The 67421-nt window shown below is 54.3% G+C and overlaps 1 protein-coding gene across 7 annotated transcripts; it reads right to left on the bottom strand.

The window, feature by feature from the left end:
* Positions 1-18605: 18605 nt before the first annotated feature.
* TRAF1 (TNF receptor associated factor 1) lies at positions 18606-43635 on the bottom strand. Of its 7 annotated transcripts, none has more exons than XM_062207653.1 (10): positions 42100-42155; positions 41525-41619; positions 40225-41131; positions 39639-39988; positions 37818-37902; positions 29160-29225; positions 28288-28698; positions 26060-26237; positions 23773-23921; positions 18606-20549 (listed from the first exon to the last, which is right to left on the bottom strand). In XM_062207653.1, exons 4-10 carry the CDS (start codon positions 39776-39778, stop codon positions 20331-20333), a joined length of 1248 nt encoding a protein of 415 aa, XP_062063637.1. In that variant the 5' UTR covers positions 39779-39988; positions 40225-41131; positions 41525-41619; positions 42100-42155; the 3' UTR covers positions 18606-20330. The 7 variants fall into 7 exon arrangements, with proteins under 7 accessions (XP_062063637.1, XP_062063639.1, XP_062063638.1 ...); XM_062207655.1 differs by lacking the exon at positions 42100-42155 and having other exon boundaries at positions 40225-40345; positions 40807-41131; positions 41525-41943; XM_062207654.1 differs by lacking the exon at positions 42100-42155 and having other exon boundaries at positions 40225-40936; positions 41056-41131; positions 41525-41943.
* Positions 43636-67421: the final 23786 nt, after the last annotated feature.

Below are 67421 nucleotides of genomic sequence, written 5' to 3'. Positions count from 1 at the left end.
CAGCAGCTTTACCTGCTGTGCCACAGAACCAGCCCCGATTTTTATTTTTTTAAAGATTTATTTATTTGAAAGACAGACTTACAGAGAGAGGTAGAGACAGAGAGAGAGAAAGAGAGAGGTCTTTCATCTACTGGTTCACTTCCCAAATGGCTGCAATGGCTGGAGCTGAGCTGACCCAACGTCAGGAGCCAGGAGCTTCTTCCAGGTCTCCCATGTGGGTACAGGGTCCCAAGGATTTGGGCCTTCATCTACTGCTCTCCCAGGCACACTAGCAGGGAACTGGAGCAGAAGTGGAGCAGCCAGGACTCAAACTGGCACCCATAAGGGATGTCAGCACTTCAGGCCAGGGTTTCAACTGATTTTATTGGAAAGGCAGAGTTACAGAGATGGGGGAGTGACATCAGTTGGTTCATTCCCCAAACGGTCACAATGGCCAGGGCTATGCTAGGCCGAAGCCAGGAGCCTGGAGCTCCATTAGGATCTCCCACGTGGGTGGCAGGGACCCAAGCACTTGGGCCATCCTCCACTGCTTTCCCAGGTGCATTAGCAGGGAGCTGGATTGGAAGTGAAGCAGCCGGGACTTGAACAGATGGAGCAGGTGTTCTGTACACCAGAAAGTGGTATGCAAAATCGAGAAGCTGTTAAAACGCTACAAGACAGGAAATTGTAAAGCCACAAGAAATGTGTCATGTCATTAGTGCTTATTTAGGGGCTCAGTTTCATGGGAAAGGTGGCATTTACCTAGGATCAAGATAGAGGGGTGTGGGGATGGATTCCAGGTGGAGGGAGAATAGTGGGCTGATAAACAAGCCGATTTTTGAAAACAGGTGAGGGATACAAAAACAGGCAGTTGACAAAAAAGGAAACCTAGATGTCCAAAGTAGCTCAAAATATGAAAAGATGTTCAGCCTCGTTGGCCATGTGAAAGATGCAAATGAAAAAGTCTGTGATCCAACGTCGCACCTCCGCCAGACAGGCAGAGTAAGAAGTGGGGCTGGGGGCGCTGAGGCTGTGGCCCTGTGGGCCCCTCCTGCATCACTGAAGGAGCCATAAAGTGGTACAGTGACTTTAGAGAGTAGGTTGGCAGTGTCTAGTGGGGCCAAAGATGCTCCTATCCGTAATGCAGTGACTCCACTCCAGCCATCAGCAAATCATTGTGAAAGATCCCAGACTGATTGATTGCCCGTCAACAGCCGTCAGAGAGGTTGCAATCTGTTCATACGACGGAATGTTATGCTGGAGTAAAAATGAACCCAGGCTCTAAGTCTCAACAGGCATTCTAGAGGGAAACCCACATTCCAGTTGTATCTTGTGATAGGAGAAGTTTTAAACAACACTCAAAGGTACCCTGGGTTTCTATTTTTAGGAATAGAGTCAGGTAGTGAAAGTACTAAAAGGTACAGGGGAAATACACTGGGTTAAGAATAGGGGCTGCCTCTGGGGAGGAGCGCTGTGGTGGCCTCAGCCAGGAGCACTCAGGGGATTGAATTACACCTGCAGTGTTTGATTTCTTGGGGAAGAAGGAAGAGATCTGAAGCTAGTGTGGCCCAGGGTGAAGGTCTGACCACGCTGGAGGCTGGGCTACAGTTGTCATCCTTCCCCTTCCCAGATTGAAAAGCTTTTACTGCGTTGTCTGCCTGTTTGAGATGAAGGTGGCAGGGAGGAGGGGCAGGGATCAGACAAGGAGTGGTCAGCTCCTGGTCAAAGTATAAGGTTGAGAACCAATGAGTGGCCCCCAATCATTTTCCTAAAGGATCTCATATAAAGCTGTAACCCATCAAAACATTGTCTTTTTAATTTCATAGCTAGTTTTGGCTTCTGTTTTTTTATGAATGAATTCTACATATTATAGTCAATCAGAGCTTTCGGTTGATATAAAAACCATGTGATTATAAAAAATAGAATTGGCTAGATGGATGGATGGTGGATGATAGATAATTAGATGGAATTCTAAACAGCCAAGGCACAGTGTAATTTTGTTAACCTATGCCATTTTATTGCACTGTTTTTAAAAGATTTATTTATGTATTTGAAAGAGTTACAAAGAGGAGGGAGAGAGAGGGAGAGAGAGAGAGAGAGAGAGAGAGAGAGAGAGAGAGAGAGAAAATCTTCTATTGCTGGCTCACTCCCCAGATGGCTACAACAGCCAGAGCTGGGCCTATCCAAAGCCAGAAGCCAGGAGCTTGCTGATCTCTCACATGACTGCAGGGGCCCAAGCGCTTAGACCATCCTCTGCTACTTTCCTAGGCACATTAGCAGGGAGCTGGATCAGAAGTAGAGCAGCCAGGACTTGAACCATCACCTTTATGGGATGCCAGCACTTCAGACAGCACCTCAGCCCACTGTGCCACAGTGCCAGCCCCTAAAGATATCTTTACAATTATCTCCACATTAGAATACAGAGGAGTCCTTTAGTGAGTTTCAATATTCACAAGGCAGTTTCTGGGGACCAAGTTATCTGTGAATGAATCTCCGTGAGATGGCTGGGCCCTTCAGCCCCAAGCTGGGCATGTGGGAGGCAGAGGAAATGCATGAGCACTGGTCCCCAAGGAGCCCGGGCCCTTGTTGCACATTTCAGGAAGAGGATAAGGTAAACTGCACTGCTTGAGAAATAGAAGAGAGCCAGCAAGGAGACAGTGACCCTGCAGTGGCCATTTGTGGGATTCAGCTAGGCTTGGTGAGCTGAGCTTGGCAGCCAGGTCAGGCTGGTGTGTTTAAACGCCAGCACGCATCTCCCTGTCCTGTGCTTCCTCCTGGCCTTGTGACTGACTGGACGGTAGTCTTGATGGTGCACAGTGTGCAGAGAGCACCCCACAGGCCAGGCACGGTGCGGGGCTTCACCTGTGCTGTTACTGTCCCACTTGACACAGGGGCAGACAGGTAGATGTGCAGTCTGGCTGCACAGCCTCTAACCATCCCACCCCCTGTCCTCAGAATACTGACAGCTGCCTGTAGGTCTGTACATAGGGTGAGACACCTAGACATAGCAGTCAGGGACACCCCCATTCCATATTGGAGTGCCTTGCTTCCGGTCCTGGCTCCGCTTCCAATTCTAGCTTCCTGCTAATACGCATCTTGGGAGGCAGCAGGTGGTGGCTCCAGGAGTTGGGTCCCTGCCACCCGTGTGGTACACCCAGATGGAGTTGCAGCCTGGCCCAGCCCTGGGTGGTAAGAGCATTTAGGAACTGGACCAGTAGATGGAAGATCTATTTCTCTTTCTCTCTGCCTTTTAAAAAATATAAATTTTAAAACCATAAAAAATCAATTAAAAAAAGACACACTATATATCATACAACATCTCATCTTAAAGTAATATCTCATAGGGGCTGGCACTGTGGCATAGCAGGTAAAGCCACTGCCTGCAGTGCTGGCATCCCATATGGGCACCGGTTTGAGCCCCAGCTGGTCCACTTCCAATCTAGCACTCTGCTATGGCCTGCGAAAGCAGTGGAAGGTGGCCCAAGCCTTTGGGTCCCTCACCCACATTGGAGACCCAGGAAAAGCTTCTGGCTCCTGGCTTCAGATTGGCGTAACTCTGGCCATTGTGGCCATCTGGGGAGTGAACCAGCAGATGAAAGACCTCTCTCTCTCTCTGTCTCCGTCTCTGTCTCTCTCTCTCTCTCTGCCTCTACCTCTCTGTAATTCTGCCTTTCAAATAAATAAATCTTTTACAAAAATCTCATATATGAGTAGCTCTTGGGAATTTAGACAAAGTACTTCATGTCTCCCATCTCATCCCCACAGCAATTCTGCAAGGTAAGCAAAGTGGAGGTTCTGACTCCTTCATTGTGTAGGTGATGGACTTGGGAGGGACGGGGTGTTAGACACAGAACTCTAGGTCACATCACCAACTGGAGAGGCCTTTCCAAGTCAAGTCACCCAACTTTCCACTTCCAGAGGAGGAAGCTGAAATCGAGGGAGCAGGAAGAGCACCCTCATAGTTGAGTAGGAAAGGCTTGTTCAAGGTCAAGTGGTAAGCCAGCATAAGCCACTTGCTGGTCAAAGTCTCTGCCCCCTGTCCAGAGACGTGGGTCATGTTTCTTTTGCCAGTTCCCAGCAGTCTTCTTGAGTTTTGCTATCACTAATATTTATTTTGAAAGCCTCCTGGTTGAGTGTTCTGTGACATGTCACATTCACATGATCTTTGGAGGGAATCTCCGTCTGGGTGAGGGCACGTTCAAGTGACCTTGGGCGTCTCTTTCAGCATGGAGAGGCTGCGATTCTTCCCCGGAGTCCCACGGCTCTTTCAAGATAACCTCCAGTCCTCCAGCGCTCCCAGAAGAAACTCTCAGGCCTGGTCTTTCTCTGTTGTCTGTTCTACTCTCTGACCCTGTCTGTACATTGGGGCAATAACTCTAAGAGGCTTAGCTGGAACCCTTCGGATCCGTGTCTTCTGTTGATTCTTCCCAGATCACAGTTCAAGGTCATGTCTGCATCCCACCACAGCAGAGAGGAAACATCTGGGCTGGGGCTGCGTGGAGGGAGCCCTGCTTGTGTGGGAGACTTGCCTGGGAGTAGGAGACTGTGGGCAGGGGTGCCTCATTTCAGATGTGGTTCAGATCCAGACTTCTCAGGTCGGGATCTCACCTGGGAGGCAGTGGTGGGCCCAGGTAGGTGTGTGGTGGCTGGAGTGGGGTGGAGGGAGTGGTTAGAACATAAGAGGGCAGTCAACAGGCAGGCAGGAACCCCCAAGAGTTAGATAGGGCTGGTAGGGACAGCAGGCACAGTGTGTATGGACATGGAACCAAGCAAGAAATATAACAAAGGATGCTAGGCAAAAGGAAAAAAAAAAAGAGTGGGCACTGCACACAGCACACAGCAGGCCTCTGCAGCCAGGGGCTTGGTCTGTGCAGGCCACAGAGAAAGCAAGGAAGAGCCTGGCTCAAACCATGCCCGAGTTATTCACCCACCCCCAGCACTTGGCAGTGTACCCTCGGTGTGGCCATGAAGCACGCACTCATCACAGCCCAGTGTCAGCTTGGGTGCCCCTCACCCCAACCACTGCTTCAGTGGCCTGCAGTCAATGCCCCTGACAGGCACAGGTGCTACCACGCTGGGCAGACACCTCCAGGAAGGTTCATGGATGTGTCAACTCGGCTAGGCTACCGTATCCAGTTATCTAATCCAACACCAATTCAGGTCTTGCCGTGAAGGCATCTTGCATGTGTGGTTAACATCTGCCAGCAGCCGCCTTTAAGGAAATCACCTCCATCATGGGGTGGGCTGCAGCCAATCAGTTGAAGGTCTTAAAAGCAAACATGAAGAAAACAACTTGAAGAAAACAGAGGAAAACAACTCTGCCTCATTAGGCTGGGATTACGGCACAGCGGGTGAAGCCACTGCATTTGATGTCGGCTTCCGGTATCTGAGCGCCAGTTTGAGTCCCAACTGCTCCGCTTCTGATCCAGCTTCCTGCTAATGTGCCTGGAAAGGCAGCAGAAGATGGCCCAAGTGCTTGGCCGTCTGCCACCCACATGGGAGACCTGGATGGAGTTCCTGGCTTCAGCCTGGCCCAGACTTGGCTGCTGTGGTCATTTGGGGGAGTGAGCCAGTGGATAGGTGATCTTGCTCTCTTTGTCTTTTCTTCTGCATTTCAAATAAGCAAGTCTTTTTTTAAAAAGTCCTGTGAGCCAGCTCCTTGGAATACCTACATCGTTTTAGCAAGCAAGCCTCCATTGGTTGTTTCTCCAGGGACTGATCGATGCACTGTCCTCCACAGTCCCGCCCCTCCCAGCCCCTCTCCAGAGCACCTAGGGACATGTGTGCAGGTCTCTGCCCACCCCTGCCCTCCTGGCTCTCTGTCCCTAGACCCAGCACGTCCCTCCTTCAGCAGAGAGCACACCCATGGCTAGGACTTCAGACTCCTTTTCCACACACACACACACACACACAACCCTTAAAAGGCCAGAAGGGCCGGATGGGGAGGGGTGGAGTTGTACAGGGAACAAGCATGGTGACAGCTAGCAGAGTTGAAAGGTTTGGCGTCCAGCAGTGAGACATGAACAGGACTTTGTGCCTGGCTTTTTGGGATGTAGCCTGGACAACTGGGTCTCTCTGCTGTGATGTGTCTCAGGCCTTGGCAACAGAGGTTGTGCCAACATTTTCACAGCATCCCAAACTGGTTTTCCTGATAAGGGACTCTTTGGTTAGGGTCCACGACACCAAGGAAGGTTCCCATTTCCCACCAGCTCTGTATATAAGATGGAGACCTGCAACCTGCCATCTACCAGTTGAGATTCTTGGTTAGGAGCAATCAAGACCAACAGAGGGGTTCTCAATAGAGGACAGTGAGGAACAGACTTGGACCAAAGCCAGAGCCAAGGGAACTTCAGGACTCCAGGTCAGGGAAGGTAGCAGGTACAGTCTGATCCAGGGTCCTCCCCTGAGGGAATTCAATTCCCAATAGTTCCCTCACCACTCATGCAGGAGTCAGTCTGAGACTGAGTATCTGCTTGGCTGAGGTTGTACTCCACACACCCCTGTTCATCATCCGGGCAGGTGGAGATGCTGGGGTAGGATTTGGCTCCACTAGGCTTCCAAAGTGATGGTGGCAGCAGGAAGTGATACTAGAGTTTTAAGGTGGGGGTAGATGCTGGGCAGATTATAAGTCACGACTGAACTTCTCAGAGCTGTTGCCCAACTTAAGCCAATAACAGTAGATGGTATTGCTTACAAAGGAGCAGGTTGGGGCTGGCGTTGTGGCATGGAGAGTTAAGCCACCACCTGAAAGGTGACCATACCATATGAGCACTGGTTTGAGTCCAGCTGCTCCACTTCTGATCCGGCTCCCTGCTAATGCTCCTGGTTTCAAAAGCAGCAGCAGATGGCCTGAGTGTCCATGTGGGAGACCCGGTGGAGTTCTTGGCTCCTGGCTTCAGCCTGGCCCAGCCCCAGTCATTGTGACCATTTGGGGAGTGAACCAGCCAATGAAGATTCTTTCTCACTCCTCCCACCCTGCCCCATCTCCTGTAACCTGCCTTTCAAATAATTAAACGAGCCTTTAAATAAAAGAAAATGAGGCCGGCGCCGCGGCTGAACAGGCTAATCCTCCGCCTTGCGGCACCGGCACACCGGGTTCTAGTCCCGGTTGGGGCACCGGATTCTGTCCCGGTTGCCCCTCTTCCAGGCCAGCTCTCTGCTGTGGCCCGGGAAGGCAGTGGAGGATGGCCCAAGTGCTTGGGCCCTGCACACCATGGGAGACCAGGAGAAACACCTGGCTCCTGCCATCGGATCAGCGCGGTGCGCCGGCCTCAGCGCGCCAGCCGCGGCGGCCATTGGAGGGTGAACTAACGGCAAAGGAAGACCTTTCTCTCTGTCTCTCTCTCACTGTCCACTCTGCCTGTCAAAAAAAAAAAAAAAAAAAAAATGAAAGGAGCAAGCTGCCATGGATAGAACTTGGGCTCTGGACTTGGATGACCCAAGGTCAGTTTCTACCACTGAGGAAGTTATCTGATTTCTAGAAGCCTTGATATCCTTTTCTGAAAAATGGGGATACATACAGCCCACAAAATTGCTTGCAAAAGCGTCTGTAAACCAGAACAGATTTTGCTCCCTGGAGAGTGGTGGGGCTGGGGCCGTGCTGCCCGAGGCAGCCTATCAGCGCCCAGCTCCAGGCCTGGCATCCAGGCAATGGCCAGTGTTTGCTGAGCGAATGGATAAACTGGCGACAATGATCACCCTTCTAACTTGACCATCAGTTTTGCAGAAAATAAATGGGCAGATGCTATTGGGCCCCAACCGAGTTTTGCGAGCCCAGGTCCCACAAATCAGCCTGCGTTTCTTTTTCTTTCTTTTTTTTTAAACAACCCTTTTGACATTTTCACTTTAATATGTGAAACCTGGCTACTTGTCTCAGGGAGGGTTTATGGAAAAAGAACTTCCAGCTGGCTCTGGGGCAGCCCATAAAAATGTACTGAAACCTTGACCAGCTAGGAGCGAGGCGCTGCCGGAGGAAGAAGCCGGTGACGCCATGGCGCTGGGGCGGCCCGCTGCACCGCGGTAATGAGCTCGCTGGGCAGACGGCTGTGTTCCTCATTCCTTCCTGGTTCCTAGTCAAAGGCTGGGGCCCAGAGTCTGTTATGGAGAAACCGCAGCTCTCAAATCAGAGACAAACACATCTTTAACACAGCCAGTCTATGATTCAAACCGTTTCAAACGGGGTGGGGGAGGGAGGGGTTTTCACTAGCTTATCAAGATGCTGGTTTTCTAAATCCTAGCCTTTCCTCAACTCAAAGTCTGACCTCTTCCAGGAAGCCCTCCTTGGTAACCCCAGCCCATCATGGGTTTGCTCATCCACAGGACTCCTTGGCTTGTTCGGGTTCAATCTCCTTAGCTTAGCACACAAGGCTCTTAGGATTTGGTCCGTTCCCGCCCTTTCCCCCTCTTCCCTCCTTCCCTCCTTCCCTCCCTCCAGTTGGGCCTCAAAACCTTGAACTGTACCCTTGCCTTGGCTGGGGTTGCCTTCCCCTTCTTGGTGTGGCTACGTGGTGTTTATTCCCTGAGCTCAGCCCACGCTTCTCCTCTGCTGGGGAGAGTTTGGGTGCCCCAGGCTGGCTTAGCCCCTGCCCTGTGTTTCCACCCATCACCCCTATCCTAACAGTCCAGCCCCTCACCTCCCCCTCGGCAGGCAGTACCAGACCTGGCACAGGGAAGCCACTGTGTCTAGGCTCTGATCTTTCCTCCTGGCAGGACCCTGAGGTCACCTGGGGAGCTTTAAAATGTGGGCGCCTGTGTTCTCATCCTCAGAGACCTTGCTTTCACTGGTCTAGGTTGGGGAGTGTGGGTTGCAAAGCCCTCCCAGATGGTTCTAGTGTCCAGCCAAGACGGAGGCCTCTAATTTATAACACATGCGTCAGTGCTGACCCAGCCACCTGGAGGAGTGCTGTTCCTGGCACCCGCCAGGGAGGATAACCTTGAACTCACACACTCCACTGTATTCGCCCAAAGATGTGTTGGAAGAAACCTACTGATCTATTGTTCTGGATCAGGGGCTCCAAGAGGCTGTGCAGACACCCAGCGCCCCGCCAGCGCTCTGTGCTGTCAGGAGCATGGGAGAGACCACGTTGCAAGCAACTGTAAGAAAGGTGCCCATCTCAAATACAGGGAGCTTGCCCTGGGACCCCGCTCTGGAGGCGGGTTACCTGGTGATGCTGATACCCGCTGATGTCCACGGTCCACAGCACCCAAGCAGGAATGCGCTCCCCTGGTTACTTGCCGAGCCGAAGCAAACAGGGCTTTTGTGGAGAACACTTGGCTATGCCCTCGCAAGGCTGGTCTTCCAGGAGAGGGAACTCCATGTGGTTAAATCTCGTTTTATTTAAGAAGACTGACAGAATCTGGATTTTCAAATGTGAGACCTAAGCATTTCAAATCAACAACAGATTCCAACAATTTAAACGAAAAGCTCAGGCCAAACGAGCTCACCTGCGGTCTGCTGTGAGCCTCTGCTGCAGCTCTGGGCAGGCTGCAGGGAGTGGGCGCTTGCCTCGTGCCGCCCTCTCTCTGGGCTCAGAGCTGGGACCTGAGCCAGCACAGAGGCGGGTTGGCGAAGCAGCCCCCGAGACCTGTGTGTGCAATCAGATGTCTGGGGATATCTGAGTTCTTTATGCCAACTCACTAGAAAATGACCTCTCTGCTCTCAGCGGCCTCAGGGCCTCTGAGAATTTTGGTTTTGCCCCAGCTACTGGTGTGTCGGTGTTGTTTAACGGACAGGATGAAAGGGGCGGGATCAAGTTTTGGCTGCTGGAACGTGCAAAGAGCAATTTAGGGCGCCTGTCCCCATAGCAAGTAGGACCCCAAGAGCGGCCCTTGGTGTAACCTGTCTCATTCCCAGGCTGCTTCTGACTTTTCCAACGGTCTGTTTCCCATTTGTGGCTTGTCACATGACCATTCCTTTAGAACTGTATTCTCTTGTATATCAAGTAAAGACGTTAAGTGCTCTCTGGAATAAGGCATGGTATACATAAATAAGTGCATAAAAATAGTAAGTGTTCAAAAAAAGAAGATTATTGAATAAGTGACTACTTGAATGATTCATTTCGCGGTTCCACCCAGGGCTGTGCACGCAGAGCAGGTGTTCAGGAAATGAGGGCAGAACGATGGAGTGGAAAGCGGCGGTTTGGAGATAATAGCCCTGTCATGTCCTAGTGACTAGGGCCTCTGCTAAATGGCTTAACCTGCCTGAGCCTCATTTTCCTCATCTGTGCATTGGGAGTAATCTCAGCCCTGCTCTGCCAGGGCTGTGGGGAGGACTGCAGGAGAATGGGCAGGCCAAGTGTCGCTGTCTAACAGGCACTTAACCAGTGGCACCTGTCATTCTTTCGGTCCTTTAAAACACTCTCCTATATAAAGGTCATTTTTTTTTTTTGACAGGCAGAGTGGACAGTGAGAGAGAGAGACAGAGAGAAAGGTCTTCCTTTTGCCGTTGGTTCACCCTCCAATGGCCGCCGCGGTAGGCGTGCTGCGGCCGGCGCACCGCGCTGATCCGATGGCAGGAGCCAGGTGCTTCTCCTGGTCTCCCATGGTGTGCAGGGCCCAAGCACTTGGGCCATCCTCCACTGCACTCCCTGGCCACAGCAGAGAGCTGGCCTGGAAGAGGGGCAACCGGGACAGAATCCGGTGCCCCGACCGGGACTAGAACCCGGTGTGCTGGCGCCGCAGGCAGAGGATTAGCCTAGCGAGCCGCAGCGCCGGCCAATATAAAGGTCATTTTTTTAAAAAAGATTTATTTATTTATTTGAGAGGCAGAGAGAGAGAGGGGTCTTCTATCTGCTGGTTCACTCCCCAAATGGCCACAACCGCCAGAGCTGGGCCAATCCCAAGTCAGGAGAAAGAGCCTCTTCTGGGTCTCCCACAAGGGTGCAGGAGCCCAAGCACTTGGGCCATCTTCCACTGCTTTCCCAGGCCATAGCAGAGAGCTGGATCAGAAGTGGAGCAGCCGGGATAGAAACTGGCACCCATATGGGATGCCGGCGCTGCAGGGGGAAGCTTAGCCTATGCCACAGTGCTGGCCCCACGAAGGTCATTATTGAATAACCTCACAAAAAGGTAGGTAGCAGGAGTAGAGGATGATGGCCCCTTGCCTGAGCTGGCTGGAGTCTGACAAAGAAGCCACATGCACCTGCTGAGCGATTACAGCAGAAAGTCCCAGGTCTCTGCTCCTCTGGTTACAGCAGAGACGGCAGGGGGCTCCCTCAGCTCCACCCTTCTCTTCCCCGCCTGCTCAGGTGCTGAGCACCCTGCTGGCTGCCCCATCACCGAATTCCCTAGCCCAGGAGGTGGGGATCCCTTTGCTGGTAGCCTCTGGCGGTCTTCTGCAGCCTCCCCTCCCCCTAGCTCTGACCCTCTCATGTGATCATGACAGACAGCAGATTCATCCTGAAGGGCAACTTGACCTTCCCGCCGGATGGGTGTGTGCACATTCAGAAGGGGTGCAGGGAGAGCGTTCAGGGGTGACTGGGGTCACTCCCCTGAGGATACGAGGCCAGGTGGGCGGCCAGGATGCCCTTCAGCAGAGACCCTTGTGGTGGGAGAGGTCAGCTGATGGACTGAAGGTCTGCCTATGCGCCAGACGCCGATTCAGAGCACTATTGCGTAGGGCAGGCGTTCTCAACATGTGGTCCCAGATGGGGAGCCTGTCCTGAATGCAAATTCTCCAGCCCCACCCCAGAACTATGAATCAGAGAACTCAGGGTGCGAGCCCGGCACTCGGTTTTAACAAGCCCACGGGGGACTGGATGCATGGCCAGTCTGCAGACCCCTGGCGTGGTGGATTCCAGTTCTGAGCTGTGGTCACCTCATCGGTCAGCTGGGACCCCACTTCCGGCAGAGGCCAAGCAGCGGGGGTTCGCGTGGCCTCCTGCCTGTCACAGGGCTGGCGCTCAGTAATGGGCCTCCCCAGCCAGGAGTGGTCCTCAAGCAGCCCTCACCTGATGCATGGGCCCCAGGAGGAGAACTAGGACAAAGGTAAGGGAGACCCCATCTGAAGTTCCGTTGGGGCCCTGAATGCCAACCCTAGGACGATTTTTCTTTTATCTTTCACTCTGCCTGCTAAGCAGAGGCTTCAATGTTTTCATTATTTTGCAACAACAAAGCCACAGGACATTGGGCTTGCAGCCCTCCCAGCGGCCACCTGGCCCCTTCTCCCCCAGGCCACCTCCCACTCCCCTGTCTAGGGCCAGCGGGGAGCCCCTCACGCAGACTGAGCGAGACTCCCCTGCCCGGCCTTGGCCAGGCTCCCGCGAAAGGAGCAGCGGGAGGCCCCCTTATCAGGCCAAGAGAGGGCCTGGCGCGTTCCAGGAACAGACGCCTGGGAGCTCGGAGCCACGTGTTTGGAACGCAAGCGCTGCTGGCTGAATGCCTTCCATATGCTTCGGGTGCTGGGCGGGCTGGGCCGGCCCCCGGGGAGTGAGGGGAGCTGGCAGACTCTGGCTCTCGGCCGGCCCCTCCAGCCCCTGGGCCGCCCGGGCTGTGTGCAAGCGCACTGATTTGCTGCCATCCCCTGTCTGTCTGGGCCACCTGCCTGTGCGCTGGGTTGGTGCCAGCACAGTGCCGGACACCTAGGAGGCACCAGGAGGGGGGTTTGATGAGTGGATACTTAAAGAAACGACTTACCGTTGGTGGAAGACTTCAGAGACGGGCCTGCAGCTTCGCTAACCCTCCTGGGGGCCATTCATGTCGGGGAGCGTGAGCCCAGCCCACACACCCGCACCCACTGCTCAGGACTTTGTTCTCCGACTTTGCCCAGTGTGAGAGGTGGCCTCAGGGCTGGTGCTGAGACGGGGCTCAAGGCCACGAAGCTGGGATGGAGCAGGTCAGGATGGGAACCCAGCGTAAAGGATGCTACGTCCAGTGCTCTTTCCTGTCCAGCTCCAGAGGGAGCCCCTGCTGAGGGCTGACTGTCCCCTGGCCTCCTGGGTTACTAGGACTCCCAAAGGAAGGAAGCCAGCTTCTAAAGAGACAATGCATAGAAAGTTCCAGTAAGCTCTGTTCTGCCCTGGCCACAGAGGTGAGCAGATGGCCTTAAAGAGGCATTGGGTGAGGTTCCCACTGTGTTGATCCACTGGCTGCACCAGCGCTTTCATATAATCCTCCCTAATACTCTTGGGAACCTTCATCTACATCCCATGAAATGGACCCTGCCTTTACCCTATTTAAATTATTATGTATTTTATCCATTTCAAAACAATTTGCACTTAGAAAATAGGACAGTGTTTAAAAACAGGGGCTGGCACTGTGGCCTGGTAGGTCAAGCCACCATCTGAAGTGCCAGCATCCCATATAGGCAGTGTTTGGAGTCCTGACTGCTCACTTCCTTTTTTAAAAATATTTATTTATTTATTTGAAAGAGTTACACAGAGAGAGGAGAGGCAGAGAGAGGTCTTCCATCTGCTGGTTTACTCCCCAACTGGCCACAATGGCCAGAGCTGTGCTGATCCGAAGCCAGGAGCCAGGAACTTCCTCCAGGTCTCCCACATGGGTGCAGGGGTCCAAGGACCTGGGCCATCTTCCACTGATATCCCAGGCCACAGGAAAGAGCTGGATCGGAAGAGGAGCAGCCAGGACTAGAACCAGCGCCCAGGTGGGACGCCGGCGCTTCAGGCCAAGGTTTTAAGTCGCTGCGCCACAACACCGGCCCCTGGTTGACTTCCATTCTCACTCCCTCTAATGTGCCTGGGAGAGCATTGGAAGATGGCCCAAGTGCTTGAGCCCCTCCATGCACGTGGGAGATCTGGATGAAGCTCCTGGCTTTGGCCTGTCCCAGCCCCAGCCATTGCAACCATTTAGGGAGTGAATCAGTGGGTGGAAGACATCTCTCTCTCTCTTTCTCTTTCTGTGTGTGTGTGTGTGTGTCCCTCTCCGTAATTCTCCCCCCCCCCCAAAAAAAAAGCCTAAAAGCAAACCTTCTAGACTGTCTCAGGTTGACTGATGGCAAGAGACGGACTTTCGGGGTTGTGGGGTCCTGCGAGGCGGGTCTGAAATCCACAGGGTGGGCTGCAGGATGGCAGCCTCCAATCCTCAGGCAGGCCCCGCGGCTCTGGGCCACAGGGGGACTCTGCTCTCAGTGCCTTTCCAGGGACCGCATCAGCTGCACCCTCACCAACAAGCATGATCTGCCCCCAAAGCCAACTGACTATGAATAAATGCTACTCACATCTACACATACCTCACGGTGACCCCTGGGTGACACAGAAAATGGCCCTCACAGGAGGGTTCTATCCCCCCAGTGCACTGTGCTGTGCAGGCGACCGAAGGAGGGGAGGCAGGCTCAACCAAGGAGGGGCCTTGGGGGCTGAGCCTTCATACTGGTGCCGGGTGGGGGGTTGGGAGAGGCAGGACTATCCCAAGGGAGGGGCTAGGAAGGGGCTGATCAGCTATAACTTGGCCAGAGGATGACCCGTTTGAATTTAGAGAACTTTGGTCTATTTCACAGCCTCTTCTTTTTTTTTTTTTTTTTAAAGAAGTTTTATTGCTGGCACCGCGGCTCACTAGGCTAATCCTCTGCCTGCGGCGCCCACACCCTGGGTTCTAGTCTTGGTTGGGGCACCGGATTCTGTCCCGGTTGCTCCTCTTCCAGTCCAGCTCTCTGCTGTGGCTCCGGAGTGCAGTGGAGGATGGCCCAAGTCCTTGGGCCCTGCACCTGCATGGGAGACCAGGAGAAGCACCTGGCTCCTGGCTTCGGATCGGCGCAGCTTGCCGGCTGCAACGCGCTGGCCATAGCGGCCACTTGGGGAGTGAACCAACGGAAAAGGGAAGACCTTTCTCTCTGTCTCTCTCTTTCTCACTGTCTGCCTGTCAAAAAAAAGAAGATAAAGAAGTTTTATTTATTTGAAAGACAGAGTTGCAGAGAGGCAGAGACAGAGAGAGAGGTCTCCCTTCTGCTGGTTCACTCCCCAGATGGCTGCAATGGCTGGAACTGCGCTGATCCGAAGCCAGAAGCAAGCAGCCAGGAGCCAGGAGCTTCTTCCAGGCCTCCCACGTGGGTGCAGGGGCCCGAGGACTTGAGCCATCTTCCACTGCTCTCCCAGGCCATAGCAGAGAGCTGGATTGGAAGAGGAGCAGCCGGGACTAGAACTGGTGCCCATATGGGATGCTGGCACTTCAGGCGATGGCTTTAACCCTCTGTGCCACAGCGCCGGCCCCTCACAGCCTCTTGATATACTAGCTTAACCTTGAAGTGCACCTTAAACTCAGAGCATCAGTGTCCTGGTTTTTACAATGGGGCTTCGGCTAGCAACCAGACAGTGTCGCTTGCTCAGGTTCATCAGTCATGTCAGCTACTGGAAGCTGCAGTCAGGTAGCCACAAGGAGCATACTTTGCCGAGGTCCTTCCGTGAGTCAGGCATGGTTCTAAGCACTTTACGTGGCTGAATTTGCATAATCCTCGCATCAATCCCAGAAAACGGGCATAGCTGCACCCCGTTTTGCAGACAAGGACTATTATTTCTGAAAGTGTGTGACCCTGGACACACGCGATGTAAGCGTTCCCCTTTGAGGGGAGCAAGGGGCACAACCCACGGGAACGTTTCCGGGGTTCCCTCTCAGAAAGGAGGCAGAGTGCTTTAACCCAGGCAGCGGCCCTGAATCTCCAACCCAGGCTCCTGGTGCGAGCGTGCCCGGATGAGTGAGCGGACGTCCAGAACAGGCCGATAGATCTGCAGACACAGAAAGTAGATGGTGGTTGGCCAGGACTGGGATGGGGGTGAACGGGGAGAGTTTGGGTCGGTTTCTTTTTTCTCTTTTTTCTCTACAAGGTTTCGTTTTGGGGTGATGAAAATGTCTTGAAATTGACTGTGGTGATGGCCGCACAGCTGCACATAATACAGAGTTGTATGGGGGGTGGATTGTATCCAAGCTGTAACGAAAAACCCAGGCTCGGCCTCACTTGTGGGACCTCGCAGGGTGACCGCTCTTCTCTGCCTCAGTTTCCTCTTCTTTAAAGTGGTGACTGGAAGGGCAGCTACCTCGCGGGGTTGTTGTGCTGCCGGGACGAGAGGCATGAGGTGGCACTCAGCGCAGGGCTCACACACAGCAAGCCCTTGACGACACTGACAGCAGCCAGGATGTGGCGGGGTGCTGCATCGAGCACCCACGTCCGTGATCTCATCCAGGCTTCTAACCACTAGCACATCAGTTGTGTCATGGGGGAGACTGAGGCTGGGGGGGGGGGCAGGCCAGAGAGCTCTGAAAAATGAGGCTGGGATTGGAACCCAGGCTTCCCTGCTGCCAAAGCTGGGGTTCCGAAGCCCCAGGCAATCCTAGTTTTTGCTCTTGGCTTGTGTGGATCTCTGTTATTCCCACTCACAACGTTCTGAGATGCTGGGCTGCACACCCTGGGCCAGCCTTCATCCACCATGCCCTTTCCTTCCAATGTGATTGCCTGCTCTGTTCTTGCTTAGCACACTTTTCCAAGGTTGAAAACACCTCCAGGGAAAGACTGCGTGACACCCAGCAGCTGCCCAGAGTTGAGCTGGCAGGGTGCACAGCTCCAGCCCCCGGGAGGTGTTATGCTTTTGGGAGGAAGACTCAAGCTAACAACTTGCTTCCAAGACCCAGCCCTGCCACCTCCTAACTTGTAACAACCACTTCACTTATCGTGTGGATTCTATTTACTTGCAAGGGATGTTGGGAGCTTGCTCACAGGCTGGCAAGGTCCCAGAGCCAGGAAACTGGGCTCTCTGGAGACCCCTATTGGCAGGGAGGTGGCAATCCTGGGGCTGGCCTGCACCCAGCGGGCCTCACAGCCAGCTGCGCAGAGACAGTGAGGGCTAAAAATAAAAGTCACGTCGTACAGGGACCTGGGCTGGCCGGGAGGCAGATGGGAGTGGGGGAGGGGAGGCAGGAGGACTCACTCACCACTAGGACTTCCCACCTTCGGTGTGTGGGTGGGGAGCAAGTGAGAGGCAGGTGATTCCTTTACTCAGCACAAAGCCCCCAGCCGTTATTACAAAGGCGCTGACTTGGGACCACATAGAGTGGGCAGAGCTGGCTCCCCCTAGCCACAGCAAAGAGCAAGGTCCTCTAGTGCTGCCCAGCGAGAATATAAAGCAGGCTACAGACAGAATTCTAAACTTTCTAGTAACCACATTTTTTTAAAAAAAAAGAAACAGGTGAAATTACATTTAACAATATATTTTATGTACTCTGACAAGGTATTTACCAATTCAATGTCATCCATATAAAAATATTAGCACAATAAATTCTCTTTCTTTGGCACTGAGTCTTCCAAATCTGGTGTTTTATAAAGACTTAGAGCACAGCTCCAGCTGCAGTAGCCACCCCTGGCGTGCACTGTTGAGTCTTCTCTGGTGGCTGCACCCATTGCCACAGATCTAGTGGCTTGCAGCAGCATGGATGTATCGCCTTGCGGTTCCGGACGCTGCAAGGCTGAAGCGAGTCTTCCAGAGTTAAGATCAGGGTGTTGGCAGAGCTGAGCTCTCTCTGGAGGCCCTAGGAGGCCGTGTGCTCCATGGCTTTCCCTCTCCGCATTTGGTGGCACCAGTGTCCAAGTATCAAAATGCATCTGGGGTCCCTTTGCCCACTGTGCGGCAGACCCTGTCTTAGGGGACACGCTGCGGTTTAAAAACGGTCTGCCCCCAGGAGTTCAATCCCTCAGGTCGTGCCCAAAATAGCATGAAGAGGTGGAAACTGACTCAGCCCCAGGTGTGCCGGGGTGGGGCCTTTGGGAAGCGACTGCCTTTAGATTAGGGCAGGAGGGTGCAGTCCCCACGACTCAGTCCTGGTGGCTTTGTACCGAGGGGCAGAGGGGCCACAAGAGCCAGGCGCGCTCCCTGTCTTTTGCCATGTGATGTCTTGCACACCCTCAGAACTCTGCCAACCCAAGGCTCATCCCCTGTCTCCTCCAGATCCCTGCACGAGGGGTGCCCAACATCCGAAGCCAGAGGCCAGTGTGCCCAGGACCTGGACGTGTGATCGCAGGCACATCACTCCCCTCCCGTGCCTCCGTTTCTCTGTTTAACAGTCATGATGACTTCAGTCTGCCTTAGCATCCAGAGACCTGAGTGCGAATCCTGACCCACCACTTATTTGGAGTGGCCTTGAGTGACTTATTTCACTCTTCTTCCTTGCCTGTGAGCTGAGGCGCTAATGATAGGAAGTGAACAGAAGGGAGCACACCGTGGTCATCATTTGGATTCTAGCAAGTCCGCATATGTGCGCGCGAGTATTTGTGTCTACCTTCCCAAAGAGACAATGTACAAAAGAGCTCCGCTCTGACTCTCTAGACATGGGCCTTAGGGGTGATTTTTACTTTCTTCTTGTATATTGTTGTTTTCCAGTTTTTCTAGGATCAAAAATGAACGGTATAAAACAGCCACTGTCCTTACTGCCTGGGGCTGTCCACGGGTGGCCTCTGGGAAAATCTGCTTGCCCTGCCCTCCTGGGGAGCAGCCGGGTCCTGCAGGGCTGGCCTCTGGTGGGGAGCACAAGGACCCACGGCCTCCCACTGCCTCCCATGCAGAGGCGAGCCCACTGTGACTGAAGACTTCACCCACGAGGAAGCCCGAGGAGGTAGGAAAGAGCTGGAAGTGACAGACCTGGTGTCTAAGGTCCGTGCCCACCTCCCACCCCTCCCCCAGCTTCTCTGGTCTCCACTTCCCCACCTGTAGAAGGGGAGGAGAGAGTGCCTGTTGCACCCCAGGCTATGAGGCTCCAAGCAGCTTTGCCTGCGCCTTGCCCGCCCCGCCCTTCAATCACCTGGCAGGGAGGTGCTGTCCAGCTTTTGGCTAGCGCAGGGCTTCCCTGGGAGATGCGTCACTGTTCCACATCACTGTCTCAGACGACCGTTCATCGGCCAAGGGGGCGCCCGCAGGGCACTGGCTGAGCAGCTGTGCACCGGTGCTTTTGCTCTGGCCCATCCCACCCTTTCCGCCTTCCCCTCTAGCCCCCTGCCACCCGGATCCTGCCTGGAGCCACCACTGCCTCACAGCTTCCACAAGCAGAAGAGTCAGCTGTCGGCACGGCTGCAGGGGCAAGTGGTTGGGGCTGCCCTGGAGCCCTGAGTGCTAACAGGAAGCACCAAGGCTCTGGACAGCTGGGCAAGGGTCCCTGAAGGGAACAGGGCATGATGCCATCCAGGCGAGAAGACAAGCATGGGCCACTGCTGGTCCTCGACGGGCAGCAGTGTCCAGGGTGTCCCTGGCTCTCCTGTGGGGCATCCCCTTTGAGGGTCACAGAATCCAGAGAGGGAGACAGACTGGGGGCATCCCCCCATTGCACAGAAGGGAAGACTGAGGCCAGAGAGGATGCTCCTGCCAGCACACCAGGCTCTGACGCCCCCTGCAATACCAACGGCACCACCTGGAACTCAGCAACAGAGCAACGGGCTTCTTCAAACTCGCTCAGTGCCACCAACTCCAACTGCACACTTGATGAAACCTCGGAAGAGATTTTTAAAAAAATTCTTTTGGTTTTTAATACATATTTATAAGGACGACCTCTGTCCAGTGGCGCAGAGGTTCTGGTCAAGGTCGAGGAGTGCCTCAGTTTACCGGCTGACCTGGGATTCTGGAGAGCACCACTCCCCTGGTCTCCCCTGGATGGCATGCAGGGGCGTTCAGCCCGGGGAGGCCCTGGGCATGTGCATGCCCCTGTGTGGCGGGAGCCTAAGCTGCCAGGCCTGGGGTGGCAGGTGCGCTGCAGCCAGCCCAGCCTGCCTGTGGTCCCAGATGTGAGTGGGGAACTTGACGGCAGGAGGCTCCTGAGTGTTTCCAGAACCCTCCAGCCTGGAAGGCTCACCAGGGTCAGGGAGGCCCAGACCATCTGGACTGGAAAGAACTGTGAAGCTCTTCAAATCCCAACTTCCAGTTCAGTGCCCTCCCCACCCCCGCAGTGCAGGCCTCTGGATTTGCTTGTTTGCCTCCAGTGATGGGAAACTCCGTCACGGCTTGGACAGACTGAGGTCACACTGGCACCCTGTCCCTTCGGCCCCAGTCTAACCCTGGGCAGGAAGAGCAAACACACTGCCAGCTCTCTGTGGGGTCCCTATATAGATCTGCCTACCCCAGGAGCTCCTCCGCTTAGATCCTACAGCTCCGAGTCACCACCCGTGCCCTAGGCCGGGTCCCATCCTCTCCCCATCTTGGGCCAAGTCCACTTCAACAGTCAGGGCTGGAGTGGCTCCCAGGCCTCTGGGTGCCATGGTTGGAGCCTCAGGGAGCAATGCTGCCCAGCACTCCAAGCGGACAGCCAGCTGGTCGACCTGCCAGTCCTGCTCAGGTCATGCGAGCCCTGGTGCACCCCTGTGCTCTTGAACATCAAGGGCATAAGTCAGTCATCTCACTCGGCTCCCCAAGGAGCCCTGCCTGCCCGCCCTAAGCACTGGTCTCCACGATGCACTTGAGGAACATGGTGTCATCTTTCACATAGGCGTGCTTGGGTGACTGCAGCTTGTTGAGGGGGAAGAAGAGAGGGCAGCCGCTGGCCACGTTGGTTTCACTCTGGGGCCGCTGGAAGGACGCAGAGCTGAGGTCCGGCCGGAAGGCGTCGATGGCGTGCTCCCGGTTATTCTGGTCAAGCAGCATAAAGGTGACCTGCAGGGCAGGGGACAGGGGGAGGTCAGGCCTGGACGGTGGCACTGTGACCTGGAGAACCAGGGCTTGGCTCAGAGCAAGCTGCTTGCCCAATGCCTGTGTAGTCCCTCTGAACCTCGGCTTAGACTGGGAGACAAAGAGACAATGAAAGGACTGCACCTGCCATTCTGAGCAGGCTCAGGGGCTCTCCTAGGCTTAGCAGCCTGTGTTCTATCCGCCAGAACCTCTAGTTTGGTTGACTGCTGGGGGGTAAGGACGGGACTGGAGCACTGACAAGGAGGCTGGACTCAATAAGCTAAATGTCCCTGCCGGCTCCGACATCTTGGATTCATCAGCTTCAGCTGGAACCACCTCCCTGACCCCCAACAAGGCAGTGGGGTAAGGAGAGATAGGGCCTCTACCTAGAGGCCGTCAATCAACGCCCTGAAACATTTATCAAACTTCTGGTATCCACCGAGCAGCTACGTACACCCTGAAGCAGCCAGTCATCTGAATGTGACACAGGGACAGGTGTTTGGTGTGGCAGCTAAGACACTGCTCAGGGTACCCACACCCCATATTGCAGGGGCTGGGTTCAGGTCCTGCCTCTGCCGATTCCAGCTGCCTGCTAATACAACCCTGGGAGGACGCAGGTGATGGCTCAAGTAGTTGGGTTCCTGCCCCCCTTGTGGGAGACCTAGGTTGAGTTCCAGGTTCCTGGCTTCAGTCTGGCCCAGATATTTGGGAGAGTGAAAGAGCAGATGGAAGATCTCTCTCTCTCCCTTTCAAATAAACAAATACATGTCATTACACGAGAGGCAGAGTTACAGACAGAGAGAGATCTTCCATCTGCTGGTTCACTCTCCAAATGGCTGCAATGGCTGGAGCTGGGCTGATCCAAAATCAGAAACCAGGAGCTTCTTCTGGGTCTCCCACATGGGTGCAGGGGCCCAAGCACTTGGGCCACCTTCTACTGCTTTCCCAGGCCATAGCAGAGAGCTGGATTAGAAGAGGGGCAGCCAGGACATGAACTGGTGCCCATATGGGATGCCAGAGCCACAGGTGTAGGTTTAGCCTATTATGCCACGCACCAGGCCCATAAATGTTATTTATAAAAAAATTTTTTTAATAGGGCTGGGCATTGCAGCGCAGTGGGTTAGACTGCAGCATAGCATGCCTGTAGCCCATACTGGAGAGCTGATTTGCATGCCAGCCACTCCCTCTCCTGATCCAACTTCCTACTGATGCATCCCATGAGTTAGCGGATGATGGCCTAAGTCCTTGGGTTCCTGCTACTCAAATGGGAGATGCTGATGGTGTTCCAGGATCCTGGCTTTGGCCTGACCCAGCCCCAACTGCTGCAGCCATTTGGGGGAATGAATCAGCAGACAGAAGAACTCTCTTTCTCTCTCTGTAACTCTGCTTTTCAAGGAGAGAAAAGTAAATAAACATTAAAAAAAATAAAATGATAAATAAAAGTGATGCAAACAGTCTGCCCTGGCCCATGGCCCTGCCAGGAGCCTGAAATTGGTTCCCCTGGCCTCCTGAAATCGCTCTGAAACCTGACTGCACAGCCCGGAGGCCTGACGCTCAGGCCCTGCACTCACGGTGCTAAGCCCCGGTTGCTGGTATTTTAACAACCTCCTCGGCACCTTTGGAAACTGCTGCCTGCTGCCCACTGACTCACGCTCAGACCACCATGGGGCGCCTGCCTCCCATGCCAGCTGACATCTGGGTTCCTGACCCCTCCCTCTCTCTCAGCGCTGTGCAGGGAACAAGAGCCCCCTCCACCCCCATTAACGTTTTAAAATAGACTTTATTTTTAGAGCAGTTTTAGGATCAGGGCGAAATTGAGCAGAAAGTACAGAGATTTCTCATATCCTTCCTACCCACACCCTGTACAGCCTCTCCACTCTCAACACCTCCCACCCCAAAGGGGTACAGTTGTTACAACCGATGAGCCTGTACAGACGTATCTACCAACCAGAGGCCATCGTGTACACGGCTCAGTAACAGGGCTATCATGCAGAGGACTTGCATGGCCGGAAATCCCCTGTGTGCCACACATTCATCCCTCCCTCTCTCCTGTCCTAGGCCACCACTGAGTTTTTTAAGAAAATATTTATTCACTTGAAAGGCAGAGAGAGAGAGAGAGAGAGAGACAGACAGACCCATAGACCCACCATCCACTGGTTCACTTCCCAAATGGCTGCAAACAGCCAGGACTGGGCCAGGCCAAAGCCAGGAACAAGGAACCCCAGGTCTCCCTTGTGAGTGGCAAGAGCCCAAGCACTTGGGTCACCATCTGCTGACCACCCAGGTGCATTAGAGGAAGCTGGAATGGAAGCGGAGCAGCCGGGACTCGGAGATGCTCCGATATGGGATGCTGGTGTTGCAAGTGGCAGCCTCACCTGCTGGGCCACAACACTGGGCCCCCGTCTGGTTTTTTTTTTTTTTTATTGTCTCTATACTATTGCCTTTCCCAGAATGTCATGTAGTTGGACTCATACAGTGTGTCTGGCTTCTTTCACTTAGTAGCATGCACTTCGGGGTCCTCCATGGTGTGATGGTGCATTTGTTTTTACTGCTGCCTAATATTCACCTGCATGTACCATCGTTTGTCCATTCATTGTCTGAAGGACATCTTGTTTGTTGCCGGCTTCTGGTAATTATGAATAAAGCCACTATAGACACCCACAAGCAGGTGTTTGCGTGGACATCTTTGGGTAAATGACAAGGTGCGTGGCTGCTGAGTCACAGGGTGAGAGTGTGTTTCGTTTTGTCAGAAACTGCCAGGCTCTCTTCCAAAGTGGCGGAACCGACCTGCGTTCCCAGCAGCCGTGAGGGAGGGTCCCCTAACATTCGGCACTGTCAGCGTTCTGGAATGGGGCCATGCCTTACAGGTGGACAGTGGCACCTGCTCCTTCCTTTTTCTGAAAACCCTGCTGGCATAGGCTAGCCTCACAGCCCCTCCTCCAGGAAGTTCTCCCGATGCACCTCACCATGACAGCTGCGTTTCTCCATGCTGCAGGAGAGCTCTGTTTCAGACACCTTAGCTCTCAGGCTCATAGAGCCAGAGGCTCTGGATCTGAACTCAGCTTCTTGTTTTATGAAAGGGAAACTGATAAAGCAAAGAGGGTGGGGACTTGCCAGGTCACAAGGCCAAGTTCATGGCTAGACTGGGACCAGTGCCAGGCCCCCAAGTTCCCCCGTGACTCTCCCATCACCTCCTCCCTGCCTGTACCTTGTTCCGGAAAGGCCACGGCAGCAGGGCGTCGTACTCCCCTCTCATGATCACAATGAAGAGAGACAGGTGGGTCCTCTTGCCCGTGCCATCCCCATTCAGGTACAGACGCAGGCACAACTTGTAGCCGTACTTGGCAGTGTAGAAAGCTGAAATGCGGAAGCCACAGTCAGCCGGGCAGCACAGGGCTCGGCAGGTGAGAAAACCGAGGCCCCACAATTTGGCAGAACCAAGGTCACAGGCTCAAAACTGGGACTGCCGGGGATGAGCGGGTCAGAAAGGTGGAGGCTGTAGGGGGTCATCTCATCGGGGGACTGGCAACCACCCACCACCCACCCCAATCGCGGCTTGTCCGGGGGGCACCCACAGGGCTTCTGACTCGGTAGCCCTGGGATGAGGACACAGAATTTGCATCTCCAATAAGTTCAAATGGGTTGCCGGTGCCACTGGCCCTGGGATCACACTTTGAGAAACACTGATCTAACCAAAAGCTGTTTGTGAAAACCCAGCCCATGAACAGGAAGGGGCTGGTCACTGTCTCACAATGTGCTGGGGCAGAGCCAGGTTGAGAGGCCTTTTTAACCCCCAATACTTGTTTCTTTCTCTAAAAAGATTTACTTATCTTATCTGAAAGGCAGAGTGTCAGTGAGAGAAGGAGGGACAGAGAGAGAGAGAGAGAGAGAGAGAGTTTTTCCATTGGTTGGTTCACTCCCCAAATGGCCACCACAGTTGGGACTGGGCCAGGCCGAAGCCAGGGGCAAGAAACTGCATCTGGGGTCTCCCCATGGGGGTGGCAGAGGCCCAAGGACTTGGGCCATCTTCTACTGCTTTCCCAGGTACACTCCCAGGGAGCTGGATTGGACTTGAATGGACTCCCATATGGGCCTTGCAGGCGACCACTTTATATTTTTTTCCCAAAACACTAGTTTCTTTCTGCTACCCCAGGCCCAGTGGTTGGGGTCCCCTGGAGGCTGGAGGTGAGTGGGGGGCTCACGGTCCTAGTAGCCACCCTGACCAAGGCCCCCAAAGGGCTGCTCCGTTGCTGGTGAGCCTGCACGGGAGCCCCTGGGGCTCTCTCCCAGGGCAGCTGACATGGCCAGTTCCTCCAGTGTGGGTTCCGGCAGCTGCCACTTTCCGGTGACCCCTCCCTGGGTGGAGCCAGGGTGCAGGGGTGGGCAGGAAGGGGGCGGAGGAGGGCCGGGTGACATTCTGACTCATGCCTGCCCGTTAAGTGCCAGGAAGAAGCCAGGGACACTGCTTGTTTTTCCCTCTCTGGAAAGAATCACAGAGGAAAGGTGTGCACGTAGGAGGTGAGGGGGCCCAGGGCTGACAGGCACTAGGGGCTGCGTGCTGCTCCAGGCTGCGCGGGGACACCCCGCCCCGCCCCTGCCAGCCATCTCCTGTGCAGAAGAAGAATCAGCCTGGCACGGCTGCTCTTGGGTGTGTGAGAGGAGCTGACAAACAGGAAAGGCGTGAGGCCTAGGCAGGCACTAGAGGCTGAGGTCGCAACCGGCAGAAAAACACGCGTGCACTCAGACACACCTGAGCGGGACAGGGGAAAACCATGCCAGTCCGAGTCCAGGCACCGCACCCGGCTTCCCTACAGTCTTGGGCACGGGACCCAGCCTCAGCCTGTTCATCTGTAACACGGTGTTGAGATGACAGGCACTTGGCGAGGGTTTGTGACATCCCCTGTCCCATGCTGGCCCAGTCCCTGACACCTGGTGTGGTTTAAATGGAGTATTTTACGCACAGATATAGGCATTGCTACATTAACAGACATCCTGTCTTTAAGCAGAACATAGCAAGCGACTACTTTGTGCAAGGCTTCGTGCCCAGCCCAGGGGCCCAGCGACGAGTAAGAACTGTCCGTGTCTACACAATGCCATTCACCCGCTGCCCACAGTCACACACAACACACGGGCTTGACTCAGCTCTTCCCTGGGCTGATGCATCCCGTGGGCTCCCCGAGGGCGGGGTCCCAGGGTATCCACTAGTGCCAAGCCATCCCTGACACCCCTGCCATTTGCACAGTGTGGGCTCACGGGGCATCTCTTGCACACCCAGGTCCACAGGAAGTGGCCAGCCATCTGTATTCCCAGGCAGAACTGACTGTCATGCAGGGAGCACGCAGGTCTGCTCAGAGCCCCACGGCAGAGCAAGGTTTGCCCATCCTCTCTTTCCTCCGTGCTGGGACCAGGTGCATCCCAGCCTAGCGGGAATCACAGTGGCTGTCCCAGGCATGGCTGTCCCCTCTGCTGGTCTCCTGGGCCCTGGAAGGTGTTACCTGGGGAGAAGAGGCTGACGGTCCTGCCGCAGGCAGACTCGAGGCACCGCCTGGTGACGTTGGTGATCTTCCACAGGAAGGTGCCGTCGAAGGAGGCCTCCTCCATGAGGCGCAGGCTCTGCTCCAGCTTGCCCAGGGCCTGGTCCTTCTGGGCCAGGGTCTGCTGCAGCTCCACCACCTGCGGGGAATGCCCGTTCAGCCAGGGACACAGAACCCAGCTGGAGGCTGGAGATGGAGCTGCGCCAAACAGGCCCTCTTGACCAAGCCTCTCTCTGGCACCTGCACCTGCACTAATGCAGTTACCATGCTGGCCTGGAATTCCTTGTCCTTCCTGTCTCAGGGGCCAACTCCTACCCACCCATCAGGAGCCCCACTCCTCTGGCCCTTCCTCTGTGAGCCTTCACTTGCTGCCTCCAGCTTGGCTGGCCCCTCTTTCCTCTGGGTTCTTATGGAGCCCTTACAACGGTTTCATGCAATACATTTTTCTGCCTTCCTGTCACATGGATTCCACCCCCTGCCCAAGGGCCGGAGCCACGCTCACTTTGTCTGCGTCCTTGCCTTGCATGGTGCTGGTGTGTAAAAGCAGACACAACTGCTACCGTCGGGGGCCCTGCCTTTCAACTGGGAATCACACAAAGGCCTGACTTGGCCATGCCAGCCCCATGCCTGGCCCTTCTCATAGGTTTCCCCAAGGAAAGCTGGAAGAACACACATTTGTTCTCATAGAGAAACAAGGGATGAGAGTGAGTGTCCTTAAAGAAACTTCAGGGGCTGGCGCTGTGCAGGGGGTAAAGCTGCCATCTGCAGTGCAGGCATCCCATATGGGCACCGGTTCGAGTCCTGGTCGCTCCACTTCTGATCCAGCTCTCTGCTATGGCCTGGAAGAGCAGTAGAAGATGGCCCAAGTCCTTGGGCCCCTGCACCCACGTGGGAGACTCAAAGAAGCTCCTGGCTCCTGGTTTCGGATTGGTGCAGCTCCAGCTATTGCAGCCATCTGGGGAGCGAACCAGTGGATGAAACACCTCTCTCTCTTTCTCTCTCTCTCCCCCTCCCTCCCTCTCCCCTTCTGCCTCTGCCTCTCTGTAACTCTGCCTTTCAAATAAATAAATCAGAGGGAAAGTGACTTGCTCAAGCCCAGGTACCACGCTAATGCTGGGGCTGAAACTAAACCCCGGCCCTAACGCGAGAGGAGACAAAGCTCTAGTTTGCGGCAGGGAGAGCAACGCTGGTGTGGCGGCAGCTGCACTAAGAGAAGCGTGAGCTCTGGGATCAGGAAGGGGACATTCCTCGTGCACCTGTGCTACCAGAGGAAGTGGGCTCACTGGAGTCAGGGCGGGACCACGCTGCAAGCATGCAGGGTCAGAGACGGAGCCCGCAGGCACAGGGACAACGGGATCCATGCCCAGACGAGGGGATGGAGGTGCCAGGCCGCCGAAGGGCTCGGTAGGATGTGATCACCGACTGTGCGTCCCTCAGGGGCTGCCCTGGGGACTTGAATGCAGCTTTGTCTTGTAGACCCTAAGAAGGCAGGGCCAGGAGCAATGGAGCAGGACACAGAGAGGCTGGCAGGAGCTCAGTATAAGGAAAAACCCACTAATAGTGAAAAACGTCCAGCAATGGAATGAGCTGTAAAAGGAAAAGGAAGGAGTGTCCCATCACAGGAGTTCAAGCAAACGAACGGACGGCCGCAGTGGGGGTGTGTTTGACTTTGACTCTAACTTTTCTTTTTCTTTTTTAAAATTTATTTGACAGCTAGAGTTAGAGAGAGAGACAGAGACAGAGACAGAGACAGAGAGAAAGGTCTTCCCTCTGTTGGTTCACTCCCCAAATGGCCGCTACGGCTGGCGCTGCACTGATCCGAAGCCAGGAGCCAGGTGCTTCTCCTGGTCTCCCATGGGGCGCAGGGAACCAAGCACTTGGGCTATACTCCACTGCCCCCCTGGGCCACAGCAGAGAGCTGGACTGGAAGAGGAGCAACCGGGACTAGACCTCGGCGCCCATGTGGGATGCTGGCGCTGCAGGCGGAGGATTAACCGAGTGAGCCATGACTCTAACTTCTGACCCAGGACTCTTCTAGAAAGTCCTGGGAGCCAGGGGACAAGGGTTTTGGTGGAGGAGTACCTGCGCTGAGCAGGATGAATGATTAGGAGGAACACGGGGCCACTGCTCTGGGGGCAGAGGGAGCTCCCCGAGCTGTCCTTGAAGGAAAACCGGCCTCCCACACTCACCCTCTGTTCCAGGCTCAGGATGCGCTCGCGGTCCAGCTGGCTCTGGTGGATGGAGGCGGCCAGGGCCAGGTGGGAGGCCTCCACCTCCTTGTTGAGGACGGCGACAATGTTCTCGAACACGCGCAGCTTCCCCTCCAGCTCGGCCAGGAGCTTCTCTTTCATGAGGTGCTGCAGGGCCAGCTCCTCCTGGCTCTCGGAGCACGGTGCCCGGTAGCAGTCCACCTCCAGGTCCCCTGCCACCTCCACGGCGGCCTGCAGCTGCAAGTCTGACAGGTTCCGCTCCAAGGCCATGGGCCCGGACCCCAGGCCAGAGCCCAGATGAGCCTTCCACTGTTTCATGAACCCCAACAGCAGGTTTAGGTGGGAGGCCTGGGAGGTGGCCTCGTGCTCCTGCAAGGACTGTGCGTTTCCCTGCCAAGACAGCGAGGCTGATCAATGAACACAGAGGTGGAGGGAGGACCAGCGAGCAGGGGAGAGGGCCTCGCATCACAGTCAGGTCCATTCACTCAGCAAAGGGGAAGCGGCTTTCTGAACAGTGGTAGGGAGTGCAGGAGCCTGCATCAGGCAGCACACAGCCACACGCATCCTGGCCTCTAGACAATGGTCCTCCCTGCCCTTGAATGCAAGGGTGATTCAGGACCATGGAGAGAGGCACGGGGCCATGTTGGTGATGCTACACCAACGCTTAGATGGCACTTGAAGCACCACCATGGCTTCACAGTGAGATCGGCTGCTTAGGAAAGTCATCAGTCACAAGGGGCATCCAGAGGAGTGGCTTAGTGTCACAGGAAAATTCTGGAGGGGCTGCAATGGGGGACCCAAAGGTCTGCAACCCTGTGGACAGATCCCTGTTCTCACACTCAAACACTTACCTTAAAGGAGCAGCCAACACCTGCAAAGGGGCACCCAGCTCCAGCCTCAGCCACCTCGGGGTGAATCTGGAAATAACAGCCGCGTCACTGGATGTTACAGGGATCGCTGTGGCCATGCCTAGGGCTCTCGGCACAGGGCCAGGAGCCAGACTGGGCCATGTGACTTTGTCCCTGCTGTTCCCTGAGCCTGGATGACCCCTTTCCACCCTTTGTATCTCAGTTCTTCAATTCCCTCCCTTCCAAACGGGACCAGGGCCCCTGTGTGACCCCGGGCAGCACTGCTATTCCTCCAGCTGGGACACATTCCACACAGCTCAGAAAGTTTCATTCACATTGGGTTGCTCCACTGGTCTAGGGTCTCTGGGAGAGTCATGGCTGCATAGTCCCAGTGCCTGGCACACAGGAGACACTTGGAACCTGCTGCCACATGTGTCAATGCCTCCCTCCTCCTGGAGCCCGTGGGCACAGGCCTTCTCGGAGTTCCCATGGCATCCCTCCTTGGCCATCTATCCTTGATCGAGGTGTGCCTGCCCTGCACGGGTTTCCCTCCCAGATAACACACAGCCCAAGAGCAGGCACACAGCAGGGGCTCATTGCTAACAGCAACTTGATACTTCTCCAAACCTACTCAGGTCTGAAGGGTTTACCAAATGCTCTTATGTCATAACTCTTCTTAGGGCTCAGAACAACACTGTGGGGAAGATGGGGTGTCCCCCCCCATTTTACTGACACAGCAGAGGGAAGGGAGCTGCCCAAGGAGCCACAGCTGGGAAGCAGCACGGCCTCTGGACTCCTCCACACACCACTCTCCCTTATCAGGAATAAGCCTGCAGGTGATGGGAGAAACCTTTTTCCAAAGCATGTACCTGCAAAAGGACTTATATCCTGAATATATAAAGAGCCCTTACAATTCAAGAGTAAGAAACAGATAACCTCATGAGAAATGGGTATTAGGGAGAATCCTGCATAGACACTGTACAAAGGGAGACACAGGGTGACAAAGGAGCCTGCGGAGAGGCTGATACCAGTAGTCATCTGGGAAAGGGGGCGTGCACTGAGATGCAACCACCCACGGGCTAAAACTCCACTGGACTCTGTCCCTACGTCGTCCAAATAAAATGAAAGCAAATGAAAAATTTCAAGTCTTATGAAAAAGACAGACAGTATCAAGTCTTGGTAAGGACTGGAGCAGTGGGAACCTTCATGTCGCTGGTAGGAAGGCAGAATGGAAGACACTTTGGAAAAATCCTATGGAAGACCTTACACTGGAGCATCTGATAAAGTGAAGCCGTCTTTATAAACGAACTGACTCACAAAGCCCACTTAGAAAGTTCCTGTACAACCGACACAGCCCCTCCTAGGACAAGACAAGGTTTACCCAAGACGAGGTAAAACACAGATCCACTCAAACGTGTATGTGCAGGCTCATAGCAGCCATAGTCATTACAGCCACTCCATGTTATCATCTGGCAAACGTGCACACACTGAAATCATGGCATCTCCACACCACACGACTCAGCACTGTCACAAACTCAACAGTCACACACACAGTAACAGGACACGCTACACGCAAGAAGTTACACACACAAATGACTGCATTCCACCACCACTCCGTTCATCTAAGGTTCTAGAAAGGGCAAATCTATAGTGATAGAAAGGGTTGGGCGGGGCTGCAGGTGGGAGGAGGGAGGGGCGCGCAGGGGCACGGAGCGCTTTGTCTGGGGTAGAAGTGTTTGCCATCTTGATCGCAGTGGTGGGTACGTGATATCCGGCAGCTGGGATGCTCCACAGCTGTGCACTGAAGATGAGGAAGCCGTGTTGTTGCATGTGAGTAAAATCTTGACTTTACAGGACTTTTGTTGCTTTTTGTGGAAGAATGACCTTGAGGGTGGAGCGAAAGGGGATCTGAAGGCAGGGGTGGGGGTGGGGCGGAGGTCTTCTGGACTTGGTAATCGGGAGCCACCTTAGTTCTCCTTTAAACGTGGGATAAGCAGAGGACCGTGGGTTTAACGAGTGCAGCTGGTTTGGGACAGAGGGCACAGGGCCACCCCTGCCTTGTTCCGCTGCTCTGGACTTCAGGGACAAGTTGCTCCCAACGAGGAACAGAAAAGAGGTGCTTTGGGGGTGGGTGAGGGGTGGGCAGAGGGTGGCCTTGGCAGGAGCACCACCAAGGCTTTGGACATGTGCAAGGATGAAGGCTCCCCCAAGAGGCAGCTTCCACGTGAGGGGACACTGGGGGACCCAATGCCACATGCGGGTCTGAGCTGTGGGTGAATGGCCTCGGGGCCCCTCTCAGGCCCTGTAATTCCCCTCGAGTCCAAGATTTGAATCCTCTGGTCCCAGGGGCTCAAGCTTGAAGGGGGGTGAGGAGGTGAAAGTGATGGAGCCAGCAGTGGGGTGGTGGCCATCGCCCCTAGGTGGAGGGGTGTTATCTGGCAGCTGGGCCCGGGGGCGGGCGAAGTGTGAACAGGGAAAGCCCACTGCAGGGGCCAAGGGCCACCCTCACTCTGCTGCCCATGGCGGCGTGGGCTGGGAGCAGCTGTGGTGACTCAAGAGGCTTCAGGGGCTGCCCCTGGTCGCACCATCATTCACACACTTCTTAGAGCACACATCGGTCATGGGGGTGGGCTCTGGAGCCAGCCTGTCGGCCTGGAGCTCATCTCGGTCACTTCTCATACCAGCTGCGTGGCCCCGGGAGAGTTATTCACCTCTCTCTGTCTTGGTTTCCCCATCTTCAAGATGGGGATATTAGCAGCACCTCCTTCACAGAGTTACTGTGAACATTAAATGAGATAATACACGTCAGGGCTGACATCAATGCCAATTCCTGCTGTGACAAAATTCCAAACTTACTGTCTTACTGGCTAAGACAATGCAAATCAATTCTCTCACAGTTCTGGACGTCAGAAGCCCTAATGACCAGGAGCCAGCAGGACCATGCTCCCTGCAGAGCCTCCGGGGGAGGATGGGTTTCCTTGCTTTTTTCAGCTTTCCTTGGCTTGTGGCCCCTTATTCCACCTTCAAACCAGCAGCGGAACGTCTTCCAACCTCCCTCCCACCAGACTCTCTTGTCTGGCTTTTCCGAGGACCCTCGTGAGTGCGCTGGGCCCACCTACGCGGTGCAGGGCAATCTTCCCATCTCCAGATCCTTAACCGAATGACATCTGCTGTCTCTTTTGCCATTGCTATGGGCTGTGCTATCCCCACCCCCCACCCTCAGATGCCTATGTTGAAGTCCTAACCCCCAGTATCTAACGGCATGGAGATGGGGATCGTTCAAGAGCCCATTCAGTTGAGGTCATCAGGGTAGGCGCTGATCCAGTCCGACTGATGTCACAGGGAAAGGAAATTTGGACGCAGACAGAGAGGGAAGACATGAGGACACGGGGAGGAGTCGGCGGTACAGCGGGGCGGCAGGGTGGCGGCTCACCAAGGTCGCGCCATGCCTGTGAGCTGTGCAGCTCCTCAAGCCTGGGTCTTTTCTCCTGCAGCCGGAGCCTGCGTAAGCCCTGGCCCCGTCAGACCCTCCCACACCACAAGGAGGGGCCGGGGCTTTGAGGCTCCGCTTTCCCCGCGCAGGGACAGGGGCCTGTGACCTGCCTGGGGTGACAGGACTGGTTATGGTGGAGCCCAGGAGCCTGGGCCCTCCCTCTCCACCAGAGTCCTCACCTTGACCAAAGCATGGCGTCCCCTGAAGGCTGGGGACCCAGGCCACAGGTGAGGGACTCAGGCATGGGTTTTAAGGAAAGAAGAGCGGCTCTGTCCCCGGCCTGGCTTGGCCTGGCCTGTTTCTGGCGCCCCACGTGGCCCTGTGAGAGCAGCCTCACTGCTTGCAAATGGCTAATAATACAGTTTGCAGTGGGATTTCCCCGGAGGAGGAGGAAAGAGAGGCAGAGAGAACGCCAGCCTCAGGAGCCAGGGCTCCACTTGCATCTCAGACGTCTGGCTGTGCATGATCCCGGCCTCCCTGCCACCCAGGCCCTCGGTGATGGGGCCGCTGAGGGTCGCTGCGGGAGGCCCCTGCTGGGGGATCTGCAGGTGTCTGAGAGTATGGGTGTGGGGAGGAAGCAAGAAGTGGGCGTGCTGCCGCTGTGCAGAACCAGGAGGACCTGGGCCGTGCCAGGCACTGCCCCCTCTGCTGGGCTGGGGCTCCGGCTGCCCCCGGGCTGTTTCTGCTCACACCAAGGGGGAGGCACTCTATAGTTACGAGGTGTGGGGGTGGGTTGGGGGGAAGATGGGAAGCAGCTTGGTCCACGTGCCAGCCTGCCAGTTCCACCCTCCTCTGTACTGGACCAGTGTCCTCTCTGCCAACCTTGACTCAGCTCAGCTGCCATCAGCAGGGAGCCCTGCCTGATTTTCCTGGGTGAAAGTGGGCCTTGCCCTCTCACTTTTCTGACAGCAGTTGGAGGACTCTAGGACTTAGGGCTGGCTGTGTTATTTAAACATGCACCAACCACTCAGTGAGGCCACACAGAGCAGAAGCCACCAGCCTGGGATACAGGAGTTGGGGCTTGGCCTTGTCTCCCACCTGCTGGGATTGGTCCAGGCAGGCCTCACTGAGCCTCGATGCATCACCTATTGGTAAAATAGAGACATCACGGCCATCCACCGTACAGGGTGTCACTGGATGACAGGTGCAAACTGTCAGGTTCAGAAGTGAAGGGTTCAGGGGGTCCTTTCTAGGTGTCACACTTCAGGGGACACAGAGAAATGGGAGCCTATTTACCCCAGACACACAGAGACGGAGACAGGCTCAGGAGGGATGTGGTTGGTGTCTTCCCACAGGTCCCCCCACCTCAGGGGACAGGAAGCTGATTTGCCTTTCACTGGCTCCAAAAGGAGACAGATTTCAATGCCGTGCAAATAAAATGTTGCAACAGTCAGAGTTCCCCAAAGTGAAAAGGCCATCTCGCGGAGTAATGAGTTTGGAAAGCCACTTGGCAGGAATCCAGCACACAGTGAAAACCGGACGAGATGGCTTGAACGCCTGGCATGTTCTGATTCTAGAGAAAGCTGAGGCAGCCCTGTGAGTCCCTGGCATCAGACACCAGCGTGCTCCTGCCTTTCACATCAGGCCTCAGAGGGAGGAGAGGACGAGAACTGCTCGTCAACCAGAATTGAATGCGATCTGCCAGCCCCAGGGCCACCCCCTGCGTCACCGTCCCTTCTACCAAAAGGGCCTCCTGGGCAAGAACCAAGTCCCTAACGAGGTCAACATTAATCCCCGACTGTCAGCTTCTTGGACTGGGTGATCAGGCCGTGGCTCTGGGCGCATCTTCGGGGGCTATTAATTTAATGAGCTCAGAGGATGAGGACAAACTGATAAGCAGATGGCATGGAAAGCGTGCAAGGATGGGCACCTTTGGCCTTAGCCCAGCTGCTGCCCAGGAGGGGATGCACAGACTCAGGAATCACCATTGTGCAAAGTGGTGACTTACAATCAAGCTGCTTCCCGTCGGTCAAAAGTCCCCCCGAAGTTCCCACCGGGCCCGGGAGTCAGTGGAGTCCCTGGTGTTTCTAGGATGTGGCTGAGCGCACGCAGTCAGGACACTGGCTCGCCCTCCTGCCACCCTGACCCCGGGGAGGCCGTGATGTGCACTCGAGGTTCCTGTCAGAAGCTGGGTCCCCAGTGCGGCGATGCTAACAGGTGCGGCAGCATTATGAGAGGAGGCCTCAGAACGTGGGGGACGTGCTCTCCAAAGCAATTGACAGAGTTTTTGTGGGACCCTGAGTTAATTCTTATGAGAATGATTTTAGAGCGAGTCCAACCCCTGAATCACTCTGGGTTCCCATCCAGCCACGTGCTCGCTCTCTCTAGCATGCGCTCCCACCACTGTGGTGCCTTCTGCTACCAGGTCACGCTCTGGGACTTCCACGCTGTGCACTGAATAAACCTCTTTTCCTTATCAAGTTACCCAGCCTCAGGCATTTCGCTATAGTAACGGAATGGACTAATCCCGTGGAGAAGCCAATAGGGAGGGGAAGGCTGGTGCTTCTGGGAGGTCTGGCTGCATCAGAAGGGACCCTGTCCCCTGATACAGGCAGCCTCCTCCCATCCCCCACTGTCTGTTAGAGCCTCTGCCATTTGAAGGCAGCAAGGTTCCAAGTGTGCTCTGCTGGGCTCTAGGTGTCCCCAGGGTCCATCAGGAGCTGGGACAGGAGAAAGAAGGAGGGGAATTAAGAAGCTGGGCCCCAGACTCCTCTTCTATCGGGGACTTCCATAGTCATTGGATTTCACTTTAACAAAGGTACGAATGTGAAAACCACTGGATTAAGAGCTATTAAGATACCTCTTGCCTATACTGATTTGTACAATGAATATGCATTACTTTTGTTAGGAGGAAAGAATAGAACAAGTTAGAGGCAACAGTCCTAGAACATTTAAACAGGCAGGGTGCTTCTGCAGCTGGGCACTGAGACCATCTTTGCATAAATGAAGTGGTGCGACAGAAGATGATAGTTTTGGGTGACATCTTTACTGGATAAAATTAAAAGCAGGTTTGGGTGGGTGTGTGGGCCAGCAGTTAAGATGCCCACATCCTATACGAGAGTGCCCGGGTTTCATATCCGGCTGCAGATCCTGACTCCAGCTTCCTGCTGGTGCAGACTCTGGGGGGCAGCAGGTGATGGTTCCCGCACTTGGCAGATGGGCATTGCGGCCCACAGAGACATGCAGCTGCTCGTGTCTCACTGCTGGTCCTCGAAGACAGCCAGACGGGGGCTCAGGAAGTTAACCCACAGACCAGTGCATCACCTGAACTCTCACCACGTGAAGCTGCAGAAAACCCATTTCGGCCTTGCAATGATTCCCCGACAGCCTCCCCGAGGAGGGGCTCCCGAGAAGGGGGTGGGAAAGCCCTCCAAACCAACATGGGATGGGGCAGGAAACTCCCCCAAACTCTCCGGATGACAGGGACCGGTGTGAGAGAGGAGGAGGAGTGTGGAGACTCATAAGCCTCAGGTTCAGTCTTGGGAGGGGAGCTGCCCTGGCCGCAGCTGACTCACAACCTGGACATCCCAGGCCCTGGGCAGGCCACGCACAGCCCCCTGAGCATCTTCAGTTCACAGATGGAGGAACAGGCCCCGGGACCCACCTCCAGCAACACAGGGACACAGTGAATGGCACAGCGCCCTCCCTGCACGCCTGGCTCTCCGTCCTTGGACCATGGTTTGCTGCCAGAGGAGGCCTGGACTGAAAGGCGCTGGGGGTCTCACAGTGGGGGCGGTGAGGGGAGCCGAGCAGCGGGATCCTGGACACTGGGCGGCACTGAGACTTCCCTGCAGGTATTGGGGGGGGGGGGTCTCACATGTAAATGAGGGGATTAAATTTCAGACAGTGGTGATTTCTATGTGTTTGGATTCACAGACCAATACAGGTGCGTTTTTTGTTTCACTGGGAAATTAATATAAAGAATGCTATATTTAATTTTTTAAAAAAAATATGTATTCAAGAGGCAGAGAGACAGAAAGCAAGAGAGAGCCGGTTCATTTCCCAAATGCCTGTGATGGCTGGGGTAGGGCCAGGCCAAAGTCGGAGCTGGGAACAAATTCAAGCCTCTCCCGTGGGTGGCAAGAATCCAACTGCTTGAGCCACAGCCGCTGCCTCCTAGGGTCTGCCCCAGCAGGAAGCTGGGCTCAGCCACTGGGAGCCAGGTGTTGAACCCAAGTACTGGGATATGGGTGTTGGTAGGCATCATTGTAGGTGTTGTCACCCCAAACACCCACCCTGGGCTCCAAGCCTGCTAGCTTTTAGCTTTACCTAGCAAAGGTGTTGCCTACAACTCTGTCACCTTCGATCATATTGTTTCATTTAAACAAAGACACGTACAGGAGGGACACCATTTCAGAGTAAAAGTTGACCGTATAAATGCAAACAATTTAGTCTTATAAAAAAAAAAAACAACCTCAGGAACTGGTGAGGATGGGTGGGCTCTGGCTGGCATGTGGGACCCTCTGGGCAGGAGAGACCCCCCGTGAAGGTCCTTCCAGCTCGGGAGGCCTCGGATTCTAAACCGTGGTACCTGAGACTGTCTCTTTGGCCCCTCACGCTCCCAAGGGCATCTCCTGAGTCGAGAGGGGTGCTGACAACGGCTTCTCCCTGCCGGAGAGAAGGGGCCAGCAGGGGCAGAGCGAGCTCCCTAGAAGGAAGGTTGGCTTTCTTTTTCTGCAAAGGGCCAGAGAGCAATTCTTTGGGGCTTTAAGTTCTCTGTTGCAAATACCAAATTCCACTACGCTAGGGAGAAAGCGGCCGCAGAAAACAGCTAAGTGAATGGGCTTGGCTGGGTACCAGGAAGACTTAGTAATGGACACTGAAATTTACATTTCATATAATTTTCATGTGACTCCAAAGGTCATTCTTCTTTTGATTTTTTTCCCCTAACTATTTGAAAATATAAACGCTCACACACAGGCTGTCAAAAAGCTGGTTCTGGCCTTTGTTTGTTGGCCCCTGGCCTGGACAGTCACTGTTCACCCTATTACAGACCAGTCGGTGCCGTGGGCAAGCTGCCCCTCCACTGTGAGCGTTGGTCTCCTCACCGTTAGCAAAACAAATTCACAGCAGACTCCGGGCCACGAGGGAGGCAGCCGTCTGCTCGGCCTCAACCTGGAAAAATCCAGAAAGCGGAGCGACGCCGCTTCCCGGCTATGCCAACTTACCTTCTCCTGGGTCCGGAGGCTTCCTGGGCTCACAGAGGGTGGGTTGTCCCCTTTGCACGCAGGACAGATGCGGTCCTCACAGTTCCTGGGGAAAAAAAATGAACAAATCCCTCTGAGCGAAGTTCGACTCCTGCACCAGGGCCTCTCCTGGCAGCCGCTGAAGCCTACACCCTGCTCGGGCGCCGCGGCAGCTGCCATGGCGACCCTGCAGGTCTGTGACCCTGCAGCCGTGGCTCCTGAGCCTCAGAGGCACGGAGCACCTGATGCTTTGCCTGGGTTCGTAGTGACCTTTGATCTCCGCGCATCAGGGGCTATCGCAGTCCTGATTGGTCCCACTTGGGCCCTGTATGCTGTGTTGCAGAAGCGTTAATGAGCTTGAGAACAGGGTGTTGCCCCAGTCCCTGCGATGACCCAGTTCCTATGATGTAAAGTACCAACTGGCTCTTCTGAAACCCGAGAACGTCGTGCGTTCCCAAACTCAGGAGTTTAGGCGAGGGAACACCGATGTGGAATGGCACTGCTCCTTCGTGTCCTGTGTTTGGTGCTGGGCTCCTAGTTCTGGTAATGATGGGTGACCACAGACTCTGAGAACAAGAAGGGGTCTCCCAGACCTAGCCTGGGGGTTCCCAGCCGGAGGTGGACGTCACATTGTGACCTGTGTCGCTGCAGGTGAGCGCCCAAGAAATTCTGATCCACAGTGAGAGCGACCGGCCTGGCCCATTTCATAGGTGGGAAAAATGAGGTCCTGAGGGCATGTGGGTTGGCCTCAGCAGAGTGACTCAGGAGCAGGGCTGGGCAGACACTTGTTGGGCCTCAGGCCCCCACCCCTTGGACCAACAGTCAGTTCCCTTCCCCCTGGGAGCATGGAGAATGGAGAGGGACCCTGCACAAAAACCTGAGATGAACCCCAAAGCCCCATCTCGCTGGGGAAATGGGTCAGCTGCGCTCCTGGTCACCATCTGGCCTTTCCATGACCACGCCCCTTTTCACAGCCTCTCCCCGCCCCCTGCATCACCCGAACTTCTCCCTTGGCCAAGTCCAACTTCCCACCTACTCAGGTTGTAAAGCCCCAAACAAAAGGTCACGCCGCTTACGGGCCTATTTTTCAGGAAAGTGCCTGGAACAAGCTGGCCTCCTCTCCCTCTCGTAGGCCTCGGCCTTCTCCTTCGTAGAAGACGGTGATTACAGTACCCGTCTGTCCAGGCTGCTCTGTAGAGCCAAGGAAAGCTTGACACACAGTAGGTGCCTAATAGTTGCCTAAGGAGGGATGCTGGTGATAGTACTGGCCACACCTTTCTGGGTTATAGATATTTTCAACATACACACATCTATAGATAAAAAGATATATACACACATGTACCTGTGTGCAATATGTAATGCATATATGTAGCATGCATGCTATATGGTATACATATGCTATGCCTCCCTCTACACTCTGTCCCCTGTCACAGGGCTGCCAGCCCACAGGATGCGATATGTGTGTGGCATTTTGTCATTGATCCTGAGGCTTCCCATTCATTACTCTAAGGACTTTTGGAATCTCATGGATTGGGCCTCGCAGCACTTCTGTGAGGCAGCGAATAGCTTCCCCCGCAAGACAGCTGCGGCCCAGGGACGTGAGCAGGCTTGTACCAGGCACGCGGTAAGAGGGCGGCCTCGCTTCTCCCACCACTGCCCGAGGGCCGTGGCAGGGCCTGGGAGGAAAGGTGTGGAAGCTGAGGCCCGCAGAGGTCAAGTCGCGGGCTCCTCTCTCCCTCGCCTCCCACCAGGGCCCCTCATTGTACCTCCTCGCCACCCGCCCCTCACGCCTCACCCCCTCACCTCAGGTTCTCAGCGAGGCAGGCTGTGCAGCACAGGGCCCTGGGCTCTGCCGGGTCCTGGAAGGCGCTGGGGGGGCACCCAAAGGGAAACTCGTTCTCATCGGGGGCCGGGCGGGGGCTGCTGGCTGAGCTCGAGGCCATCTTGGGGTTCCCTGATGGCCCTCAAGGGCCTGTGAGGAGAGGAGAGCCGGGCTCTGGCCTGGGCCACTCTGTCTGGTGCGCAGGAGTCTGACGACTTTATCTTCTTCTCTCCAGCGTGTGTGGTTCAACGTCACAGCTGAGTCACGGCCGGGATGGGGCAGGAATTACCCTTTGTGGTGAAAAAAAATTCCCCTGGATGGTGACTGCAGGCTTCAGGAGTGTCCAGTCATTTTTTGGAGTGAGCAAGAATGAGAGAGAGAGAGAGAGAGAGAGAGAGAGAGAGAGAGAGAGAGAGAGAGAGAGAACCGAGTGAGATACTTTCAGGAACCAGAGAGAGAGAACCGCAGGCTGTTGCTGGCCGCCAGGGCTTCCTCCGCCGCCTCCCCAGGGCGCAGCGGGAGACGCCCCCACCCCAGCAGCCCAGACCGCCCACCGGGGGTGCTCACCTTCCTGGCGGAAAGCCCCAGGGTCCTTGAAGCAGGTTCTAAAAGTTCTAGGTGCCGTCCAGAGCGTCTGGGTGATCTCAGGTGAAAGTCACTTCCTCACCATGGGTTTCGGTTAACCCATCTGCGAAAGAAGAAGTTGCAAGGGGTGGTCTCTGGGCACTCCGATTCTGCGACCCTCTGACCAGGCAACCGGCAGCCTCTTCTGAAGCCCCCACCCCGGCGGTGGCACTGCCCGGCCATCACAGGAACCACACAGGCCCGCCCCTCCTTTGAAGTCCCAGGTTTTTGGAACGCAGCCTCTGTAGGGGCCTCTCCCTGCTGTCCCACTCCGGAAGTCATAGGCGGCTATGTGCTCAGGTCAGGCGCCACCACTTCCCTGTCCTGAGGCGAACAAAGCAAAGAGGAGACCACGGGTGCTGGGTCTCAGCAGCCCAGGGGGAGGTGGACGGACTTTGGCAGGGAAAGCGGGCCGAGGCACGTCTACCACGAGCTGGGTGAGGCTGTCCCTGGGAGTCCTTAGGGCAGCCTGCCAGGAATTCTGCAGGCTCCGAGAAGCAAGACGTGGAGCCCACGGTCGCAGACCTCCCTGTCAGTCTCTCTCCATCACTCAGGCCCGGCACATCCCTCTCTCCTGCGGGGCTGTTGCAGGTCGTGATGTTTCATTCAGTAGGCTTTGAGGTCGCACAGATCTGAATTGGGACTGCCGGTCCACCTGTTACAGGGGGTACTGCCACATAAGCCCTGACTCCTCCGAACTGCAGGTTTTGATCTACAAAACGAGGCTAATAACACCACCTTCCCCCCACCCCCTGCCATGAGGTCCAAATGCACCTGCAGGTGGGGAGCAGCACCCTACAGACAGCTGGAAAGGCTTTGACAGTCTACTCAGCTGATGGCCGAAGCTCTTCTGTTTGTTCAAAACAAGGGAAAGGACTTAAATGGTCAATGATCCCTGCCTAGTGTTCTCATACCTGTCTACTTAAACTGAGCCTCCCAGGCAGCCAGGGTGGGTCGGATGGAGTCATCTGAGCTTAGAAAAATTCCACCGCCTCTTTCCCTAAGATACCTGTGACCAGGACCTGCACCTGGGCCCACTGCCACCCACTTCACTGCCACCCTTCCTGCCTCCCCACGGTCCCCGCCCTCCCCCTGGCTGGGAGAGGAGAGGTGCCCAAGCCCCGCCTCCCCAGGCAGGCTCTGGGTCCCCTGGGCTCGCCCCTGGGTATTCAACGCCTTCCCATCAGCGTCACAAGAAGCCCAACCTGCTCTCATCCCAAAAGTAGAAAATGAGACGTCCTACTTTTTAGTGCTGGGTTGAGTTCTTTCACAGGCATCACCGCCCCTACTTTTCACACGACCCTGAGGAAGTACGGCCAGCATCATCTCCATTTTACACTGAGAGGTTAAGCAACAAGTTCAAGGTGGGTGGGGATTTCTGAACCCAGAGCCCAGGCTCCAATCGAACAGACTTGAAAATGCTCTTCCTCCTCCTCCTCTAACTCCCTGCCCACATCCACTCTCTTGCCACTCAAGGGTGGAATCTTCTAGAAAAGACTGTCCACACAGGCCTCGAATTGCAGGCAGCCATCTCCCAAGGCTACACAAAATGCCAAGGTCACAAATGTCCAGGCCTATCCCAACCCCAGTTTTCTACACAACCAGGCCCCCCGGCCAGCAGCTGATAGCGTTCTAGCCCATCCTTGCAGAATCCCTTGCTTCTCTCAGACTTCCTGCACCCCCCCTCGCAGGGAGCCCACCCCCCCACCCCAGGGGGTCGCCTTGATCCTTTTCCCCCCGTGTAAGTCCCATCTCTGTGGGACCCCCATCTCCCAGCCTCCCGCTCAGGCCTCCCGGTGCGCGTGGCCCGGACCCCACCTCCAGGAAGCCTCCGCGGGCTGCCCCTAGGAGGGCACTGGGTGCTCAGCCTTGCTCTGTCCTCGCGCCCCGCGGGCCCCAGCACGGACCCCCTGCCGCACCGTCGGTGCGCTACCCCGCTCCGCCCCCCCCCCCCCCGCCCCCGGCCCCGAGCGCAAAGTGGCTGTCGCCTCGCGGCCACCACCGCATCTCCAGGTGTGAGCGGAGGGTGAAGGTGTCCGGGGTGGGGGGGGCCCAGGGGGCCCAGCGAGTCCCCGCCGGGCTCTGCGGCCGCAGCCACGCGGTCCCAGGCCGCGCCGAAGCGCGCGGGGCTGGCGGCGCGGGGAGCGGGGAGCGGGGAGCGGGGAGCGGGGAGCGGGAGCCGCCCGCGGTCCCGGGGCGGAGAGGCGCGGGGTGCGCGGCGACCAACCTCGGCGCCGCCGCCGCCGCTCGCCCGAGCTGGGCTGGAGCTTCCGGTGGGGCGCGGAGGACGCGGCCCCGCGGACGGAAGCCGGGCAGGCCAGGCGGTGGACCGGCGCCGGCACTCGGGCCTGCTCCGGAGGCCGACCCGGGGACGCCCCTGCTGGGGAAACTGAGGCCCGGCGGGTCTCGGGCGCCGCGCCCTGCACTCTCCGCGCGCCGCGTGTTCCCGCCACTGCGCGCACTGGCTACTCAGTAAAAACGCCCTGGAACCCTCACCCTGGTCCCCTGCCTGCCTGAAATGGTGCGTGGGCGTGAGCCGCAAAGTAGCCAGCCCGGAGCCTCACGCGGCTCGGATTCCTGCGGGAGGCTGCGCAGCGCCGGGTCACTCCCGGCTCAGCCCGCTGGGTCCGAGCAGTCGGGCGGCAGCAGGTGCTGAGCTCCAGGTGCGGCGCTTCCAGCAAACTGGACATTTTTGGGAACTGCTACTATGTGTTGTCTGCACGCACGCACAGAGGACCTGTGTGCTGGACACACACGTGTGTGTACGTCCATGGAACCTGGGGCAGACTTGTGGCCTAAAAGACACAAGCAGCCTTTATTTCTGCTTCTCGCCAAGTAGACACAAGCTGTTTGTCCATCCGACTGCTGGCTGAGGGAGGCGTGAGGCTGCCCGCCTTGGTGGTGGTGTTTGGTTTGAACGCTCCGAGGCACCTGCTACATTCTCTTCCCGTGTTGGGGTCCTGCTCTTATGTCTTGACTCTGAGAGCAGGGGACTGACTATCTCTTACTTCTCGTGATTTTTGTAAAACCTGGGATGGACAAAAGTCTCTCACGCGTGGGAGACCACGATGCTGTCTTCCAGCCTGTAGTGGACAGGCCTGTGTGCATTGCGCGTCTCACTGGTGGAAAGAGAAGCGTGGGCTCCCCCTGGAATTCTGGGAGACGCCAATGTGGGGACAGGCAGAGGGTCTCAGGAGCCTGCGAGAGGGAGTTCCTCTAATCTGTGGGAGGCTGACCAGAGGTGGCCTCTATGGGGCCTCTTAATTCCAAGAGAAAGGGACTCAAAATCGGTTGGGGGCCAGTGTTGTGGCTCAGCAGGTTAAGCCGCCACCCACCAATGCGGGCATCTCCTAGGAGCACTGGTTCGAGTCCCAGCTGCTGCACTTCTGATCCAGCTCCTTGCTAATATGCCTGGGAAACCAGGCAAGGATGGCCCAAGTCCTTGGGTCTCTGCCACCCTTGTGGGAGACCCAGATGGAGTTCCAGACTCCTGGCTTTGGCCTGGCCCAGTCCTGGCTGTTACAACCATTTGGGGAGTAAACCAGCAGATGGAAGATCTTCCGCTCTCTCTCTCTGTAAAATAAATAAAGGAATTTTAAACAAACAAACAAAAAGTATCAATTCTTGGTAGAATCCATGAAGCGAGGTTTCTCAAGGCTTTGGGGTGCATGCCAGTCATTCCCTGGTCCCACTCTCTGTGCACCCCTGCCCCACTTCTGCAGTCCTAAGCCAGGGTGAGTGCATGAAGCAGGCCATCTGACCTCACTCTTCATGTGCCACATCCTGTTTTCAGATTAATGAGCTCACTTGCTGGAAATTTACCAAGGGAAACAGTTTAATTTTGGAAAGTACCAAAAACTTGTCTGTAGTCACTTGGCTTAATTTGGGGGGCTCTTGAAACAGAGGGGGCATCACCGGTGGGCCTCTGAGTGCCCGGGGAAAGGCAAGACTGTAGAAATTGAAACCTGAGGCCGTGAGGCTGAACCTGACTCAGAAAGGAAATAAGACCTTTCGGAGACCACTCATCTCTACTAAGCAGAATTTTCTTTTTCTAAAAATAAGTTTAAAAAGAGAAATCAGCCCATCTGGCCAAGGCCTCAGTGCTGGTGGTGGAGGAACAAGAAAGCAAAGGCAGGGAAGTAGGTGCTGCCTGCCCTCGGCCGCCTCTCCCCACCCATGTCTGGCTGGCTTGCTCTCAGAGCCAGCCCGGGCTGTCCTTCTCCAGTTCTGCCCTCACACCCTTGACACTGAAGTTGCCTGCCGGGTCTCTGAGCCTTGCAGTTCGTGATTCCTGCCCAGGAGCTAGAGATTGGGAGTTCTAGAAGAATGCTGGCTGATTCAAAGATCGGTGGGCTATTCTGTGTTGACGATGGCAGAGGGGCAGGCGGTGTGGCAGAGCGGGTAAAGCTGCCGCCTGCAGTGCCGGCATCCCATATGGATGCCAGTTCGCGTCCCGGTTGCTCCACTTCTGATCCAGCTCTCTGGTATGGCCTGGGAAATCAGTAAAAGATGGTCCAAGTCCTGTGGGAGACCCGAAAGAGGCTTCTGATTCCTGGCTTCGGATAGGCTCAGCTCCAGCAGTTGCCAATTGAGGAGTGAACCAGTGGATGGAAGACCTTTCTCTCTCTCTCTCTCTCTCTCTCTCTCTCTCTCTCTCTCCCCCTCTTCTTCTCTCTCTGTGTAACTCTGACTTTTAAATAAATAAATAAATAAATCTTTAAAAAAAAAAAAAAGAAGATGGCAGAACACAAGCGAACCCCCCTCAACTTTGCTTCTAAGTGTCTGACCACCTCCTGGCCTGCTGTTTCCTAGGGTAGAAGCTTATAATCTGTTTCAAGATGTGGAAAGGAAAAATGGTGAAAACGGTACGGTCCTGACAGGTTATCCCTGGGATGAAAACATTTGCACTTCCTTTCACTGCACTCCGGTCTGATTGCAAGGAGCAGTGGCCTGGAAGTCAGGAGCCCTGTGTTCTGTTTTGATTTTTCCCTTGGCCACTAAATCAGTTGTTTAGGGAGAAGTGGAAGATAAATAAATGAATGTTTAAGTAGTAATTCAAGAATTAGGAATGCAGAGTTTTGTTGTTGTTGTTTAGCAGCAAAGGGCCTTAAAGATCATGGAATGCCTTGGTTTTTTCCAACGTGGTGTTAGCTATAGGACCACGGCATCATGGCATGCTGTCTCACACGCAGCCAAGATACACAGGGCACTCGGTAGCAGAAAAGCTGTGTTAAGCAGTGCAGGTGGCCAAGAGCCTCCGCCATGGGCTTCTCTCTTTGCCACCTTGACCTTGGGCCTCGAGGTCCTGGCAAGTTCACGCTCTTTGAAAAGCTCAGGCCTCACTCGATGTTCCCAGGTCCCAGGTGTGGAGACTGGGGTCCTCTCCCTGGCTTGCATTTGCTGTCGCAGACCGCTCAGCCTTTTCTGTGACAGAGGCTCATCTACGTGTGCTCTAGTCCAGGACGCTGGGAGCCAAAGGCACAGTTGGAAAAGAGAGAGGTTACACGGGCCTGGGTCATCAGTGCCCCAGGGCAAGGCAGGACCAGGCTGGAGCCTCAGCACCTGTGGTGGTGGTGGAAGTGATACCAGTGACAGTAATAGTGGCTGTCTTTAATTTAATGCCTGGCCGGTGCCACAGCTCACTTGGCTAATCCTTCACCTGCGGTGCCGGTACCCCAGGTTCTAGTCCCAGTTGGGGCGCTCTGTCCCGGTTGCTCCTTTTCCAGTCCAGCTCTCTGCTGTGGCCTGGGAGTGCAGTGGAGGATGGCCCAAGTGCCTGGGCCCTGCACCCGCATGGGAGACCAGGAGGAAGCACCTGGCTCCTGGCTTCGGATCGGCGTAGCTCCGGCTGTAGCAGCCATTTGGGAGGTTGAACCAATGGAAGAAAGACCTTTCTCTCTGTCTCTCTCTCTCTCACTGTCTAACTGCCTGTCAAAAAAAATAATAATTAAAAAATTTAAAAAAATAATTTAATGCCCAACACTGCTTCAGGCACGTTATATGTATCGCCCCCCTTCTTTTAAAAGAAAACGTGGTACTCATGATGTCTCCTTCGACTGAACTTCTTCTTCTTATTTTAAAGATTTATTTATTTGTTTACTAGAGAGAGAGACAGATAGAAATTTTCCTTTTGCTGGTTCACTCCCCAAATGGAGGCAGCGGCTGGTGCTGGGCCAATCCGAAGCCAGGAACCAGGAGCTCCCTCCAGATCTCCCACGTGGGTGCAGGGGCCCAAGCATTTGGGTCATCTTCCATTGCTTTCCCAGCTCCTTAACAGGAAGCTGGATCAGAAGTGGAGCAGCTGGGTCTGGAACCAGCGCCCTTATGGGATTCCGCTGGTGCTGCAGGCAGCGGCCTTACCTGCCACGCCAGAGCGCCGGCCCCAGCATGCTCCCTTCAATCTTTATAACCACTATCAAGTGGTGAGAACAATTTTGTCTCTTCCAGTTGAGAAAACCAAGACTTAAAAGAGTTAAACAATCTGGTCAAGGTGAAGCCGCCGGTCCTCAGTAGGCTGGGAGGAAGAGCGTTCCCTGTAGGATGTGTTTTCTTGGTCTGTTCCGGGCACGCTGGCATCTCTCCTGTCCCCTCACTGGCAAGCCCTGAGCTGTCCTCCTGCTCTGGGTCTCAGTTTCTACACATATCGGGTGCCCAGGATGGAAGAGATGCTTTCCAGGATCCTTGGCACCTGACATTTTCAGTTCACGAAATCCAGGTGAGGAGTACGGGCAGGGGCAGCGGGGCCAGCTGACTCCCTGTCCCCGGCCACCAGGCCAGCGGGCCCTCCCAGGAAGAGGCGGATCCATGAGCCTTTCATCAGAATGGGATGGCCAGGAGGACATGCAGTGCAGTGTTGGGGGAGGAGAGGCTCAGGGAGGGGTGAAGGGGAAGGTTGGGGGGGTACCCTCGTGGCTGCCGCTGTTTGCATGGACTTTTCCCCACATGCATTGTTGAACACACGGCCCCAGCTTACGCAGCAGACATGGGTGCTAGTCCCCTAATGACTTCTGCTTCCGAGAGCAGGAATGAGGAAGTGAGTGAACCCGGGCAGCTAATGCCAGTGACTAGGCACGCTTCTGTTTGTCAACACTTACCGCGGAGCCCCGGTGGGCAGTGGGTGTCTCCCTAACAACACCCAGCGCTCCCCGGGGTGCCCTTCCATTCTTTATTTTCTTGCCAGCAGCACGCCTTGTCTCTGCTATACCCAGGCTCGTGCTTAGCACAAACAACCAGTGAACAGCTTTCCTGCTGGCATCCTCTTAATCTCCCCGGATATATATATATATATATTTTTTTGGACAGGCAGAGTGGACAGTGAGAGAGAGAGACAGAGAGAAAGGTCTTCCTTCCGCTGGTTCACCCCCCAAATGGCCGCTATGGCCGGCACTATGCCAATCCGAAGCCAGGAGCCAGGTGCTTCCTCCTGGTCTCCCATGCGGGTGCAGGGTCCAAGCACTTGGGCCATCCTCCACTGCACTCCCTGGCCACAGCAGAGAGCTGGACTGGAAGAGGGGCGACCGGGACAGAATCCAGTGCCCCGACTGGGACTAGAACCTGGGGTACCGGCGCCACAGGCGGAGGATTAGCCTAGTGAGCTGCGGTGCTGGCCCCCGGATAACTTCTGATTCCTGAGCCAGGACACTGTTCCTTAACCAGATGATAACAGGCTATCAGCAAGCTAGAGATTAGAAGACCAAACACTACCTTACTTATGACAAAACAGTGACCTACACGGAATCATCCCATCAAGACACTAGCATATCAAGTTGCCTTGGTTTGGGTGTGCCAATTAAACCTCTTAATCCATTAAACCAGATGAATTAGAGATGTGAAAGCATGGTGTGTCTGATGTCCCTTTGTTGCCAGCACAATGCCAGGGACAGGGGACATTCCACGCAGATGTATTCAGTGAGGGACTGACAGGCAGGGCGCCCTTCACAGAGACTTTTACCTGGGTGGCAATGGTGAGTTCACCAGCCTCACGCACGCTGAGGATCTTTGGCCCGCTCTTTCTTTCCCTGGGTTTTGTGATATTACACGTGGGATTCTAGCAAAAATTTGAAAAGAAATTGGGGGCTGTTTGAGGAAGGGAGTTTCTATGTCTAGTGATTTTCCCTATCTGCACAGATGCTCAGACTCAGAGGCAGCGTGCGCAGGAAGTTCTTGGTAGGCACCAGGATGTCCCTGGGGCTTTTCTGATTGGCTTTGTGACTGGCCCTGTTGAGGGCTCACTGGGGATTTCAGCTTAGGACCTGGGTGCCAGCGACACCCCTGGTCAGCTGATATGGTCCCAGAACAAGCTCTAAGATGCCAGTCGTAAGGGCGGCCTTGACTCCAGCCACCCTGCCGCTTCTCTTTGCCGTCTCTGGCCGCCCATGCACCCTGTTTTAAGAGCTTGGTGTCTGCTATGAGTGAATTCTTTCTTTCACGGACACTGTCCCGGAGGTGGACACCCTGGACCGGGCCTGTCCGTGTTACTGCTCTCCCTTCGCACTCACCTTGGCAAGGCTCGGGTTCCAGGGCTGGTAGCTGGTGCTCTAGCTCAACAGCTGTCGACATCTGGCGGGCCTCAGCTCACTCCATGCCCAGTGCTCAAACCTGGGAGAGAAAAACTGAGGAGCTGGGAGAGCTCTTTTCAGAAATCAGGAGATCTGCTTCTGCCACTGATTGCAGGACCGAGGGGGCCGTCCTGCCCATATTGGGCCTTATTTTTCTTTTCTATTTTTAAGATTTTATGTATTTATTTGAGAGGTAGAGTTATAGACAGTGAGAGGCAGAGACAGAGAGAAAGGTCTTCCATCCTTTGGTTCACTTCCCAAACAGCCGCAATGGCCAGAGCTGCACCGATCCGAAGCCAGGAGCCAGGAGCTTCTTCTGGGTCTCCCATGTGGGTGCAGGGACCCAAGAGCCTAGGCCATCTTCCACTGCCTTCCCAGGCTATAGCAGAGAGCCAGATCAGAAGAGGAGCAGCCGGGACTAGAACCGGTGCCCATATGGGATGCCAGCACTGGAGGCGGAGGATTAACCCGCTGCACCACAGCGCCGGCCCTGCCTTATTTTTCTTACCTGCAGTGGGAGAACGACCTTGAGTAATCCATATGTGTGACCCTGCTGCTAGGGAGGGGGCACCACTCTCCCGCCTGTGTAGGGACTGCTCTTCCCATCCGGACTTGGGGTGTGGCCCCAGGAACTCCTGTAACAGATGCTAGAATCTTCTTCCACTAGGGCCAGGTGTTTTGGGGCTCCAGACCTTTTTTCACTAGGGAAACTATGTGAAAAACCTCCACCGATGGGTTTCTTTTAGAGCTCGGGCCACATGAATTCCCAACAGAAGCCAAGATTTGGGAGCAGGAATGTGGGGGTGAGGGTAAGAAGCTAAGCACCCAGGCTACACCCTCAGACCCTCAAAGAACGCCCAGGCATGGGGCTGGTATTTGTGCATCTCGTGGGAACTCCTTGTCTTGCGAAAGAGAGGAACACGAGCTTGCCCAGTAAGAGGTCCAGAAGCTTCTCTCTGGCCCATTTTTGGCCCCAGTATCTCAATAACATTCCATCCTTTTGTCTGTGCACCAGTTGCTCTCCACAAGGCTGACTTTCCTGAGGGTCACGAGCAGGGCAGACAGGCAGGGTCTTCAAAAAGTTCATGGAAAATTTGGATTATGCAAAAACTACGAGTGGATTTCAGAATCCTTTCGCCCCCAAATAAGCTCATCTTTCCATCTGGTTTTCCCCAAAGACTGTTTGCAGTCCCTCCTGCCTTTGCAGACCCCTGCGCGCCCAGCCCCATCTCCCACACAGTGAGCCCAGCCAGTATCTGTGAAGACGGACTGGTTTGTCATCCCCAGCTCAGGGATGCTAGGAAAGTGCCAGCCCTACCTTCCTTACTTATGAGCTCCCAAGTGTACTTACCAACTGCTTTCTGCTCTTCCAGGAGGTTGTTTGCTGGTTTATAAACTAGCAAAGCACTTGTAGCAACTGTTTCTGGGGAGATCACCATCTTATTCATTCCAGAGCTGTCCTGTGACAGGGATTTACAGAGAGGCAGAGAGAGAGAGAGAGAGAGAGAGAGGGAGAGAGGGAGAGAGGGAGAGAGGGAGAGAGGGAGGAGAAGGAGGAGAGAGGAGAAAGAGGAGAGAGAGAGAGAGAGAGAGAGAGAGAGAGAGAGAGAGACTCCTATCTACTGGTCTACTTCCCAAAACACCCCACCACGGCTGGGGCTGGGCTGAGCTGCGCCAAATTAGGAGCTGGGAGCCCAATCCAGTTCTCCTACGTGGGCAGCAGGAACCCTATCACCTAAGCCATCACTGCAACCTCCCACAGTCTGTCCTAACAGGAAGCTGGAGTCAGGAGCCAGAGCCAGAAATTGGACCCAGGCCCTCTGTTTGGGGGCATGGGTGTCCCAACCCATATCTTAACCACTGGGTCAAATGCCTGCCTTGCCTTATGACATTTTAAATGCAAAATCAAATAGACAAGACGAGCCATCGTCTCAGACTCCCGTCTCCTCTGTTACTGTCGTCCAAAACCAGCGTCCAGTTGCACAGTCTTGGGTAGGGCCTGCAGCTTTCTGGCCCCTCTGAAACTGGGGCTGCTGGGAGAGGCCCAGCGGCCTGGTCCTGCTTCTCCTCTCACAGAGAGCAGGTCTGCACACAAGTGCTCCTGAGCCGCCTTGGCACCCTTCCCAGGACAGCCCTGGAGCCCCGCCAGGAGGGAGGGTGCCCCGGGGAGGGACATACTATCAGGAAGCAGACACCGTGGCGTGCAGGCACACACACGCACATGCATGCGGGGGCCCTGCATCTTTCAAGGCTGCAAGAGAAAGTGGAAATCTGGATTTTTATGTGAAACGTCTTGATTTTTAGAGTACTCCCTGAGCCAAAATACAAACCCAAACCACATGAGAATCCCCACAAACAGTGTCTGTGGGCCACTATTTGTGACCTCTGGGAGAGCCTGGCACTCCATAAACATCCCAGGCAGGCGTGCAAATGTGTGGACACGTAACTCCCCCGGGGCCATTGGCATCGCGCATCCACTCACCCACTCACCCAGATGCGTACACATGATGGAGCCCGCCGCCGAGCTCTGACACACACAGTCCATGTCTTGAGAAAGGAGATTGCATGTCACAGAGATCACTAAGATCATATAACTAGCGGGTGGCTGGTCTCAAGGCCCAAACTCCCTGACCACAAAGCCGGGGCTCTGACCTGCTACACAAACAGCTCCCCAGTCGCCCGCACTGAGAACTGAAGGTGCTGTTATTTGGTATCCTCCACCGAACTCTGCAAGTTAGGGACCGTGCCTCTGCCTCTAGCACTGTGCCCAGTGCAGCCTAGAAGGTGCCCAATGGGTGCTGTGGGTTGTGCCCACAGCAGTTCACGAAAGGTACAGATGCAGCTCATGTAATCTCACAAAACCCCATCGTGCCCAAGACCACGTGCCCACCCGTGCTCCCACGTGCACAGCGCCCACCCCGTCTCCCACCTCCCAGGGTACTGGAACCCAAGCTGAGCCACCCCAGGTTCCCCCTGCCAGCCTTGCCCTGCCCAAAGCCTTCACGGATAGTTTCCTGGATCTCAAGGCGGCTGTGGCGTTCTTTTTCCCTAACTCGGGAGACAACTCAGCGGTTTTGTTTTTCAAAGTCTGGGACTCATAAACCTGGAATTCTGTCTTCATTTTTTCCACCAGAATTTTCCTTGGCCTGTTGCCTTTTCCTCGGGGCTTAGGCTGGGAGGTTACGCTTGGAGCGCCCTCTGCTGGGCACCGTCTTCCCAACCTAGAGGGTAGTTGCAGGGGGGACCAACTTCAGACTGCTTTGTAGGTGGGGAAACTGAGTCAGATGGTGGCAGTGGGGAGAGGCTGAAGGATGTGGCCTCATCCCGCGTAGACGCCAATGAGTGTTACTAGTAAGTAGTGTTTTGTGATTTTAATTTCCATTGTTGAAAATGATGAGAGAAATAACAGCTGCCCGAGCTCAGGTGCAGGCCCTGTGCTCGCCCCAGCGCCCCTGTGTGGGGCAGAGCCTGGAGGGTTGGGGACGTCACCGGATTCACCTTTCTTTGAATCAGCAACGCATCTGATCGGCGTGGGGTTGTGAGTTACTGACCTGCTGCCGCGTGCTGGTTACACCTGCCAATCTCCATCACTCCCACGTCACACACCACCTTGTCAGGAAAAGTGGTTCAGTCTCCATTCTACAGATTCGGATGCAGAGGCTCAGTGAGGCCGCAGGAGCAGCAGGGACGGGGAAGAGCTGGGATTTGAGCATGGAGCTGCTGTTTTCTTGGCTTTGCCGCCTCCTGGATTTTTCCCACTTGGCTCCAGGACTGAACTCAGTGGGACCCAGGGCAGGGCCTCGGTGGCTGGTGTCACCGGAGAGACAGGCTCCTTGGTCTTTCTGTTCAGCGAGAGATGTTTTGCTCCCTGGACTCTTGCACAGGGCCGCATTCGGGGCCATGGAGAAAAGGCTTAAACAGCCCCATCGGGCTTTTGAAGCCAAGGGCTTCAGAGCTGAGAGCGGAGTCCTGGGGCTGGCAGCTGTGTCAAGGCCCCTTAACGAACACTGAAAACAGGATGGGGGGGGGGGTCTTTCTAAACTGAACACATGAGTGGCTCCAAAGAGCAGGAGATTTCCTGGAAAAGAAGCAAGCAGGCCCTGGAAGGGTTTTCTTATTTTTCTTTTTCGAGGCACCCTGGTTAATGACTCAAGGAAATGCAGAACGTGTCTCACCAGGAATTAGTCACTCCCTAATCCACCCCCCATCCTGCTGCCCTGTCAGGAACTTGCAGAGCTGCTCACGTCTTGCAGGAGACACTTCAGACCCCTCATCTTGTTCATTTGCAGCCCAGCTTGGTCTTCCTCTTCCACTGTTTCTCGTGAACAAACCACCCGAGGGTCTCTGTGCACACCTCCCCAGCCTCCCACCGCTGGGCGTTCGCTCACATTTCCCCGGCTTTGAGACGACTGCATTCCAGCACGTGCACGCGCTAGGCAGTTCTTCAAGGTCCAGCTCAAAGGTCCACCTTCTTCATGGAGCCCTCCCCACTGCGCCCAGCAGGAATGTCCCACCTTGTGGTCATCTTCTGGGTGCTTGTTTCAGCTCCCTTAAGAGACCAAACCCTTTGGGGAGCAGTGTTGGAGTCACTTAAATCTTTTCCTTTTAATTTGAGAGGCAGAGAGTGAGTGAGAACTCCCATCAACTGATTCACCCCTCTCCCGCCAAGTGCCCACAATGGCCAGGACTTGCACCAGCACCTGCTGCCTACCAGGGTCTGTATTGGCAAGAAGCTGGAATTGGGAGCCAGAGGCAGCCTTTGAACCCATGCGCTCTGGCATGAGATGTGGGCATCTTACCCAGCATCTTCACCACTAGATCAAATGCCTGCCCCACTAGATTCATTTCTGATTTTTCCCATGTCGAGTGTGTGTGTGTGTGTGTGCACGCACTTTATGCTTAGCTGTATGAGACCCGCGGCTCTATCATTAGAAGACCAGGGCTGAATGAAGACTATGTCCAGAGAGGTCGTAACAAGGTGACCTTCTTTATTTCCTCTCTAGAGAGGGGGCTGCATGAGCTTACTTAGAGACCTCAGAACCTGCCAGTGGTGGTTTGAGAGCAGGAGACCGGGTGCACTTTGTCCAACGGTGGCATCTGAGAGCTACCTGAGAAATCTTAAGGAGAGATGGCCACCACATCAGACAAACAAGACAAAGGAGAGGGTGGCTCTGCTGGGGTCCACCTGACCTCCTGAAGTTGGTTTGGCTGAAGGACGTGGTTCCCAGAGTCAGAATGGGGCATGTCCAGGAAGAGCTCATGTCGAGGGTCCAGGGACGAACTAAAGGTGCTGCTGAATCCCCAGGGCTGCAGAGGAAGTGAACAATGGGACGCAGGCTGGTGCAGAGCTGCCGAGGAACAAGAGGTCCTTAGTGACTGGGGGAATGTCTGAAAACCCCATGGACATGCACACAAGAGGAAGCTTGAAAGCCCCTGAAAGCCATCGGAGGACCGCGCTGGTCAAGTGAGAGCTCTCCTGACCGCTCTCTCCTCCCTACTCCATCCCTTCAACCCAGAGAGGGCAGCAGTCACATCCAGCTTGCACAGCCCCCTGAGTGTGCTTACCGCACTTCCAAGGGGCTAAGGTGGGGAGGTTTGTGCCGTGCTGCATTCTAAAAAGGTGCTGTCCCAGTTAGAAGCAGCCACAGTTGGTCCGGGAAGACTGGGCTGCTAGCGACCCTGTTTCCAGTGCCATGGGCTCTACCTGCGGCAAGCCCCAGCTGGGAAAGGAGAGGTGACTGAATATTAAGTCAAGCTTGGACTCTTGCTCTCGTGGGGGATGGAACATCTAAGTGATGACTGGAGTTGTAACTGGCGTCACTACTAGACTTTCTGTTTCCTGAGAGTGATCAGAGTAGTTCTAAGATGCTCAAGCTTTCACTAAAGGCTGGAGAAAGGACTTCTTTTCCTCTGAGTACATTTTATAGAGACAAAGTACAGTTGATTTTTGAGTATCCACAGTGAGCCTCATTTACTCAATAAAGCCATTATAGATTTGCTATGGTAAAATGTGACCTCTTCTTCCATTACAGATTTCCAGTTGGTGTTGTTTGCTTCTATCTCTTCCTTTCAAAGCAGGTAAGACACTGTGCTGGCCTCGGTGCAGCCATTTAGCCATTGCCTGAAAGTTCAGCTGTGCCTTAGGCTTTACGTGCACACCTGCCTGACCTCAGGTCAAGGCACTCAGTGTTGTGTGCCTCTGTTGCAGGATCTTCAGCTCGGAGTCTGATTGCTCTAGAGTGCCACCGACTTTAATTCATTCCTACCCTCTGCCAGGTCTTGTGCTCAGGACACAGAAAGGGACAGGACAAGGAGCTCACAGTGGGACAGAGGGGCATGGATAAGCAGTCAGAGGACTGTGTGTGGGGTGAGTGCCAGCACAGGTGTGTCTGCAGGGAACAGTTTATTGGCCCTCTCACCTCATCTATTCCTTGAAGCAGGTGCAATGTCCGGCCCACAGTGAGAGCCCTAACTCAGGCCATGCAATTCTTTTCCATAAGTCAAGTCTTTCAGGAAATCCTTGCTTTAATTCTGTTTCTATCCTGACTGCTTCTGTACTCTTTCCTCTCAGTACTTTGAAATTCAGCCTTGTGTTCATTTATCCTGGCACTATGAACACACTGCACAAAGGTAACCCACAGGACGGTGACATGTAATGTATCCCAGCTGGCTCAGAAGAGTTGGAGATGGGATTTGAACCCAGCTTGATTCCTGTTTCTCTTCCTTAGACAGTTACTATATAGTGGTGATCACTGTGTGTGTGTAACACTACCACTGGCATTTTTTAGTTTCCATCTTGTCTCACGATGGCTCTTTCTAGAGGCAGCATACCATGTTCATGGAATGTGTATACCATCAGGGATGTGATTAGTTCCCCCTTTCAGGCTATCACTTTACATGTCACATTTGAATATCATGTATGGAACTTTGCTAAAGTATGGTGCATTGTTTCACCATGATTCCAGACCCCTGTGTCCAATTGCTACCTGATATCTCCACATGAATGTCTAAAAGTCTTCTCAGATGTAGCCAGGCCTATTGTCTTCTGTATTAGAGAATATACAGAGGTCCTTGTTGGCTTTTGTGTTGGCTTGTGAGGGTGGTTGCAGCAAAGATCAGTTGTCCTTTGCTTTCCTTCATGGCGCATTGGTTCCCTGACCTCGCTGGGCACCAAAATCTGCAGGTGCTCAAGGCCCTTGCGTAAAACAGTGCAGCATTGGCATATGACCTGCACGCACCATCCCTTAGACTTCAAATCGTCACTAGATTACTTACGATATCTAACACAATGTGAATGCTATGTGAATGGCTGTCACACTATATTGTTTAGGGAATAATGGCAAGCAAGAAAATCTTTGCACATGCTCTATACAGATGCAATGTTCCCCCCGCCCCCAATTGTTTTGCTCTATCACTGGTTTGATGCACAGTTTCTGACTATATCACAAACTGGGCACCTTAAAGCAACAGAAATGTATTCTGTCACAGTTCTGGAGGTTGGGAGTCCGAGATCAAAGTGTCATTGGGATGGGTTCCTTCCAGGCTCTGTGGGTGAATCTGCCCCCCATCTCCCACCTCTGGGGGCAGTGGTGATTCTGGGTGTTCCTTGGCCTGTATGTGTATCCCTCTCATGTCTGCATCTTCACACGGCATCCACTCCCTGCTGTTGTCCCCACACGGTCCGCTCGCTGGTGTCTCTATTTCCATGTCGGAAGTTTCCTCTTCTTACAGGGACAGCAGTCACATCGGATCAAGAGCCCACCCTATTCCAGTATGACTTCATCTTAACCAATTCTCTAATTACATATGCAACAGCCTCACTTCCAAATAAGGTCACATCCTGAGGTACCGTGGGTGGCGGGTAGAACTTCAATGCATCTTTTAGGGGCACTCAGTTCAACTCATAACATCTCCATTCTGTGTTTTCATAAATTTATTTTCTGAATTGGCACCCACAATATCTCAAGCCAAGAATCCTTGAGTAATCCTTGCTTTTCCTACTTTCATTATCCCATCCTCATTCTTCCACCAAATCCCTTCAGCCCTACTCCCAAAATACCCAGAATCCACCCATTTCTCTCCACTTCCATTTTTACGCTTCCGGTTTAAGCTAGTACCACCTCTGTCCAGGACAACTGCAATAGCTCCCAGATGTTCTCCCTGCCTCTGTTCTCACAGTCTGATTTCAGGCCCGTGCTGAGTATGCCCGCCTTATAAACCCCAAACATCTTCCCAGCGCTCACTAAACTCCATGGATCGGCCCCTCCCACGCCTCAGACCTCCTTCCCCACCGTGTGCTTTCTGTGATGCAGCTGTGCCAGCCTTCTTGCTGCTCCCTGCACCACTGGCTGTTTAGAGTCGCCAGCCTCCCTTTCTGGAATGTTCTGTCCTGGACCTTCATCTGGTGGTTCTCCCTCATCATGAGAATCTCAGCTAAAATGCCACCAGGTGTAGAACATTCACCTGGTGGCCCCTGCAACAGTCCATAGTAGTCCTGGACTTTTATTTTAATTATCTGCAGAGAATGAAGTAAACCTATTATTTTTCTTATTTATGTAAGTATTAATTGTCTTTCTCCCCAAGTATGACCATCTTCAGGAGAGTAGGACCTTGTTTATCATGAATGCACCATTTGGAATCATCTAGTCTGACATGTAGGAGGCACTCAATAAATATTTATTGAATGAATAATTAATCCTCCACAGAAGACCTTTGTGTGCGAACATTGTTTTTCCTTTTGAGAACTTACTCTGTATAAATAATTCAACAGGAAGATTACCAGATCAAGAGATATAATCATATTTTGGCTCATGAAATGTATTGTCAAATAGCTTTGCAAAGAAGGAAGATCAGTTTTCTTCTGCCGGGCAGCCTTTTGAACCCTGTGTGCCAAGGTGGTGATTTACGGTACATGGGAAGGGAAGGGAAGGACCCGAGCTGGACGTGGGGCTGCAGGTCAGAACCTCTGCCTCTGGTGGGTCAGCAGCCACAGCTGCCACAGTGGCAATAATTAACCAACTCAGCAGTCTACTCCACAGGCTGTCAGGAGGGGCTGTGGCCGGGCCAGGCAGGCCCACTTAGGGGCAGATCTCCCATGTGTACTGGGAGTCTGGCTGAGACGTGGAGGTGAGCAGAAAAACTGCTTTTGCGCTCAGTGAGGTCCTTCCTGGGGGCCCAGCTGGGGAGCCGTGAGGGGCTGGAATCGAGGACACAAAGTGCGCTTGGATCTGGTACAGAGGCCCCTTTGCAGAAGCTATTTCTCTCTTTCTTCTTAAAAAATATTTATTTAGGGGGCTGGTGCTGTGGCCTAGCCGGTGAAGCTGCTTTCTGCAGTGTCGGCATCCCATACGGGTGTTGGTTCAAGTCCTGGTTGCTCTACTTCTGATCCAGCTCTTTACTGTGGCCTGGGAAAACAGTGGAGGATGGCCCAACTCCTTGCGACCCTGCACCCTTGTGGGAGACCCGGAAGAAGCTCCTGGGTCCTGGCTTCAGATTGGCACAGCTCCAGCTGTTGCAGCCACTTGGGGAGTGAACCAGAGGATAGAAGATCTCTCTCTCTCTGCCTCTGCCTCTCTGTGACTCTGCCTTTATTTATCCATTCAGACTTTATCCATTCAGACTGAAGAGTTACAGAGAGAGGTGAGAGAGGGAGAGGGAGAGGGAGAGGGAGAGGGAGAGGGAGAGAAGAGGGAGAGGGAGGGGGAGAGGGAGGGAGAGGGAGAGGGAGAGGGAGAGGAGAGGGAGAGGAAGGGAGGGAGAGGGAGGGAGAGGGTGAGGGAGAGGGAGAAGGAGAGAGGGAGGGAGAGGGAGGGAGAGTGAGAGGAGAGGGAGGGAGGGAGGGAGAGGGAGAGGGAGAGGAGAGGGAGAGGAAGGGAGGGAGAGGGAGGGAGAGGGTGAGGGAGAGGGAGAAGGAGAGAGGGAGAGGGAGAGGGAGAGGGAGAGGGAGAGGAGAGGGAGAGGGAGAGGGTGAGGGAGAGGGAGAAGGAGAGAGGGAGAGGGAGAGGAAGGGAGGGAGAGGGAGGGAGAGGGAGAGGAAGGGAGGGAGAGGGAGAGGAAGGGAGGGAGGGAGAGGGAGGGAGGGAGGGAGAGGGAGGGAGGGAGAGAGAGAGAGAATCTTCCAATCTTCCATCACTTCCCAAATGGCCACAACGGCCAGGACTGGGCCAGGCTACGAGTGATCCTTGATTACTCCCTTCCAGGTCTCCCACATGTGTGCAGGGGCCCAAGCACTTGGTCATCCTCCACTGCTTTCCCAGGCACATTAGCAGGGAGCTGGATTGGAAATGGAGCAGCCAGGACTCAAACCTGTGCTCTGATTTAGGATGCCAGCATTGCAGGCAGTGGCCTAACCCACTAAGCCATCAGCCGGCCCTGCAAGCTATTTCTGAATTGGAGCTGGTCTTCCTAGGACACCGCATCTGGAGATTAAGTGACACGAGCTCCTCTGTACATAAACCTGTATGAACAGAGAGGCCTGTTTTTTGTAGTCACATACACAGCCAGGCCCATTCCACAGTGCTCTGCCCCGTGTTCCTGCACAGACAGTAGAATGATGGCAGATTTTTTTTTTTTTAGAGGACTAACATGAATAACACTTGGCTAGGAACATTACTAAAAAAATGAAATGAACAAGAAAAAAAATCCCAAGAATAAATACAAGGCAAAAATAAATAAGCCAATGTAAGATAACTGCAAAATGACTATAAGCAGAAGGAAAAAAGAGAAATTATTACAACTGCAGGAAGCAGCATGAGTTAAAGGAAAAAACAGAAGAGGAGAACAAGTTGCTTTACTGAACTAAAATACGAGGTTTAGCCACCACATGCAGGCTTACACTGCCACGGGGTGGGAGTGGGGAGCCAGGGTCCGGGGTACTTGGCAGTCTGGAACCCTGCCAGCCAAGGGCCTGGGCAGTGGTTGCCAGGGTGAGATCTTGGGGGACCCACTTTTCGGCCTGCTGTTTCTCTCCCCAGACTCTCAGACACTTAGGGCCCTTCACTCTCCACGGGCACCAGCCCTATTCCGGGATGCTCGCCTCCCGGTTCCTCCTTCAAGACCACATGGAGGCAGCAGCCGCATGGAGGTGGGGACTGCATTCCCAAGGACTGGAAGGCCTCGGGGAAGGCACTGATGGTGCCGGGGCCCCTCTCTTTGTCTGTGGAGTGAGACCATTTTACAAGGAGATGCACAAGTGTTAGGAAGGCCTGCCTCACATCTTGGTCTTTTTCTTTTTCTTTTCTTTTCTTTTTAAGATTTATTTATTTGAAAATCAGAGCTACAGAGAGAGAGAGATAGAGATCTCCCATCTACTGGTTCACTCCCCAAATGCCTGCAATGACCAGGGCTGGGCCAGGCAAGAACCAGGAGCCAGGAACTTCTTCCAGGTCTCCCACATGGGTGCAGGAGCCCAAGGATTTCAGTCATCCTCTGCTGCTTTCCCAGGCATATATAGCAGGTAGCTGGATTGGAAGAGGAGCAGCTGGGATTCGAACCAGCACCCACATGGGATGCTAGCATTGCAGGTGGCAGCTTTACCCACTACGCCACAGCGTGGGCCCACACCTGTGTGGCACCTACTAGATATGTAACTTCAGCCTCCTCACCTGTGAAGTGAGCACAGTGACACCTCCTAAGGATGTGGCTGGATGGGAATTACCAGCTTGCTAATTAAATCAGAGTGCAAGAAATATTGGAGGATGTTCTACCCAGGGTCCCCTGTGTGGTGACAGAGTCTTGGGAACCAACAGTGGTGGGAGACAGAAGGCGGGCCGTGCAGGGACCTAAACAAGAGCATCTTTACTGTCCTGGTCTACCTTACGTGGGGCACTTGCATTGTCACTCCCAACCCCGCCAGCCACTCAGGTCAACCACATCGCTCTCCACTGTGCACCAGCACCCCTCCAACCCAGATCCAGTCCATTCTTCTGCCCAAAAGTGCCCTGGCTCTTCCAACCTCTTTCTCACAGGACAGGACCCTTCCTTAGAAGGATTTGCTCCGATTCGGGTTCCTGTTGACTGCTGAGGCTTGGTCTCCGCTCCCTGCCATCACCAAGGCCATGGCTGCCAGCCAGAGAGGCTTCAGGAGAGGCAAACCCTCCCTCTGGGCTGGCTCTTCCTCGCCTCTTCACTCATGCTGGGGACCTGAGTGTCTAGCACAGGGTGTTGCTGCAGGAGTCCGCACTGGCTCATCTCTCTCACGTATCACCCATGCTCCTCTCTCTTGTTGGGCCTCTGCACGGGGTCACTTTCCCCAGTATCGTTACAGCCATCATCAAATACTGACTTGCATAAACCATGTCTTTAATGCCCGTACTCCCTGCCAGAAACCCACTGTTTCTGTCTGGCCCATGCTGTGTTCTTGGTACCTGGCACTCGGCCTTGTGCCCATCTATTGAATGCACGACGGGCCCAAACGAGTGAGTGACGCTGCCCAACGTGTCAGCCATCTCCTTTCCATGGCACCTCTCTACCCCACCAAGCATCCACCACAATGAGCCCGTCAGCATTTCATCCTTGGCCCAGTCTGCATTCACTGGCCCCTCTCCTGGGGACCCCTGTCTCTCCCTCCATCCCTCTCATGCCCTCTTCACCTGCTAAGATGCTTAGACCTTAGCTTACGTGTCCCTCGCCCAGGAAGCTCTCGTGACCTCCCCTCTCTCACCCTGTGGGCTAGGTGCTCTTGGCTGCACCTCGTTGCACTCTTCATTTCTAGAGTCTGTTCCCCAGGAAGCACAGGGCACGTTCCAGCTCTGCCATCTGCTGGCCGGGTAACACTAGGCAGGGTTACTCATTGGCCGGATTGCAGAGGGAAGATGACAATTTCATCTCCGTCTCACAGAGTTGCTACAAGAGCTAACAGAGTGGACACATGTGGAGGGTACGAAGTGCTCCTGGCAATCCAAGCATCATCCAAGTTCGGCTATTGCTAGCCCATATTCCACACTGGACTAGAGGTTTACTGAGGGCACAGTCTGGTCGATGCACAAGAGCCTCCAGGTGAAGAGTGAGGTACTGAGGTTCCAAATCCCAACTCCATCTGGCAGCTGAATGGCCTTGAGCAAGTCACCTAATTTCTCTGTCCCTTGGTTTATGTCTCTGTTGGCTAGAGAAGATTAATAGTACGGAGCTGGGTTGTTCCGCAGATTAATTGATTTGATGAGTGCAAAGAACATAGAGGGTATTTAGTGCGAGGAGTATGAACGCATGCCCAGACCCGCCCTGAGCACCTTCCGGCCTCCAGGGCCCTCCCTTTGATCATAAGCCCTCTCTCTGCTCACTGCCTGCGTTTCTGCCGTCCCCGGAGTCCCTCGGCCTTTTCTCCTACAACCTGTTCCTGAAGGCCTTATGCACGGTTATGCTCAACAAAGTTGATTCCCTTCATGCAGGAGTCCCTGGTTTTACAGAACACTCTAGAATCCTGTTACTCAAGGTCCGGCGCTGTAGCACCAGGAGATGTAGGAGCTCCGGTACTCCCCAGACTTGCACAGTCAGAATCTGCGTTCTCACAAGCCCAGGGACGACACGTCTGGAACCTTGGGGGCCTACATTTCCCCTGGAAATCTTGCTGAAGCCCAGACTTCTCCACTCCACTCCCAGAGTCTGATGCAATAGGTCGGGGGTGGAGCTCAGGAATCCGACACAAGCACAGCCAGTCAGGGACTCCACGTTGCCTGGCACTGCTTCTTCCCAGAAGCACTGGCAGGGAAATCTGAGGCGCTGGGGGAGACTGTGGCCTTTCCCCAACCTTTGGGAAGCACATCAGGCAGCCTCTGCCTACGGTCTCTTAGCACAAAGATGTTTTTGGTTATTAATGCTATGCCCGTCTTTGCTCAAAATTCCACAGTTTAAAAGATCTTTCGCTTTCTTGTCCTTATTTCAAACATGAGCCAAGAGAAAACAATGACCTCATTTCCAAAAAGACAGAAACCAGGCACAGAGCTGACTTAATGATCGCGAAGGCATCCAGCTGCCTGGGTGACCACCGACTGTGCCAGCTAGAGTCGGTGCTTAGGTATTTCTCCTATCCTTGCGACCCTTCAGGCCTGGCAATGTCACTCCCACTTTAGAGATGGGAAAATTGAGGCTTGATGAGGCTCAGGAATTTTTCCAAAGTCACAAGCCTGCGCAGCTCATGGTCATGACTCATGTCATGGTTCAGTATCTTCTTCAGCCATAGTGACTATTTCTCCATAGTAACTATGCCTTGCCCTCTCTCTCTCTCTCTCTCTCTAACACACACACACACACACACACTGTAGCCAAATCATTGGGCCATTTTAATTTCCACAGCGGGCAGTTAAGGAACAGCCCACCCTTTCTGCCTTTGCCTGGAGAGGTGAGTGGGGGTGGCAAGAAGGGGACCAATGACAACAGCCCCTGTCCCAGGGCCCAGCAGACCCAGCGCCGTTCTGCTTTCTCTGTGTGCACCTCCTTTCTCATCGTCTTCCTCTGCTCTCAAAGAATGAGAGCCCAGACCTGGCTCCAATTTCCTAAAGATCCTCTGTTTGGAAAAAGAAATCTTACTAAGCCAAACAATGTTCGCCCAACTCTGATTTCTCTTGATGCTTTCAGTTCCAAGCCTCCTTCAATCTACCACCCCTCCAGCACCAACACACACACACAGACACCAACACACACACACGCACAGATGCACACACACACGCAGCATCCAGCCAAATAACACAGAAAAGCAGTGGCCTTTCTGGTTTCTCATGTGTGGGGAATGTTAGCCTGGACTCTGCAGTGGAAGCCTGAGGAATTCTGGATCCTTCCCGGGCCTCTTTCCTCCTCTGTGAGAGGCAGAAGAGTTGTCCCTAGGGGCTCTTGAAATGTCAATATTTTATGATTCTAAGTAGGATGTCCACAAGGAGAAACCTCATTAGATTTATCACTTAGGCCATGTCGGGGATGTATCATTAGCCAACCATAAGCTCATTCTATCATGCCACGTTGGTAAGTCATTTTATAGGCATTATTTGTATTCTCTCATTTCAGTCTTACAGACGTCTTCTGACTTGGAAATTATTCCTGCACTTTGCAGTTCTGAACGTGGAGGCTTAAAGAAGTAAACTAGAAGTTTCTTGACTACCAATGGACTCAAAGCTGAGGGGACTTTTGCTTCGCATCAGGGCCAGAGCCCCACCCTGGAAGCACCCCTGCAGTGTTCCTGGAAGGCCCTGCTTGGATGGCCCCCGGTGCTGCGGTGTTGCGGAGCCTGCTCCCCCCTGGGACGTCTGCTTTGTATTTGAACGGCTGACTGTAAGAGAATGCGTCTTTACAGAGAGATCTTTCTCTGTGGCTTCTGCTCAGTGTCGGGTGGAAAGAACCCCAGGCTTAGTTAGCGTCAGAGGCCTGGGGCTTCCGTCCCGGCCCTTCCACTTCACGGTGCCATGGCCACAGGCAGGCTGCTCCGCTGGGCCTTGGTTTTCCCAGGTGAAAATGAGTGACTTGGATGAGATGGGCTCCAGGTCCTTTCTGGTTTGGACGTTTTAGGATTATGTAATTCGTGGCTGTTTATGTAACACACACACATACCTGATTATAATGATGGGAGCAGTGAAGGAGAGTACAGCGTGTTCCAAGGAAGAGAAGTGTCTGCCAACATGCCTGTCCGGGTGACAGCTCTGCCAGCTGAGAAGAATCCAGAAGTTTCTTAGAAATGGAATCATAAACCATCTTTGTCTTAAAACATCGTCCTCCCCCTTCTACCTTCCCTCTTTTCTCCTTTCTCTTTTTCTCATTCTTGCTCTCCTCTCTCTCAGAGGCACAAAGAGACACTTTAATCCCAAGACTGGAGATCATGTCTTCACGACATGACACGTTTCTCTCATCACTGTAAATACACAGACAGACACACGGACATGATCTCTTTTCAGGAGGAAACCCCGCCTCCCAAACACAGCCCAGAGCTGCTTGGTGGCTCTGGGGCCTCCTCTGTGCGCTAAGCCCCTGGGGTTGCCATCACGGTGTCCATGCACAGACTTGCAGAGCAGTCAAAGACTTAGGACGGGATGGTGTGCATTTTTCTGGGGAAATGGGTCTGAACAAGAAGCGCGTCCGTTGGCAGGCTCCAGGAGCTGGCCTGGGACTCAGAGTTGGGCTGCAGTGCCAACGTTGAGTCTGGTGGCTCAGTGTCAGACAAAATGGATCAAGACAGAAAGAGACGACTCTACCATCATGTTTGAGTGGAGAACGAAAACAAGAATGTGGTCCAAACCACAGAAACGGCCACTCAGCCTTTCCTGCTAAGGGAGAGGGCGCTTCTGCTTCTCTCCCAGCTAGAAAAGAATTAAAGAGGCTCGGTCTCAGGATTGCCCCTGCTTCCTGACAGCATCTGGTGCAGAGCAAAGCTCCACCCTCACTCCATTTCCTTGAGTGATCTCTAAAATAATAGATTCAAAGCCCAAATCCCAGAAGCAGTCTTTTCTGCTACCCTCTTACCAAGAAGCCTCCTGGTTGCCATGGCTTGTGTGTTCTCCTGGGTTGCAGAACCAGTTAACTCAGTTGTGTCCAGTTACAGGTGCTCCTGGTTGTGTTGAGCAGAGGAAATTGATGAGTCTATAGCTTTCATTTGATTCTGTAAATGGCCTGCAAGTGGCTGAAGAAAATCCCACAACCCACGCTGGCCAGTCCCAACTGAGATCCATGGCTAAATCCTAAAGTGGACCCTGATCCTGAGAGGCAATGATGCTGCGAGTCCTGTCTGTGAGTCTTGTGTCTTACCCCAGCCCTCTCCCCTCGTGGTCTCCAATCGCTGCTCACCACTCCCTACCTCAGGTAATGGTCTGCCAGCCTAATTCTCTGAAAAAAGGGACTGCCATAGACCTCGGCACCACATCTGCCCACCCAGCAGCATCTGCCCCCAGCCCACTATTCCATGGATTGGAATACTGCTGCCCAAGGCCAAGTCCAGCCTGCCCTTGAATGTGCTCTATTCCTTTATGCATTTTTGATGGCTGCATTTGTCTTTTTTTAATTTTTGACAGGCAGAGTGGACAGTGAGAGAGAGACAGAGAGAAAGGTCTTCCTTTACCGTTGGTTCACCCTCCAATGGCCACTACGGACAGCGCACCGCGCTGATCCAAAGCCGGGAGCCAGGTGCTTCTCCTGGTCTCCCATGCGGGTGCAGGGCCCAAGCACTTGGGCCATACTCCACTGCCTTCCTGGGCCACTGCAGAGAGCTGGACTGGAAGAGGGGCAACCGGGATAGAATCCGGTGCCCCAACCGGGACTAGAACCCAGTGTGCCGGCGCCACAAGGCAGAGGATTAGCCTATTGAGCTGCGGCACTGGCGGCTGCGTTTGTCTTACAAGGAGTGGATTGTGCAGTTGCAACAGAGACCACATGACCCGACAAACCTAAAACACTTACAGGTTGAAGCATGAAATCTACAGGCCTGTGGCACAGAAGCGCTGGCAACACTCCTATTTACAGGCAGGTCCTCCGCTCATGCTCCGGGACCCACCCACTCTTCTCTCTTGAAGGACCCCCGCAGTTCTCCATGCTCCCCCTGTGTTATCAATTCTTTACTCTGTACTAGATCACGTCTTTCAGCCCTTTCCCATCTTACCTGTTTCTTCACTTTATTTCCCTTAACCTATTTCTTTGCCCTCCCTTATAGCGAAACTTCTTGAAAGAACTGCCCATGCTCCCTGCTTCCAAATCTTCTCCTCCCACTCACCCGTGAGCCCACTCCCATCAGGAGTCCCCGCTGCTTCCCACAAACAGCATTTGTCAGAGTCACCCCACAGCAAGGTCTTCGTTTCCTCTCCATTCAGCAACGTTTGACACAGCCCTACACTTCCTTCTAGAAACTCCTTTCTCTTGACTTCCAGGACACCTCACTGTCTCATTTTTCTTTCTAACGCAATGGGTTCTCCATCTGTTTTCCCCAACAGCTTGGTATTGAAACATTCCAGAAGTCTTCCTTGGTCTTCTTTGTCCTTCCTCTTTGTGTATACACATCTTCAGTGATCTTATCCTGTCTAATGGCTTTAATATGGCTCTTAGAATTATCCTGTCTAATGGCTTTAGTATGCTGATGGCTCTTAGAATTACATTTTCAGCTCAGCCCTCTCTTCTGAACTCCAGAACTGTGATCGGTGTTTCCTTGACTCCTCTCCTCAAAAACTCAACACACCCCAAACTGAATTCCCGACTCCTACCTCCCCACAACCCATTCCATCTCCATTTGCAGCCTCTCTGACATCATTCTTCCAGTTTCTCAGGCCAAAAATCTTGGGATCATCTTTAACTACTCATTTTCTCTTGCACTTACTTCCAACCTATCAGGGAACCCAGTTGGATCTACTTTTAAAAGATATCCAGAATCCAATCACTTCTCAACATTTCTACTTTCACCACACTGAGCTGTGGTACCACCAGCCTTTGCCTGGTTTGTTGCAGTAGCTTCCTGACTGGTCTCTTTCCTTCTACCTTTGTGTATTTTCAGCATAGAGTAATTCTTTAAGAAAGTAAGATTGGGGTCGGCCCTGTGTTGTAGTAGGTAAAACTGCAATGCTGGCATCCCATATGGGCACTGATTCCTGTCCCATTTGCTCCTCTTCCGATCCAGCTCTCTGG

This window comes from Lepus europaeus, chromosome 12, assembly GCF_033115175.1.
Source record: "Lepus europaeus isolate LE1 chromosome 12, mLepTim1.pri, whole genome shotgun sequence".
Classification (NCBI taxonomy): Eukaryota; Metazoa; Chordata; class Mammalia; order Lagomorpha; family Leporidae; genus Lepus; species Lepus europaeus.
Note: the sequence above shows the minus strand (reverse complement) of the source record. Positions and strands in the feature narration are given on the sequence as shown.

What these genes read in the sequence shown, in the direction of transcription:
- TRAF1 (XM_062207660.1), bottom strand. Translation starts at nt 39,778, where the DNA reads ATGGCCTCGAGCTCAGCCAGCAGCCCCCGCCCGGCCCCCGATGAGAAC. An exon ending in GTGTTGGCTGCTCCTTTAAG is followed by an intron (nt 28,699 to 29,159) that starts GTAAGTGTTTGA and finishes CTGTCTTGGCAG; the next exon opens with GGAAACGCACAGTCCTTGCA. An exon ending in CGTGGCCTTTCCGGAACAAG is followed by an intron (nt 20,550 to 23,772) that starts GTACAGGCAGGG and finishes CCTGCCCTGCAG; the next exon opens with GTCACCTTTATGCTGCTTGA.